Genomic DNA, 72,089 nt, shown 5'->3' with positions numbered 1-72,089 from the left:
ACAGTAATGTTACGGTAAATGGCATAAATTGGTTTCTTCATAATCGCCAGTCGTCTCCGTAAGTTTGATAAATTTATCCCTTTTACTGGCGATTATGCATAATACCCAAGCATCGGCAGGAAATTTGACAAATACTAAAAGAATTATTATTTTTACGGGTGATAATACATTATACCCCAGCGTACCTGGTTAAGTTGATAAATAGTTTAAATTTATCTCTCTTTTACCTGTGATTGTGCATAACATCCTAGAGTAATTGATGAAATTGATGAATATAAAAAAAAAATCTCGAATTAGTCTAGTATGTTGGCCTACCCCGATTTAAAGGGGGTGTCACGACTCCTGAAGTGGGTTATGCATAATCACCAGTAAAAGGGATAAATTTCAAGTATTTATAGAATTAGTCAGGTGCGCTTGGATATTATGAGGAAATACCAGTACAAATGATTTTTTTTTTCAGTATTTAATCAAATTTACCAACGATTCTCGGATATTATGCATAACTTGATATTTTCCGATGTCAATTTAAGTAATTAATAATTATAATTAATGAATTATTTAAACTGGCATGTGTAGTCAAGTTCAGGTTTACTTGTTATCAAGGCCGATAGTTAGCGTCCCGACAACCCAAGAGAGGCCAATCATTACGGGCAATCATCGGGTGACCCGGGATCATGATGGGTTTTCTGCGTGGAGTGGCGAATCAGCGTGAGCAGCGAGCGGCCATGACGAAATGAAAATTTAACTTAAATACAGTACTTATAATTATTAATTAATTAATAAACATCATTAATTAATTAATCAATTAATAATTAAAAATATTGATTAATTATAATAAATAATTAGGGCTAAGATTTCTATGAATTTGCATATTTCGCTATTTTTACGCGATAGAGTAAGTATTTTTTCGTGATTTTTAATCGTTTTTATTAGTAATACCGTCGAATACCGTTAATACGATAGTATTGCATATTTCAGCATTTTAAATGAATATTTTTTTTCAAAGCCATTCCGATTTCCTACTTCTTATACTTAATTGTACATGCATTTAATACACATTCCTCTGCGGAATTTTCTAACGAATTATGCATGAACGGTGCATGCTGGAATGTGTATGTTTGGATATAGGTGACAAATAGATGGTCAAAAAACCCATTATAGTAATTTATTTTCACAATTTTTTTTATGCTTAGTACATCTTTTAGTATTATTTGAGTATAAAATATACGGCTATGTGAAGAGGGACTCGCACTATAAAAATTTTATAAAAGAACTTTAATAAAACTTTTATAATGTGTAATCCCGGCCTAAGTATTACACTTTTTTATCTAAAAAGAGTTGATTCCTTGTTCGTGTTATTTTTTGGGAGCTATAAAATCACACTAAATTAAGAGAATTGAAAATATGTAATAAGACATATGCGGGGCGCATAGGTAATAGGCCGTATAGTATTTTACTGGTGAACTGTTAATTCTAGAGAAGGGATTCCCAACGTGGGTGATGGAAAGTTCCAGACGGGCGGTAAAAGCTACGGGTATAACATAGGATCCCATGGGTTAGATTGCGTTATGGGGCGAAGAGAGAAAACATTTCTGAAGAAGGGGGCGATGTGGGACAAAAAGGTTGGGAAACTATGTTCTACAGACACACTTCCAGTGAGCAAAAATATCTAAATAACGTATAGTACTCAGATATGTCATTCATGTTGCAAAGGGTTGTATAGTTATTAAATAAAAAAATTAACTTTTTTTACAGTCCCCGTGTGCCCCAAGGCCCAAATAGAAAGTTGTTGCCCTGTCTCCCTTGATGCGAACAAAAAAAAAATCCATGTTTCCACGTGCAATATTCGCTGAGATATTCAAATTCAAAAAACGGAGCAAAGTTGGGGGAAAAAAAACAATGTTGAATACGGTTAAACCGCTTTACCTTGATTTAACGGTGTTTTTTTTTTTAATAATTCTTATTTGTTCAATATTGTTTCGGATAATGTCTCTCTCGATCACTCGAGATGTCAAACCACTAAGTATAACTCGAAGAACATACAGATTAACAGAGAAAGCGACCTACAAATAAGCTATCTCAACAAAATCTATCTTTCAGTTCTCGTTTGGTAGCGCTTATATACGGGCGAGACTAGTCTCGAAAGAATTCTACTCTTTTCTTTGAAACTCCAATCTTTACCTTTGGTGCCATGAAATCGTTAACTTATTGCTGTCGCCAGAATTGCCAAATTTGTCGTTAATTTGGTGAGATTTACAGAGTGGTGAATTAATGGTTATTTACACGCGAAAAATGGCACATTAAACATGATAAATAATAACTGGGGCAGGGATTTTAATGTCCTAAAGTCCCACTGAATATGTTTCATAAAAAATGCATTTATGCCCTGAGAAACTAAAAATATTTGCCGTAAAAACCTAAAAATATGGGGGACATTACAGGAAATCGCAAATAATTGTAAAAAATGATGCCGAAGGACCGAAATAAAATTGCCAATAGTTGCTAATATGTCATTGCCAAAAGTGATGTCAAACCCAGTTAAAATTTCCAATTATTGCTAAAATTACTAATTGCGGAAAATGAAGCTAGGAAAAAAAAGGGAGCTTGGAGGAGGGGGAATCCCGCTTCATTGTTATGCGGAAATATGCAAAAAAAATTCCAAAATATGAAAATATGCCTTAAATTCTGAAGATCAGAAAAATGTCCTAAAATTTCTGAAAATCATGAATAAAGTCATTCATAAAAAAAATCATGAATAATTACTCTAGCTAAATATGCAAAATGCATAAAAAATATAAAAAGTCATAGAAATCCTAGCCATAATAATGACTATTTACATAATTTTCGTAACAATGTTTTTATTGGGGTGAACCATAGAAGGTTAAGAATGGCGTGTGAGTTCAACTTCTTTATGACATAATTCATTGGCTAAGTTCGCGAGTTAGATTACGGCTACAAAAATCCATGTCCTGTTTTTTACGCTATAAATATACTACGGGGGCGGGGAGGGGGGGGGCTATGAAAGGTTCTGCTCTGGGTACGCACCGAAGACGACAGCCTAGGGGGTCAAGACCCTTTTTGGTCCCTGTCAAGTCGTCTTTAACCCTTTGACAGTGACAAGTCCAGTTCGAGCAACAGAAAAATTTTATATTTTGTGACAAAAAATACGGTTTTACTTCCCATGAAGTCCGAGTTTGTTCATCTTCTTGGAATAGCCTAATAACCCCCGGATGTCGTGAATTCTACTACAATTGATACGTCTAAAAAAAAGAAATAGGATATTCATAATGGGATGAATATCGAGAAGCTTCTATACTTACAATAAGACAACCAGAATTTTTTTATGGACACTGTATTTTTTTTTTTAATTTTTAGTGTTTTTTGTGATAATTGCTCTTGTTTTGTGTGTGTGTGTGCGCGTACGTGCGTGAGTGCGTCTAGCGTCTAACAATCTGAGTGCATATATAGTGTTGGGTGTGAATTTTTAGGTGCTGCCATCTATATTTTATTTTATTTATTCAATATTGTTTGGCCGAGGCCTACACAAGAGGATATATTTCAAATTGTGAATAAGTGTAATGAATGAATATTTGTCCTTTTGTAGGTCTGTTGTTCCCTGTGAAACCACAGAAAACCAAATTCAGACGACCACCCCTGTTGCACCGGTGGGGTAATTTGTATTGAGTTGCTATGCTTTATTTACATTTGACATCCATGGGCATCTTTTTTTTTTGTCAGGAGTTGGAGTTGTGGCTGCTTTGGCCTTCGTATTTGTATTTGTATAGTTAGTTACTCAATGGAAGAGACAACGCACTCACGCACACACGACACACACACACACACAAGTAACACGTAACTCAAAATCAGTTTTCTCTCGCTTACATTTGCATATATGTATGAGAAGAAAAAAGTTCAGTCGTTGCTCATCCAAGGAACCGTGTAATCGGCCAGTGGTTGTGACAGGATAAGTCCATTTTTCATCTCTGTCGGGAATCTGCTCCCGATTTTAGTTTTCCCACATTATTATTTGTTTTCCCTTTAGTTTATTGAGCATTTTTTTAGGAAGTCTTGAGTCACGACGCCATAGGTGAAAGCAGGAAGGGCGGAGTTGGAAATCCCTCCTCCCCTTCCGAGAATCCTGAATCCGCATATGCCTGACGGTGCCATGCATAAGAAATCCTTGGAATTTGGTATCATATATTAATTTCTTAAATAATTTAAGGTTTCTCAACCTTTTTTTTTTCGTCCGTGGCCCCTTTGGACAATATTTTCTTTTCGTGGCCCCTGTGTTATGCAGAGGCCCCTAAACCACATGCTTTTCGCTTGTATAGCGAATTGATTTTTCGACTATATTTAAAGTGACTAAAATTTACTTTCGACTAATGTTTGAAACGGACAAAAACTTTATACAGGTTGGTCCGAAGCATTCATTGCTGACGTCGTTCACCTCAATGATCAGAGAAAGTTCCGTTTGAAGGAGAATTACAATTTTTTTATAATTTTTTTGTATCCAAAAATATAACCACCATTGTAATAAATATAACATTGCATTATGCCTTGAAAAGAAATGTAAATGTCGTGGTCATAAAACACTAGTTATGATTATTGCGAATAGCTGTGACTCTTGGACTCCTCTCGCGAGTCTTCGGAACATTGTTTTTTCATTTTGATAACGATTCATTGGTGAGTAATGATGTATAGCGGTTGTCTTCAGAGATTGTGCTACCTCAGACTGTGCTCTTACCGAGGCGTCTTATCACTGCTCATGGCGCACGCACGCACGCACATACACACACCATCACTTAAATTATGCCGTGTAATAGTATTTTAAAATTTGGCTATTCGACATTCGACTTTTTCTTTGCAACAATGCAAGGAGAAAATACAGAACATGTTCAAATGATGCTATTTATGTACTAAATTTATTGCTACCCTGAAAATCCTTCTATGCAAATCTTTAGCTGCGTAATAGTTTCCAGGGTCATATAAACAAGCGCTGTCTTATGCTATCTTATTCCTATACTATTTCGCCTTGAGTTAGACGTCAAAGCTTCCCTTTGGAACATCAAAAATTTAAGACCATCTCTCCCATGAACGGTTTATTTTGATCCTAATTGAATGACGTTTCGTGAAACCTTCTCATCCCATTTCCGACAGACGACGCAAATCTGTTCACTGATGTACTGATAATCAGACCCGATTATCATTTCAACATGTTACTTTAATGTCCGAATTGACAAGGTTTTTCCTCTAAGTGCGTAGTTTACCAGCCATTCTTTTAAATGTGCATCGATTTTCATTAATGTTTCGATGAATAAATGACAACAGTGCCCGAGTAATTTTTGAGTGGCGCGTTATATACAATGTTATTAGACGCAAAGAAGCTGAAGAAATGACACACGGATGTCAGGGCAACGTCATTGGTTTTTTATTTGATCATTTGCGTTAGTGCCTCGGGGTAAAAATTTTTTGTATTAGAAATATGGTGTTATAGCGTCACCATGGCCACATCTTATGCCACGTCTTAGCCACGGCACACACCTGGAATTCTATGTTGCACTGTATACAGCGGGTAAAGTCCTATCCTTATGCACCCTTTATCTTTTTAACCGTTGGTGAGAGAAACATAATTTCTATTAAAAAAATATTGAAGTTACCCTAATTTTAGATATGTTATTCAATTTCACAATTTCAATATGCACTGAGATGCAAAATTTAATTTTAAATACGGTTTTCCGTCCTCTAACCTCCAATTAAATTTTCTTCCACGGGTTACGAAATTTTTCATCACCCACTGATCGGAATTTTTAAAAATTTCCCGATCCCAAATTTTCAAAAAATTTGTCAAAAAATCGTTACATTTTAATTTAAAGCTTCTAATACTTACAAACGAAATAATCTTACTGCCTTCTCTGTAAAGAATTTGTTATTTGGATATTTGTTATAATAATACAGAATTATTTGGTAATTTTTAAATTTTTTTAAACTACCAACTTATTAGAAAGCTAATATTGTTGGGGGGGGGAGATTTTCGTCTCTATTGTCAATACTGTTCTATAGATTATTTCATAGTTTCATTAGAGAATATTAGCAGTATTGGAAATATTCTCTGATAAAACTAAATTAAATAATCTACTGAAATTTGTGTTATTTTTCTTAAGTAAAGCTGATCTCACAATGGACTACACTCACAAAAACATACATGGAGAAACATGGTTTCCATTAAAACTACTGCGATCGAACACGTGTTTCTATTAAAATTCATGAACGGAATTATGTTGAAAGAGAAAACTGGTTAATAGTTTCCATGCACAATGATAATTTCGTATATTTCATTAAAGATACAAATATTTAAGTAACGAATGTTATCCAACATTTGATTAAAAATAAAATTTATCTCATTATAAATCTTTTTAGTCATCGTATTTTGCATTTACTTTAATGAAAATTAGCTTAAAATAACTTTGATGAAAAATATGAATCTTGCTGTTGTATATAAAAAATTCAAAATTCCATTAAAAGCACTTTTACCGGATGAAAAACAAAAATCAGAATATTCTTAATTGATATCATTGATTTTTTTTGGCTTTGTTTAAAAGGAGGGGTAATCTGAAAATAAAATATGTTTATACTGCAATGGCAGCACGATTAAGCATTGAAGGATAACTCTAATTTCTCGAATTTTAAATAAAATAATTGCCTATGCTACTACCATGAGCAGATACAGGATCCTCGAAAGGTGGGAGGCAAATCACTGAGCTAGAGTGAACGCAGGGCGAATGTCCAACTCGCTCTTAGATTCTGGATCTCAATCAGTCATGAACGCATCTCATCGATTGATTCTGGATCTCAGTCAAAACTAGCACATCTCGATCATTTATTCTGGATCTCGATCAGTCATGAACGCATTTCGTCAATTGATTCTAGATTTCAATCCATCCCGAATTCAACTCGTTTATTATTCTGAATTCCAATCAATCTCGGACGCATATCATTCATTGATTCTGGATCTCAGTCAAAACTAGCACATCTCGATCATTTATTCTGGATCTCGATCATTTATTCTGGATCTCGATCATTTATTCTAGATCTCGATCAGTCATGAACGCATTTCGTCAATTGATTCTAGATTTCAATCCATCCCGAATTCAACTCGTTTATTATTCTGAATTCCAATCAATCTCGGACGCATATCATCCATTGATTCTGGATCTCAGTCAAAACGAACGCATCTCGATCATTTATTTTGGATCTCAATCAGTCATGAACGCATTTCGTCCATTGATTCTGGATATCAATCAGTCCCGAATGCATCTAGCTTATAGATTCTGGATTTCAATCAATGCCGAACGCATCTCGTTCATTGATTCTGTATCTCAATTAATCCCGAAAATGCCGTATCATATCCGTGTTTTTTTTTTTTTTTCATGTGTGGCTGCAAAGGCGGTATCCGGCATGATTTCATCATCTCTCTTGCATCTTATCTGATCAAAAATTTGATTCAAAACCTCATATTGAACTAATTACATTGAAGCTTTAATTTACGATAATATATATATTAAGGTGTTTAATAAATTTTCTCTATTTAAACGAATCGATTCTTAGGAGTTTCTCATTTGTGGTAACTTGGAGCTTATTGATAGCTCTTTCGGCTATTTTTCCGATGTTGTTATCTCGTGTAAAACCAGAACAAGAAAGTTGAATAAGACAATCTGATTATTGCTATTTTTCTCTTTCTTTGGTGTTATCTAGTTACTGAAAAAAGAAGAAAACGGAAATAATTCCAAGATTAGCTTTTTCTCAGTTTATTGTCCAATAATACAAAACAAGAAAGAAGGGAATGTTTATGAATTCTAAATTCCTCGCAGAACAACGCGAATACATTACGAGATGCGGCAACTGTGAATTTATATTATTTTTGTTTCTTTATTTTAAAAAAATCTAGTTCGTTCGTCGAAGAAAAAAATTTTATATGCTTTTTCCAAAAAAAGTTGATACTTTATTTATTTTCATTATTCAGCTTGTGTTCTACGATGTACAATAGGGGTTGGGGCATACCAGTATAATACGTTTCAAAGGTCACGAGTCTTGGGATTCTTACATCAGTGAATTTAAATACATGCATAGTAACTTTGTGCAAAGGAAAACATAATACAGGGTGTTTCAAAAAGAATCATCAGATTTAAAAAAAAATCACAACTATTCAGCTTCTAATCCGTTTTGATCGAATAATGTATTGGTAGAAAGAGGGGAATCTCGAGTTTCACTCAGTTGCCGACAGGCAGCGCTAACGCTCTTCGTTCGACCACTATCTCAGTGTTTGTGAAGATTGGTTTTTCCCGTGGTTGGAAACCGATTCGGATGACTTCATTTTCCAGCAGGACGGGACACCACCACATTGGAGCTTGGACGCTCGAGAACTTTTGAACAATCGCATTCCTAAACGAGGGATCGGCCGTACGGGCCCTGACGATTCAGTTAAACATTACTGGCTTCCAAGATCACCGGACCCCACAGTGTGCGATTTCTTCTTGTGGGGGTTTATAAAAGACTACATTTTTTTGCCTCCCCTTCCAGCTACATTAGCCGAACTGAAGATACGCATAACAGCAGCCGTGGAAGCAAACATGCTCGCGAAAGTTTGGAACGAATTTGACTACCGTATAGACATGTGCTGTGCATCCCAAGGTGGATTCACATACTGAGCGCACTTCATCATATTGATCAACTTTAATTTCGTTTGTAAAAAAACTATGATTAACCACGTTAATATAAAATTAATCTTAAGTGTCTTATGTGTTCAATATTTTTCGTAATATACGCATTTCAAATCGGGTGATTCTTTTTGAAACACCCTGTACATTATCCAAATTTTTTTTTTTAACATTTAAAAAATGAATTGAATGGATTTCTGTTCATTAAATTGAGCTAAAATTAGTTTACAAATCTTAACATTCATGTTATTTTTAGGATATTAACCCTTTGACACCTCTTAGCAACCCTTAGGGCCATTTATTCTAGTAATGGTATGCAGTAAAACCTCCATTTTATGGAACCCGCGGAACAAAAAAATTCCTCCCCAAAATAGGGGTGACCGCATAAGAGGGGATTCCCGTTGAAACTGTAAAATACAGTATTAATAACTGAATGGTTAATGACACTGAACTTAATAATACTTACAATAACTGAAATGGTTCTTTGTTTGCAAATAAATGGAATCTTGAGAATATAAGATGCGTTTAAAGTCATAAAAATACATAATTATTGCACAGATACGCAACGAAAATTACAAAAGACATATTGTACAAAGTTCATATAGTGAATTTACATCTTTTGGAAAAACTGATCAAACGATGTTTGGTGGGTTTTGCAGAGTATTCAAACTCCTTCTCAAACACTGGTCGCATGCAGCCCGTGGGTCAGCTGTTGTCCATCCCTAGTATATAGCATTGGCGGAATATTCCTCGATAATTTTTGATAATTTTTTACTCCATTTTTCGCACACTTCATCATTGACATTCAGAGAGGAGAGAATAAAACTTTTTTCCTAAGTTCAAACTCGGCATATCATCCAGATAGCCTTCATGTATATTAGTGGAGCAAAAATCATCATTAGTCTTTAGTACACCGCCAATCGGCTGCTTTTACAAGGGGACACCAGTATCGATTGGTGAGGGCAGGGGCGTAGCCAGAAATTTCGTTCGGGGGGGGACCACTGTCATTTCGGGGGGGGACCAAAGTGACAGAACAATAGATTTGGCCATCTTTTTCCCTTTTTTCGGTCATTTTCTCACATTTCGGGGGGGGGGGATCAGACCCCCAAGTCCCCCCCCCTGGCTACGCCCTTGGGTGAGGGACAATGCAAGGTTATGGTGTCGCAGGGAATTTTTCTCTAATAGGGTTGTTAATGAACGGAATAGCTTACCCCCGGAGGAAGTAAATTGTAACACAATTGACACGTTTAAAAAGAAATACGATAAACATGTTGGGGTAAATCGAGAACCTATTCATACTTAGAATAAGACAACCATAATATTCTTTATGGGCATTGTATAATATTTTATCACGTGTATATATTGTTTATAGTTTTTATTAATTGCGTTTTTAATTGGGTTGCTGTATTTTTGAAATATATGGCATCCATATTTTAATGGGCATCTTTTTCTCAGCCACCTCGTTGGGCATTTTGCCTGTTGTGGCGTTGTATTTGTATTTGTACTGTGATTGCCTCCAACAAAGATTACTGACTCCATCACCAATGACCTCGTGGCTAACGAGAAAGAGATCACAACCATTGATGCTTTTCTGGCATTGATTTCATGCAATTTTCATAAATATAGGGTAGATTATATTTTGTTGAGCAAATTCCAAAATGACAATTTGGAATTACGCTTTGGCATGTACCGCCAAATGAGTGGATCAAATTACTGTATCAGTTTCGTCCACGTCTTAGAGAATGAGAGAAAAATACGGTTCAAAAATAACATTCTTATATCAACTCAAAATGGAAACTTACCTTAAAAAAAATGAAATGAACCTTATGACGGTGAGTGATTATCAAGGATATATTAGACATTGAATTTTCTTTTTCAATGATACCAGAAAATGTTTTATCTATCATAAAATAAATTGGTGGATATGTCGCCAAAAATGTTTTATCAAAACAAAAGTGTGCTATATGCAATCAGTGGTTACGAACCTCTACAGATGTTATTGTTGACTTCGTATCTACTGATTCACTTGATATACATGGATTTTTGGCAGACCTAAATAGGGGAAATCGAGATTGCCAACTGAGAATGTTATCGTTACTGCCTCTGTTATGTGGTTCGTAATGTATAATATTGTGAAGAGCCACAAAAAGAAATTTTTATCGACTAGCGCACAAGTGTCAGTTCTCTTCAAGTTGGCAAGCATCATTTTTAAGAAAATTGAAATCATCTCACTTAATGATGTGTGTCAATGTAACATTGCATGCAGCCTTGTTGATAAATTAGAAACCATTTAGCGGAGAGTGACGTCATCCTTGCGTAGAAACCATTTGTTTGATAACCGCAAAGATTTTTATAAAATTTTGTAAAATCCTTCAATGATCAGTTGACCGAAAGTAATGAGAAAGAAAATGTTAGAAAGGTAAGAAAACTCAAATAGCAATTATTTAAAAGCAAATATATATATCATCCATTGTTATATCAATAAATATGTTAGTGACAATAAGCAGAGTTTAGCTAGTGCAACAGTGAATATTAGATTATACTTTCACTATAAATTAGAGATTCCATCCCTATTATAGTGAAAGTATAATCTAATTCTAAATCGATGGAGAAAAAAGAAACATTTGAAATTAAAAAAAAAGATTTAGTATATCAAGTTTAAGGAGTGTCACAATTCTTAAAGTCGAATTTTTCAAAAATGACTTAAAAATATTTCATTCAATTGCAAATAGAATACTAAAGGTATTGTGGCAATTGCTTTGTTTTGTCAAAGTAAAGGAATTAATTAATGAATTATAGATTGAATGTGTACAAGAAAAAACACTTTAAATATTATTTTCTCAGATTTTAGTTTTTGAGGTGATCCATGTGATTAAAAAAAACTACTGCACCAATAATTCTGAAATTTTACAGAAATGTCTATTCGAGAAATTTCAAAAATCAAAATTCTGCATTTTTTGTAAAAACACTTCTCATCAAGTCAATTACAAAAAATCTGAGGTCTATTTTACTAATGCATGTCAAGTAAACATTTCTGCAAGATTTCAGAATTTTTGGGGCAGTATTTTTTTTATTTCACAGATGAGCTTAGAAACTGCAATCTGAAAAAGTCGCGTTCACAGTGTTTTTTCTTGTAATAACATAATTACTGTGTGATTCATTATTTCTTCCTTTTTAAGAAAGAACAAATTACCCGATTGACATAAACATTTTAGCATTTTATTCGCAATTGAATGAAATATTTTTTGAAGTAGTTTTTGAAAATTTGCCTTTTAGGGTGGTGAGACCCCCCCCCCCCTAGAAAATGAATACTTAACAACATGCTGATAAATTCATCAATCAATTCGTGCAATTGCATCGTCACAAATTACCGTATTTTAACGTGTATAAGGAACTCCCCTGATTTTTTAAGCCTAAAATTTGGCAAGATAGGGTATACCTATAATACTGTCCATGAATATAAAACCTGTACTGTTTTTGGGACAAAATTTTCGGCGAAAAATGTTTCATACAAACATTAAAATATACTTAATTTCGTTGTGCGTTTTTTATACAATAATTAAAACAACCTGAAAGGCTTTTTTTTGGTTTTTGAGCTTGTAGAGCTGAATCTACAGTTTCACGAGTAGAAAATAATTTGTAATTCCCAAATATAGAACTGCTTTGAGGTAGGTTATTTAAGATAAGGTAAATAATACTTTCATAATTATTTTATTTCTAAATTTAGTTTTCGTTAGGAAGTTAGGATTTTTTTTCATAAGTGGCAGTTGATGTCTTCTCCCGTTATGCATAAAAAATAAAGCAGCAGGAAAATTAGAGCAACTACGAGTTGAATGGTGTCACTATCCCGGATGCAACTAGAGTCACCGATTTGGGAATTCTCATTGACGAGCGACTTAAGTTTTCTGAACATTGTTCAGCGGTTGTCAAAAAAGCGAATAGAATGCTTGGTCTCATTTTCAAAAAGGTCTCTTCGCGTTCTCCTAAAGTCATTCTTCCGCTTTTTCGAGGCTTAATTCGTCCTGGACTGGAGTATGCTGTAAGGTTTTGGAGACCATACCTACAGAGGGACATAGACTTGGTTGAAGGGGTGCAGAGAAGAGCTACGCGTGTCCTTATTGGCACACAGGGCTTGAGTTATGAAGAAAGACTTCATCTTTTGAATATGTTTACATTGGATGAACGCAGGTGTCGAGGAGATATGATCGAAGTGTTCAAAATTTTCAATGGGATGGATAGGATGGACCATGAACTTTTTGTACACCGCCAATCGACTGCTTTTACAAGGGGACACCAGTGTCGATTGGTGAGGGACAATGCAAGGTTATGGTGTCGCAGGGAATTTTTCTCCAATAGGGTTGTTAATAAATGGAATAGCTTACCCCCGGAGGTAGTAAATTGTAACACAATTGACACGTTTAAAAAGAAATACGATAAACATGTTGGGGTAAATCGAGAAGCTATCCATTCTTAGAATAAGACAACCATAAGTATTCTTTATGGGCATTGTATAATATTTTATCATGTGTATATATTGTTTGTAATTTGTGTTAATTGCATTTTTAATTGGGTTGCTGTATTTTTGAAACATATGACATCCATATTTTTATGGGCATCTTTTTATCAGCCACCTCGTTGGGCATTTTGCCTGTTGTGGCGTTGTATTTGTATTTGTATTTATATGGCATTACTGTCGTTGACATTTTTAATGTTTGGTAGCTTCCAAATTTTCGTTTGTTTTTTGTATCCTGTATATAGAATGTATATTATTACCCTTATTTTGGTGGCATTTCTTTCTTACAAAGCTCCAGTTTTGTGATGAATTATGCATTAAATGATTGATAAATAAAAAATTTATACACTTTTCTATGTCTGTGATTTTTCCCTCCTATTTCAATATTTCTTCATACTCAATAAGCAGTTTACAATTTTTTTTAATTAGCGAAAAGTTGTATTTTACTACATGGAATTATAGATCTTATATAGCTAATGCGAATAAACTTGGTTTCAGAATGTGTTTGCTCTATAGATTGTCATTTGCTGGTTAATGAAAATGCAGTATATTACAACACTTTGTGAACCTGAAGAAAATTTTCTTGAAGGGTTTCTTCACAGATATCTTCATTTTTAGAGAGTTTACGAAGTTTAGTGAGCTGTTGAAAGCAGGTAAATCGCTGCATCGTATTTTCAACGGTTTGCTATCCCAATTCTTAGAGATAAAATAAAAATCTTCGTTGCCGTTTTTATTCTTCCAGTTTTTATAATTTTTCAAAAAAAAAAGTATTGGGGGGGGGGGGGAGTCTTATGCACAGGTTTTTGCAACACGCGAAAAATTATCTACATTCATTGTACATAATTGTCATGTGTGTTAACTATTGTTAAAAGGGGAATGAAAAGGATGTTCAGAAGCATTGAACTGTAAAAAGCATACAATTTATAACTGTAACTGACTAAAGTTATAAAATTTAATTAAATGTGCATGGCCCTCACAAGGGTAGGGCTGGCCGGGGGTCCGGGACAATAATTTTTTTGTTTTTTCATTCTATAAATTCACTATAAAAGGTGCCCGTGAAAGATCTCAGACTAGGGGCCTTGTCCCAGGATGTGTGGGGGGAGGGAATGAGATTTGTATATACAATAATTATCTAGTGAGAAGAAAATAAATCTATAAAAATTTGAGAGAAAATTACCTTCAAATTTGGGTAGAAAGAATTTTGGGAAGAAGCTTAATATTTCGTTTAAGTGTTAAATCATTGTTTTTCTTTGTTAACTGTTTGGAGCATCGCATACCATATGTGGCAAAAAGAATGCTTATTTATATACTGCGAATGATCGCAGAGAATGTTCGAAGAACTTGGTTATTGCAGAGGATGTGTTGCAAGAAAGCCATGCTACGGGTGCGCTTGAGGGGTTGGCGCACCAACCTCTCGGTGAGTGTGAAAAAAACTTGCCGTTCGGAATCGGCAATAAATTGTTGGGCCCGGCCGTCGTGTGCAGAAAATAACCGTGGTGCAGCAAAAATGATCAATGATCAAAGAAAATTTAGCCTCGTACAATCAGAATTTACCTAGCGCGGAACTGCTGCCCCGGGCGCCAGACCAGAGAAGGGGGGGGGGAGTACAAATTTCATACTTAAACCTATTCTTTAACATTAGAAGGGGGCGCAAAAATGCATGCTTACCTCGTCTCAGGGTACGCCCATAGTGAACCGCTTCTCGTTTTATCGCGGCGGGCGAGAAATGATGGTAAAAACTCATTGGGTGGTCATAGTGCTCGTACCCGCTTTAACCGTAATGAACTATTATTCATTTTTTTCGCTTGAACCGCTTACCGCTCGTCCCGTAAGTTCGCTATTATCTTCCGAATGTTCACGTTGTTCTCTCTCGTTTTTATAAAACAAGTGATTTATAAAATGATAATATACCGTATATCCAATGACTATAGGTGAAATGGGTGACATCACGAGCTCCGCGCGGAGGCTTTCTGCTATAGACGGTGTTGGAGGTGGTGAACTATGAACGTATTCTTAATAAGCATCTGTAGTTTCGCACTGCGTACAATTTCCTGATTAAATTAGACAATGATTTGAACGAAAACTGGATAGACACACTCTAAGTAATGTCATTTTAATTATTGAGTTTTTGGAGATCACCTGCATCAACGCGTTTTCAATGAAAATTACAAATTTAAGTCAACTCTGACTAGAAAACGAGGAAAACCGGGACTGTCCTGGATGTATGGTCATCAGACCTCACACGTTGGACACTGTGATTGCCTCCAACATTGTTTACTGACGTCATCTGTAAAGGCCATATATAGCCCAATCAGAGGTAAGTCTGTGGACGTGATCGAAGTCAGTAGTATTTTCGTGATGTTTATGATGAGATCACACTGTTTCCACCGGAAGTGATCTAATCATCATCGCCCAGTGGGAGCTCTTTTTTTTTGACAATGTTGTGATGAGAGGATTGCACTTCTACGACGAACGCTCCTTTGACGTCCTCCCGATTTTGTCGTTCATCCACGATAATTCCTCCAATATATTTATCCGAAGCAGGATGTGCTTCCTCGGTGAATAATTGAATAATTAGAAGCACAACAATGATGTCGGTCAACGCCGAACATTTGTTGACTTCTCCTCCGACAACAATGTTATAGTAATAAACAACAATGGCTGATCTCTACACAGTTGCATATTTTGTTTACATTTTCAACTGAGTCCTAGACAGAGACGATGTCCCAGTTGGAATCCAGCACAACGACGGAACCCAACAATTTAGGCCGCCTAGCCGAGCGTAGGCCATCCGGTAATAATCAAAGCCCTTTTTCTTTTAACTTGCAATTACTACTGATTACTGATTAGCATTGTTGAATTACGCTATGTGTTATATAACAATAGGTAGTGAAATGTCATCAATGATATATTAATAGTCCATAATTGTGTTAAGCCGTAACGTTTAATTTATGCGCAATTATTCATTGGAATTTGACACTCTCCGCCTCAGTAGATCGTTTAACCTAATTAAGAGGCATTTGCCCTCGATTCAGAAATTCTTTAGTAATAGTTCTTATCATTCTAAAGATGGAGTTCCCAACCCAAATCAGAGGTGTAGGAAATGTTTTAGACCTGTGGGTGCTCAACTTTGTCTTTATATGGGAGCATTTGATTTCTGGGGGTGCTCAGACCGATGCTACAAAATACTGTGGGTGCTTGAGCATCCCCAGATCTGATGCCACTAACCCAAGTGATTGGCCAATTGAAAAATGATCTATGGTTTTATGTCGCGTCCAACGATGTTTGTTAAAAATACAACAAATTCAACACTGCATAGCTGTTTCGGGGCCCTTTGTCAGCGGTAAAAATTACTAGTTATAGTGCAGGGACTCACTGAAATAAAAGCATATAATCGAGTTGCGGGTGACTTGTGATACGATGGTTTGATCACTACAATGTACTATTGCATGCCCAGGTTAAATTTTGTCTGTCCAAGAATGTGAGCTGACAAAATGAAAAAGATTTTTTTTCCGCCATGGATCATTTATTCAGTATAAACTCAAGTTCAACAATTAACAGCTAAAAATTCTGAATAATTGACATTTTGATTTTGCACTCCAATCGCAAAAGTAAATTTAGCATTTAGCTATTAATAGTAAATCTCTAGATCACATCCTGACAAAACAAGAGGTTAGCTCTCATCAAAAGTCCAGGTTTTTGGTAGACTTTATACAGTTCATGAGGCTTAATCTGATCACATTGGGACTTGGGGTTTCTAATAACAATAACCGAATGATAACTATATCTGGAAAAAGTCTTGTACCGTGTATGGTCTCGTACAAGTACGGGATTGACAAAAGTGTGTACAAGTATGGGATTGATAAAAGAGTGCACAGGTATAGGATTAACGAAAGGCAATGACCATACATACTGCTGGTCAAGCGGGACGTAGGGTGAACAGGTATTGGTAAAATGATGGGACAACTGTTTTTTTTCCCACATAATTGGTTTCAAGATTATTCCATTTATTTTTTGTTCTATTTTAAAATGGGATCTTTTCCTTCCCTTTAAGTTGAAATTTCGCATTTCTGTTATTTGAGCCATTGTAAGATGTTATAATGGAACTGTCTCTGATATCATGAATTACAATATTTTTTAATGTATGATACTTTCCGTAGATCCTGAAGGAAAGGATTTTTTTTTGTCATGCATTTGCCCTCAGTATATGAAAGCCATTGCAAAGCAGCTCCACACTTATGTGAATCACAGCGAATACTATGGATTGATTACAACATTCAGTATGACAATTTTTGTCAACAAAGGGAGTGAAGGAGAATACCTTCCAGCCTCCTACGTTGTCTCGCAGCTTGAAAATGATAACTTTTGCTGCAGAATGTACAGAAAAAAAATTGATACTATCATTCAACTTACCGATAACTTTAACCAATTTTTTCCTGTTATGATATTAGTTCTTGGCGTGCAATATCCAAAGAATAACATTGTTTGTGATTCTAATGAGCACCGTCAACTGTATTACACATTCCAGCTCCTTTCTCCAGATCATTATAAGAAGTCCCACTTTACAGATGAAACCAGGCATTTCCTCACGAGTCATCGAAACTAGTAAGTCCAAGTTCTAAAGAAAACTATCATAAACACATTGACATATCTCCGTTGATGCACTTGTGCAAAAAGATTTCATCACAGGAAGTGTGCCTGCTTTAATGCACACATAAACACGCACATGAATACGCACACATACGCACATGAAAATTTTTACACCAAAATGATTTTATAACTGCAACAAGAATAACAGCAATGAGTGAATTGCTCAGGTACCGGAACCATCTTGCTGGTCGAATAACGTCAACCGGATCAACTATAGTTAGTTCCGAGGCTTAACATAAGCTGTATTAAGCACAATTCATTTTTTTGACACAACCAGGTCCCTGGAACATCTCAAATGAAAAAATATTTTACTTTCAGGTCATTTTAAAATATGTTCGAAACAAAACAAGGAAACAAAACATAAATATTCAACCTGTTAATTTTGCTACATAATTAAGTTCGAAGCTTTCAACCAATGGCTGAAGATTAGTATCAAATACTAAGCATTAAATGAACTAACAAGTTCAAATCAAAGAAAACGGCGGTTGATCGATAACCAGAAGGGATATTTATACCGTTAATAATAAAGATATTTTGTGTGAGACCAATTGTCCCGAACATTCCATCTTTACATGGAAACTATGTTGTAATATATAAAATTTACATAATTACGCATCACATAAATGGTTTCACACCAAAATTATTTTAGATGAAAGTGAACTTGATTTATAGAAAAATAACACCAAATAGGGCAACTGATCAGGTTCACCTAATGAGTCATTAGACCTATATTGGACAGGCGTAACTAGTGGAGTTCCTCAAGGAAGTGTACTTGACCCCATACTTTTTCCCTATAAACTCTATCAGGGTATCGATGGGATTGTTAGCAAAAACGCAGATGACCTTGAGCTAATGGGGATAGTCGGAAAGCAAAGTGATTGGAAGCAGAATAACTTAAACAGGATTAGAGCATGGGCAAATAAATGGAGCATGATGTTTAGCATTTACACAGGTGCTCATTTTGCTTCGAACAACCCACGCTTTTCTTACGAGTTGAATGGTGTCACTATCCTGGATGCAACTAGGGTCACAGGTTTGGAAATTGTCATTGATGAGTGACTTGGGTTTTCTGAACATTGTTCAGCAGTAGTAAAGAAAAGCGAAAAAAATGCTCAGTTTCATTTTCAAAAAGGTCTCTTTTTCGTTATGCTAAAGTCATTCTTCCACTTTTCCAAGGCTTTTTTCGTCCTGGACTGGAGAATGCTGTAAGATTTTGGAGGCCATACCTACAGAGGGACATAAACTTGGTTGAAATGGTGCAGAGAACAGTTATGTGTGGTATTGTTGGCACACAAGAGTTCAACTATGAAGACAGTCTTGATTTCTGGAATATGTTCGTATTTAAGAAATACAGGTGTTGGGCAGGGGGATACAATCGAAGTGTTCAAAATTTTCAATGGGATGGATCAGATGGACCATGAATTATTAGTACACGGTCAATCCACTGCTTTTACAAGGGGGACACCAGTATCGATTTTCCATCTTTTCTTCAGAAAATGGAAGACAGATGGCAGCATATGAACACAAAACAGACACAACTCTGCAACATAGATACGTTAGGGGGTCATACATACACTTAGAACACACATTCCGGCATGTGCTGATTCGTTAGAAATTCCGAAGAGGAATGTGCATGTATGGTTAAGTAGTAGTAGTAGTAGTATCGATTGGTAAGGTACAATTCTAGGTTATGGTATTGCAGGGATTTAATAAATGGAATAGCTTACTCCCGGAGGTAGTAAATTCTAACACGATTGACACGTTTAAAAGGAAATACAATAAACATGTTGGTGTAAATCGAGAAGTTATCCATACTTAGAATTAGACAACCATTAGTATTCTTTATGGGCATTGTATAATATTTTATCATTTATATATATATTGTTTGTAATTTCATTTTTAATTGCTTTGTTGTGTTTTAGAAATGTATGCATGAATGAACGCCAGAACTTTGCCACTGGACTTATCCCGTTGCCGAGATCTCTTCCAGCCCAGCTTCACGGCAGAGTCTGGAACACTTTATTTTGTGTCAAAAAAAAGAAAAAAAAACATACAAACTTTTACAACATATTTTCCCTGGACAATTGAGTACTGTCGCGATTAACAAATTTTGTGGTGATTACAGACAAGATGGGATTGGGGGTTGGAGAAGTTTCGGGGTTTAGTTAAGATGAATGTAAACACATATTAGGATGGAGGTATGTTTTAAAAGCAATTGAGCCCCCCCCCCCATGCCATCTCATCTGTTATCTTACACTTGCCATATTATATACACAGGATGCAGAAAGAAAAAGAAATGAGAATCTTATTGTGAAATAAGAAAAAAAAAATTATATATATGTATATATATTCATCGGAGCGAGTCATCTCACTTAATACCTTATTGGTGAGCAAATGGGTTTGATAACTTGCGGACGCCATCCATATTTGTTATGGGCATTTTTTTCTCAGCCTACTCGTTGGGCATTTTGCCTGTTGTGTGTTTGCCTATATGTGTTTTTGTCTTATGTAATGAAAATATTGTTAACAAATGAGTGAATCCCAGGCAGAGAGAAGTCTGCGGCCAACCACCCAAAGAACAAGTGACAACAAACATTCAATTCAATTATTCATACAATACAATAAACAAAATTAATAATGCGACGAGACCAAGGATGACATTTCCTCATGATCTCTAAATACTATTGGATAAAATTGAGAGAATAATTTGGGTGGGATATCAACTGCTCAACCTCCAGTCCTACTCTCATCCAACACCTGGAAGACCCCAACTGCCGAACTTATCTAAAATGTAACTGACCCAAACCGGAATGCCAGTGGTTGACATGGGTGGTTTCTGGTAGCCAAACATCCCAGGGATCTAAAAGAACAATCTCTCATGAAATAAACTCACAAACACAGGATCTAAACCCTGTAATGTTATGATAACATTTTGGTGAATATAAGATTTCATGGAACTGGTGTAGGAATAACATTTCACTCGAATCTCATTTGTCAGAAACATTTTCAGGATGGTGGAACTCTGCTGAAACCACTTGCTGTGTAAACAACGTTTTGCTGATCGTTGAATAGACTACTCAATGCAATTGTTTGAATGCCATACTTTTCTTGTTATAAGAGTTCACACATTAATTTCTCCGAAAATATTTTTTCTCATCCACTGTCAAGCACAATCTTTTCCATTTTATTGATATTGCAAAGAGGAAAGTAGATGAACAGCAGTTGACTGAAATGCAGTTCAATTGACTCTCGACTTAGAAATATCCCATGAATAATGTTTATCCAATCATGATGCACAAAGATTGAATTATGTTGTCAACAAACAACTTCAATTTATGTTCATCTCTGCCTACAATCAAACCCTCCTTCCTGGCACGTGTTTGCAAAACACCTGTATTTTAGTGATTGATTCTTCAGACACATGTAGAATGTCCGAATTGAAGTTTACTTTTGATTACAGCAAATTCTGAAGTGGTTAGAAAAAAAAACCAGTATTTGTGAAATACGTCGCTAGTACCATGCTAGCACATAGGCCTACATTTCTCGCTAGCACCATGGTGCTCTCTAAAGCACCCAGAGGTGCCCAATTTGGTGCTCGCAAAGACTTGATCAACGTTCCAATTAAACACCTTGTGCAAATTCCATTCAAGGATTTAAACCGTTTTAATTTTATGCATTTGTATGTCAAGCATGCTGTAAGGGTGCTCTTTATTATGGGTACAGGCAGTGCTTGCGATTAGGAAAAGGTTGAAGACCTCTGCTTTATGGTGTGCTGCTACTGTTAGGGACCAAAAGGGAGTGTTCTCGTAAATTGTAGGTTTGCAAAATCGAGCAACGACTGTACATATAGTCAAGTCCCTTTTTCTCGAAAACTCTATTTTTGGAAAAATGAAAAAATCCTTCCATTTAATTGTACTGAATCAATGCTTTTTCACCTCTTTGTCTCGAAGTAATTTTCCAAAAACTCTATATCACAAAGGCCAAGCGCCTAAGATAGTAAAAAAGGAAACATAGAAATTGTTTAATAAAAAATTTGATTGAAATAGAAATAGAGACTGATAAGAAAGGATTATTGGTGTTATAACCGATTGTGTTGACCGATCTTGTTGATTATGGGCAGATTCTATGATTGAGGGGGGGGGGGGGTGGTGTATGGCTTATTCAGCATGGCAAAACGTCAGCCAACAGACAATATTAAATTGTTTCAAGAAAGCTGCAGGTTTAAAACTAGTCATTTCAGTAATGAAGGATCAGATTTAGTGGTCACTCAAATTTCAACGATTTAATGCTGAAGATTAAATTTCAGAACATCGCTAAAAACACTTGAATTTCATTTTCTGGTTTTGTGGAAATGGACAGTTCCCAACAAATGACCATTTACTGGAGCAAACTGAGAAGATAGGGCTCAAAATATTTGCAACTCTTGCTTTGACCTTTGAAGACCAGACACACCCCTCTTCCCATCTCAGAGAGACATTGAAGCATTCCCAAATTATGAGTGTATCCGAGGAGTTTTATTATAAACAACAAAACATTTTCGCCTCAGACGAAGGCAATAAAAAATAAAATCTGAAATGATGTAACACAAAGATTCTCAAACTGTGCACTGTGGTGCCCTGATACGCCTCCAATCTTTGACAGGGGCACCGCTGAGCGGTAACCCTGACAAAGGTTTTTCAAAAATATTCTTTGTTAAATAGCTCTGAGGAGCCAGCAGAGCTCACGGATAAGCATTGCATAGGAGGGAAAGGGGTGCCTCGGGTGGAAAAAGTTTGAGAACCCCTGATATAACAGATAATTAATATCTAAGACACAAATGCCAGTAGCCAATCAAAATTATAAACAGCTTTTGCTAGCAGGGCTGTAACTAGGGGGAAACAAGCTAGTCTGGTGCCCCAAGCACTGGACGAGAGGGGAGTGCAAATTTCACTTTTTAACCTCATCTTCAACATTACATGAGGGTGCCGAAATATGTGCTTGCCCCGGCTGACCAAGTATCTAGTTGGGGTCCTGCTTGCTAGTATCGATGCCTCAATCTAAGTTTACAGATTATTTTAAATAAGATGTGAATAAAAATTGAATGGAAGAAAAAAATTTTTTTACGTATCTTAGTGTATTTGCATATAGGGTAATTGAAAATATTTAATGCAACCAATAATTTTATTAGTATGTTGGAAAATATAGTACAGTATTTTAGTTTTATCAATCAACATTTTTGTCATTTTTTGGCATATTTTTCTTTCTTACGCTCTCGAAAATTATCTCCGTCCTGCCAGTTTCCAAACAGAGGTTACTAAAAGAAATATTAATTTTTTTGTTGTAAACAAGGTGCCTGATCTTCAACTGATTTAATTCTAGAATCTTTGCCAATTTCGAAAATATTACGCTCATTAATTTTGAATTTTCATTCAGAGTTAGTTCTATAATAACTCATTCTGCCCTTCCCCTCACCCATGATTTAATTTGTAAGTATGAAAAAAAGCAAAATAAACGAGCAAACCCACAGTCATTTGGGGCGAAATTGTGAAAATCATTGAATGTCTTTTATGACATATCAATAGACACAGCCAGATTAGTGGTTTTATTTGTTCAATTGGTGGTAGGAAGTCCAGCCTTTTCCCCTATTTACAATAGAAAGGGAGTAGGAAAGGGGAAAAATGGTTTTGTTTTCTCTTTGTCAACATCTTTATCATTTGTTTGCATTTGGTGATAAGGGCAATCAATGGCTTAAAGATATGGTGAATTGTAAGGGAAGAACTGAGTGATATCTCATGACCATGTTCGTTGTTTCTTTCATGGGCAGGGGAGTCTACTAAGTCTTCAACCAGTGAAAGTGTTCCAGGAGATCACAGTTGCGATTTTGAACCTGCCTTGGAGTTTGATGACACTGAACTAGTTCATGCTGTCGAAACTGGTAACTATATGCATCTTCATTTTGGTTTTGAAAAGAAATAGTTATCTTTTATGATGTATATGGAGATGATTAATTTTTAAAGTGTTGTTAGGGGGAGAGGTAGGTTTAAAAGACAAAAATTTTATCAATTTTAATTTTGCATTTTATTTCGATGAAGATTTAAATTTTTCAGTCGTATCAGAAATTTTATTTTTTAAAGATATTTTTTAAGTAATTATGTTTTGCTAGTACATTTTATTGAGAACAGTAAATATGTGTTTAATGCAGGGTTGGCAAGGTTTTGTATGAATTACAAGAATGGATTAAGCATTAACAAGAATGGATCCTGAGCAGCATTTAAAGAGACTAGGCTTACAAAATATGCTCGAATACAGAAGCAGATCACACTTTTAAATGTGGTTTTGCAGTTAACATGATTTTAGGTATCTGGCAACATCAGAAACATGGAGTTATTAGGTTGTATGAAGGTGGCAATGAGAGCAAATAACATGCCAGGAATGAGTCTGTAAATATTGGCCGAAATAAAGTTATCGCTTAGCTCATTATTTAATCATAAAATTAGTTTTCTCATGAAGAACAATAGAGTTGGCAATTAGTGAAAAAAAAAAGGAAAATGGCCAATGTAAGCGATCTTGTAACCATTTCAAATAATTTTGTCTCTAAGCTAAACGAAAGTCTTCCAGCACAGTCAACCAGCGTCAATGTGAAAACATTTTACCAGTCACAATTGATCTCATTTGAATGCTATGATGAAGCTAACAAAAGTTTCGGTGGATATGTACAAAGACTTCAGAATTAATTCCAGCTCAAGGACTCATGGATTCAACCTGCAATAGTAGACATTGCCGAAGCCAAGAAAAGGGTGTTAATCAACTGTCTTGGATCCAAGTGTTATCATCTGCTTTCCAGTCTCACTTCATCGGATCTCCCTTCATTAAAGATGTACAACGACTTGCTAAAAATCTTGAAAGATCATCTTTGCAAAAAGGTGAACACTCAAGTCATGCTTCAGAGAATATATCATGATTCTCGCTCATCAACCATAGCTGAAGCTTACTTATTGAAATTGTTAGCCAAAGTGAAATATAATAAAAATTTTCAATCATGTCAGCCTAATATCCTGAAAGTTACAAATTGTTCCTCAATAAATTTGTAAGCTGAAATTTTTTGTCGGACAGGCTAAAAGCCAAGAGATGTGAACAAACATTTCTCTGTGAAGGTTTACCTGAGTGGGGCATAACGATTACTATTACAGTAAGACGTCTACATAGTGTCATCACTTTTAATGTCATCTGGCTTATAGCGTCATTTTTCATTGGTCGCTGCCAGCATAATTAGTTGAATCAGTATTTCTCATTATTAAGCCACTCGATTATGCAGTCATTTTTATTAGGTCCCCATGGGTTACGTTATACCGAGATTTGACTGTATTTGACTGTACATTGTGGCATGATGACTAAACCATTCTGTAGTTTCTTCATGAAAGATATTTATTGTTTGTTGTTTCATGTCTCTGTGAAATAATGTTCATTCAGATTTATGTGTTGTAGGATCACCATTTCAAGCAGCACAAAGACCAACATTAGGTAATATATTGAAGATTCTCTGTTATCAAAATCATGCATTTTATCATTTCTTGTCATGAAACAATGACACAGAATTTTTTTCAATTACCCCTCATGTGCAGAAAATGACTGTGGTGCGTCAAAAATGATCAAGTGATCAAAATGTTTTTCTGTATGCTTTACAAAACTAAATACTTTCACATATTAGACCATTGCTTGACAAATCCCAAGCACTAGGTTGCCACAGAGACTAAAAAATTAGTATTGCCACCTGAACTTTTTATGTGCAGAATTGGGTTTTTTCTGTGACAGTGGGAAAAAGTGAAAAAAAAACCAGGTAAAAATGGCAGAAATTGGGGAAAAAAATAGACATGTTACATTATGGGTGTTATGTAATTATCAATCATTAGAAATACAATTTTGATGTGAATACATTTTCCACTTTTTTTCATATTGCTATTAATATTATTGAAAATGTATATCACTTTCAGGAGTTTTTTGTGTAAGTGATGTGTATTTCGAACTTTAACTGTTTAAGCATGTTTTTAATTCATTACCATGTTTTTAGTTCTTTTCTCTTTACAAAAAATAAAAAAAAACACCACTTTGCTCTTCATCTTTTCATTCGCAGTTGCCCTTTTGTGCATAAATATTTATTAAACAACGTCACATTTCTTATTAAGTCATGAATTTAAATTTTGATTGCAGTATTTATCAACTTGAGCAGTAGAGAAAAGATTATAATACTGCAAAAAAAAAATTGAAATGCAAGGTTTATAATTATCTTTCTCCATCATTTGCTTTCATCCTAGTTGTGGGTGCTTTTCTACCTTTTACTAAGATTTTGCAATCTTTTATTATAATCCTCGGAATAGTTCATATATTATTTAATGTTAAGATAGCAAGCTGTTGTAATGTTTACTGCTAATTTGAAAACTAATTCTGAACAAAGAAATATTAAAAAAAAAAATTTTTTAACTTACAATAAGAATATGAGCTTAGTCAATGATAGTGATCAATACTGTGATAGTGATCAAGAACAGGGCTGGATGAATCCCAGGCACCATGTTGCCATACTGACTAAAAAAAATGGTATTGGCACCTAAAATTTCATTTGTATTGTTACTAAATGGCAGGCTGAGAGCAGCACAAAATGTTTGGAATTTATGGCAGCATATCTGCCAACATGAAAGAGGGTCACTATGCCCTGAAAAAGTCAAAAGAAACATTATTTGGGATTATACTTCATGTAAAAAATTTTTCTGGCACCTAGATTTGTTTTGCGATTTGTCCAACCCTGCTTAAGAACTCAACAATCACTAACTTCATCAACTCTTATCATAACAAATGAAACGGGCAGGAATTTTCTATACTCTCACTTCTGTTATATTATTCCAAAAACTAGTCCTTCTGTTTAGATCTCCTATATTAGGGGTTTTTAAAAGGTTTTCTGTTAATGTGTTTTAGAATAAAAGCATGAATTATAATGAAAATATAAGTAGCTGGGGCATAGAGTCTGGGTTTTTGGTTCCCTCTGTGTTTGACCAAGAGGATATTTTGGTAAATGCTATTTAGAAAACACTGCTCTATATCCATTGCACTCCTGTATTATCATTCAAGTTGTTAGTTTTCATTAAGAAACAACATGTGCTTTATTGATAACTTGTTTACGGGCAACCTGATTGGCACAGAAATGGCTTTTATTCATGTTTATCTCCAACACTTTCGTCTAATTAACAGCTGATTCAGAGGCAAAAAAATGTTTTTTTAATATTTCACCTTTGTGAAGTAAGTCAAGATTCTCCAAATAGGGAAATGACGGGAAAAGTAAAAAAATATATAAATGAAGATATTCCACGCGTTTCTGCATTCCACAGAATTATATCTGTTGTGAATACAGGCATCCCTTGCTTTGCACAATTAATTGGTTCAGCAAAATTATCATGCAAGACAAACTCTCTCGTAAAATGAGTTTAATTTAACTTGGTTAAGATAGGAGTAACAGGAGTTTCTACAGAAGGATAAAAAAAACTCCAGCAGCAAAATACATTTTTGTGAGTGAATTTAATTATTTAAACTTGAGAATAAATCTCACACAAATTTACTTTTTATGAATGAATTTAATTAATAATTGTTACTTCTCACTATTCTCAATTGATGGACTGGTTCTGGTGAGTGTGGATCTTTCTCCCCTGAAGTGCTTGGGATCATAGGCTGATCAATTTTCAATGAAATTGTTGAGATTCAACTTAAAAAGCAGCATTCTTCGTCTCATGTTTAAATTGATGTTGCACAGCAGAGAATACCAAATATCCCATCACAAATAATACAGTAATACCAATCACAAATAATACAGTAATACCCATCACAAATAATACTAGTTTCATTTTGATAATTTCCTCAACTAAAATTCTGATGGCATGATCAGTGTGTTCCCAAAGAATGTTCATTAGTGAACTCTAATAACTTCAGTTGTTTCATTCACATTTATCTCATCTTTATCCTTAAATGAAAAGATATTGTCATTTTAACTATGCACAATTTTTAAGATGCTAACACATTTAAGGAAAATTAAAGTCATACTGTCTGTCAAATTTTGTTGGTTATTATTTCTTGCATTAACTTTTCAAAATTATGTTACAGCAAAAATACATAAAGTGAGGGTTATCTGTATAGCTATATAAATATAGAACATGTAGAACTCTTTGGCTTGACATTACGAAAGGCTACCACATTCCAACAAAATTTCCCTTAGAGAGTGGACAATAAGATACACCAACCAAGGATCAAGATCCACATTTCAAAGAGCTAGAAATTTAATATTTTTGATGATCTGAGGGGGGGGGGGAACCACTCCCCATGTCAAGTGGCTAAATACTGAGACTCTCACTCAAACCAGCAATTAAGAAAACACCCCTGACACACTTCAAATACAGCGTTTGAAATCATTGGTGGCCCGCTGGTCCGAGACCAGTGATTAAACAATCAGACCACCGAGAAAAAATTGTGGTGGTCCACGGAACCAGTAGCAAAAAACATTGCCAGTCAGTTTGACACCTGGAAATGTCTTATTTATTGCTGAAGATGCTAAAAAAATCATGTGCATTTATGTGAAGGTATTTTGTTTTAATTATTTCGTAATCAATGTTGTTGTTTGAATCTTAGCAAAAAAAAAAAACTGCTCACTATACCATAATTTCTTAGTAGCAAATATCTTTTGCAAAAGGTTTTTTGAAAGTATAATTTAAAAAGGAATGCCTCTTTAAACCTCCACAGTTTATCAATAAAGCTACAGAATCAACAGTGGTGGCTACATAAGGTTTGACTACAGTTCTAATTGTTTTTTATGGCTTTTCGCACCCCTTGGCGGTATATCACTCTTCTAAATGGCAATATATTGAGGAAAATTTAATTATTAGTCAGAAGCGATTTTTTTTGTTTAGCGGACCACTCATGATGTCTGCGGACCAGTAGGTTCTCATTTTCCGTGGGACGAGTGACTTTTATTTTTCAACTCTAATGCTGAGATATATTAACCCGTTCCCCCTTCACAGATTTTGTTGCACCATTGTTAGGGCCTATAGTATGTGTATTAAAGCTAATAAAAAAATAAACAATTCTATAGCTTCAACAGATATTGAATTCAGGCAGCATCATATTTTTTACAATTGTTTCATATACTGTTTCATGTAATGTTTGTGTTGACCTGGTTTAATGTTAGGTGACCTGGATTTAGACAATAAGCACAGAATAAATCCAGACAGCGATTTACTAGAATCTCCCATGTCGGACAGCCTCATGGATGAGAACTTTGAAGAGGTTCTCGGAACTGATGGGTTTCAGGGAGACATCGATGGCGATGCTGATGATGACCTCGAAGACGAAACCGAAGAAGACTTTGCTGATATAGAGAAATATGGAATCATTGAAATTGCTGGTATGCATCATATTTGTGCGTAAATTATTATTATTTTTACCTCTAAGAGATAACTTTCCGTTTGTAGAACATAATTTCCTTTCTTTTTCTCTGTTTGAAACTTGTGATTTCAATCTTAATACGTATTAATGCCTTACCTGCTTTACCTGTACACAGTATGAAGCCTGTTTTGGGCTTTTAATGATTTGCTTGTATGGCATACGGGCAATCTCATTTCTCTGTTGCGTCTACAGTTTTTCCCATCTCTCTTCTATTTTTATTATTTTATTATCAAATTAGTTGTATAGATGGCGGTAGTTGTCTACTAAATTATAGTTTCCCAGGCCGTAGTGAGAGGGGGACCTGGGGGTCTGATTCCCCCCCCCCCCCACTCCCAAAATGTGAGAAACTGGCTGCAAAAAGGGAAAAAGTTGGCCAAATCTATTGTTCTACCACTTTGGTGTCTACCCCCACCCTGAAATGAAAGTGGTCCCTCCTCCGAACGAAATTTCTGACTACAGGCCTGGTAGTATGCAATGTCTATTTTGTTCTATTCTGATTGATGCGAAATACAAGTACAAACACAAAGGCCACAACAGGCAAAATGCCCAGCAAAGTGGCTGAAAAAAAGATGCCCTTTATAAAAATATGGATATCAAATTTAACCAAAATACAGTAACCCAATATAAAAGCATATATCATGCAAGAAGAAACTAATAATTAATAATGTGTGATACTGCCCATAAAAAATATTTTTTGTCCTATGTAATATATAGCTTCTCAAAATTTATTCCACTAGTATGTCTATCATATTTCTTTTTTAAAAGTATCAGTTTCGTTAGAATTTACTACCGCTGGGGATAAGCTATTCCATTTATTAACCCTATTAGTGGAAAACAAATTAGTGATTGGAGTATGCAGTTGGGTTTTGGAGCCATACCTAAAGAGTGACATAGATTTAGTTGAGAAGGTCCAGAGAAGAGCCACGTGTTCTCTTGTTGGCACATGAGACTTGAGCTATGGGGCAATACTTAATTTTTTGAAAATGCATTAGAAGAGTAGAGGTATCGGGGAGGGACTTCTTATATAGAGGATGGATCATGAATTATTAATACACTGTCAATCAACTGCTTTTACAAGCGGACACCAGTATTGATTGGTACGGGACAATTTTAGGTTATGGTTCCGCAGGGAATTTTTCCTCTAATAGGGTTGTTATTAAATGGAATAGCTTACTCCCGGATATAGTAAATTCTAACACAATTGACACGCTTAAAAAGAAATATTTTCACAATAGGATAAATAGATTAGCTGTCCATCGGCAGTGTATTATACAAATACAATACAATACAAATACAACGCCACAACAGGCAAATTGCCCAACGAGGTGGCTGACTTAAGAACATCATGGATCCCCGAGCCATTTTTTGGAGTCCCTACCTACTACTGCTACACCACACATGCACCCCCCCACCGCGGAACCCCCCAACGAACCCCCAACGAATCGGTACATGCGGGAATGTGCGTGTACGTGTAGTGCAACCTGACGTAAAGTTTGTTTCGGTTAATGCTTGTTATGTGTAGTGCTGTCATCTGCCCCCAGTTTTTCTAACTATGAGTGAAGTGTTATGGTTGAATGATTTACCGTTGTAGGACTGTTGCTCTCTGTGGCGAGACTTTTTTAACGGGGAGATCGGCTCGCATTTTCGTCTTGAAGTTGGGAACCACAGAAAACCAACTTCAGCCGACCACCACTGTGGGGTTCGAACCCGGATCCTCGCATCACGAGTCCGGCACTATAACCACTCGACCACCACAGCGACCACTCGACCACCACATTCTTATAATTCGTAGGTTTTTTTCATAATAATTCATCGTATTTTGGGTTGCTGTGTTTTTGTTATACTGGGCATCCAAAATATTTTTTATGGGCATCTTCTTTCTCGGTAGGCATTTTGCCTGTTGTGACATTTGTATAAGCAAAAAGTACAAATTTCTAGTGCTGATAATATAAAGCTGCATCTTATCTGGAGGTTATTTTGTGAGGTTGGAATAGAAATTAATACTTTAAAAATTAATTCACAAAAAAAAATCAAAGATATGCTGTGTAAATGTCATAGAAGAATAGTCATTTTTACTGAAGAATAGACATGTTTTTCTGCAAAAGCATGACAAGCAACCCCCTTTTCTTGCTTCAGATTTCATTGCCGAGGAATGAACTATTCACACCCCCAACTATTATATGGTGGTATTTTTATTCCACCGGAGCTCTTTTTTTTGGTAGCCCCAAAGTTCTGTTGTTCATTCTTGTTGAACTTTTTAAAAAAAAAATTATTAGGTGATAGGAGATATAAGATATGTATATAAAATCCATTCACATTATATTGTAACCTTGCAAAAGGTATTGGACTGGCGAGATCAATAAATTTTTCCATGAAATTTCACTAGCTTGAGTGGTGGGTCAAATCCTGAAGACGCTTATAACTTGAGAGAGTAAAATGCCAAGAAAATCTATTTATTATGGTAGCCAAATCACAGGAATAGCTTTTGCAATATTATTATCTAGTGATTTGCCAGAACATTTTTTGTCTTGTTAGATTGAAAATTATTATTTATTTTTTGAAGAGAAGGACAAAAAATTAATTTAGTCAATTTCCAATGAGTATTATGTTTTTCTCTAGGCGATGACTCATTCGGTCGTAAAGTTATTGTCATATCAGCATGCAAGTTACCTTCTAACAAGTCATATAATCATGGAAGGCTACTGAGGTATGTCAAGGTTTTATATACAAAAAAATAATAATTCTGTTTTCCTGTCAGGGGAACCCTAGTGTCCCATTGCAATGCATTAAAAATACTTAGTTCAGTTTAGCTAAGAGCTAAGTTCAGCTCTCTATATTTTTCTGCAATATTTTCCATGCACAAAATTTAGAAATAGAAAAGCTTTTTTTCTGCACCGTATCTAGGGGCTATGTTCAAGTTTACCAAAGATCTTCTATACCTGTTTTAATCATGAACTTTACCACATATCAATAACATGCATACCATACCAGGTTACTTTTACTTAGTATCATTGATGTTATTTAAATGAAAAATGAAATTAAAATTTTGTGATTTAAATCATTGATTTTTTTAAATTGAACTGATTTAAATCGGCATACCTTGATGGTGAGGCCCATGGTAAATTATTTTCATCAATAGAAATAATTAATGTAAGTAGTTTGTTAATCAGGAAGTCTGCTGTTGGAACCGTTAGCTCAAATAATTATCATTTTAATTTTAATACACAGTACTTTTACCTTTTCGAGGGTGACACGAAATCACCTTGCTAGCCAATTGTTGGCCACACCTAAATATATTGCATATAATTCTGTGTAAAGTGTTGTGCTTGATATTTTTCTTAGGTATTTGATGCAGACCTTGGATCAGTTTGTTGAGGCAGACTACACCATTGTATATTTCCATTATGGTCTCAACAGCAAGAACAAATTACCTCTGAGTTGGTTATGGGAAGCATATAAGGCTTTTGGGAGAAAGTTTGTACACATTTTTCAATACTTATTGTATCTGAGATTATTGTATCAATTTCTACATTTTTATTCACTGTCATTCGATAACTGAATTGTTACAACTCTTCTTATTCAGGTACAAAAAGAATTTGAAAGCTCTGTATCTAGTCCACCCTACAAATTTTATAAGATTTATCTGGCGGTTATTTCGACCAGTGATTAGGTGAGTTGAAATAAACTTTATTTCCATCTGTGATTTTCTCCTATTGCCACAAGTTATAAAATGAGTGACTAATACAATAATAAAAACTCACTGTTGGTTATGAATAAACCTCTACATGTGTAATGCCTTGAGTATTTTTTAAATGATCTAAAAATCAATTATTTGTATTGGAATCTTTTCTACTTACTGTACCAATATCTTCCAAAAAAACAGAAGGTTAATTGAAGATATGAATAATGGATTCAAATGCGGACGAAATGTTTTACTTATTTTTAGCAAATGTTGAAATAGTATTCCATGCAATACTATATTCTTTCATGAGTTGACTCTGAGTTTTACTAGATTCTAGTTTTTTCAAAATTACAACTGTTTATTTTTAAAGTTAAATTATGAAGTTTGCTTGGAGCCATTGCATTTGTGACCATTGATACTCACTATGAAAACCAAATGACATTCATTGTCTAACCAGGCTTTAGCACTTTTTCCTTTTACTCCTTTTCCAAGAAATCTTAAAATAGTTCCGCTGAAACCATTCTCCACAACAGACAATATCAAAGCTTCCAATAAATAATATTTTTTAGCCCTAGTGGATGTTGACATAATCCACAAATGTTTTTGACCATGAAAAGAACGAAAGACGTTTTCTGGAAATGCCACTAAAATGAAAATCTGGCCAACAGGTTTCAAACAGCATCATCATGTGGCAGAACCACTGAAAAAAAATGTAACCCCTATGAACTCTGGAAAGATATTCGCAGGTGATATTCATGCTTGATATGTAAAAATTAGTTGTGTTAAAGGGGAAAAAAATTGCAGTTGACTTAAGCTAAGCCAAACATGAAGCCTAGTTAGTTGTCCTTACATTGAAATTAGTGTTGTGCCATGGGAAAATAGATGTCGAGTTATCTACTGTGTCAAATTATTGAGGTACGACTGTTGTTAAACTGTTGTTTTCCTGAGCCTTCAACATTCTACATATATTGTTATAAATAACGATATACACTGCAAAACCACAATATGTTGAACATTTTCAGCCATCATATTAAAATGTACATATTATTAATCCAGTAAAACTACTTTACAGTATAATTGTATACACGTACATATGCTCCAGGCCTTGACAAATATCAGGTGCTAGGTTGCCATGGCAACCAACAAAAAATGGGTATTACAACCTACTCTTCATGTGTGATCACTAAATTTGAGTTCTGAGGACAACGTATAAAATATTCAGAATTTATGCAGCATGCCTACTTAACTTGGAAAGGAATCACTAGGTTGGATAAAGGTTTTTTTAGAACTGTTTTTTCTTGAGAAAAAAAGAGTGCTTGTTTGGCTCCTAAGAAATTTTGACTATCGCCTAAATTTTTCTTCTATAATATTTTTCAAGCTATACATTCTCTATATTTTGTATAACCTTTTTCCCATTTTTTATTCTCATCTCTATTTTGTATAAACTAAAAAAAGTAATTGTCTTTCCACTTCTATTCTTTTTGGCGGTGTGATTTTTGAGCACCTTTTTTTTTCACTATTGCATTCATCCATCCCCTTGCTGAGTAAGTGTTTGATATCTCATGGGAAATAGAAACTTACATGCAATTGGTTCTTTAGGTTAAGGTATTCCTGATTGATTACTCCCAGCTACTTGGAAAGCACTTGGGGGGGCGAAACCTCTAGTCATAAAATAAATCTATAAATAAGAGTGTGAAAATTCAGAGAAAATTTCTTTGAAGTAATTTGAGTGGAAGATTTGTTTATTTTTTCACTCCAATCCTACCATCTAATCTTTATTCTGCATTTTATTCTGTGAAATGTATCATCACGTCTTTTTTTCCTCCTTTACACTTTAGTGCAAAATTTGGCAAGAAAGTCATGTATGTAAATTACCTCCACGAGTTGAAAGAGCACCTCCATTTTGAACAGGTTGCCATTCCAAAACCGGTTTTAGAGTAAGCAATTATTATTTCATGGTTTCTTGATTGTACTTTCCAAATTAACTTGCATTTTTCTGTTTATTGGAACAATTATGATTCTATTCATACTATGCAGTAAATTGTGTTATTAATTAATGTATATTTATACATTTTATTGCCAAAGCCCAAAATTGGTCAATTTCGTTGAATATTGACTCAGCCAATGTCCAAATTTCTGGCTTTGGCCAGCCAGTTCACGAAGTGGCTGGAGATCCCTGGCCAAAGTTTTATAACAAAAGACATGATTCTGGGTCATTACCAAGTTGGCATATTTTTTCACGATAATTATGTCCATGTTAGCTATGGCAACCCATCCAACTGCAGTCACAATGTGGCAGTAATTTTTTTCCCTCCAAAATTTGATTCCAATACAGCTACTATGCATAGCCATGTATCAAACATTGGTGACAAAAAGAAGAAGAAAAAGAAGGATTTGGCATTTACCCAATTGTCTTAAATCAGCACATCAAACTTTGGCCAGGGACCTTCGGCTACCTCACAATTGGTGAGGTGGGCTTTGGTCGGTCAAAGCCTAAATCATTTCTGAAAATCAGACTGGCTGAACTGCTTGGCCATCTTGCAAATTGGCCGTAATTTGGGCTTTGGCAGTAACGTATATAACACAAGGCATATATTTAATTCATTGAGCAGGGGCTATCATAGCACTTAAATATCAGCTACAGTATAACTTGAGTTATCCAGGAGCAGATTAACTTAGTGTATAGAAATTAGCAGATTAAGTAGGTCCAAGCACAAAAGCATTTTCTAAATAACTCAGGGCTGAGCGAAGGGTGTGATAATTTGGAGAACTTGTATGCTTGTTCACCTTTTTTGGGTGGCAAATTTGCTGTACATAAACTAGTCTTTAACAGTAGGAATATTAAAAAATATATTGGGCTTGGGGGCGCACAACGTTTTTGTTCAACAGGCCAGATATGTGATATTTCTGCCACTCATGGACCGGAAACTGGAATATTTTATGGGATGTTCCTTTTTTAGCCATCCCGATTTTTCTATAAATGTAAAATGTCATGTTTTTCCTGAATTGCAATGAATCTACCATGATTTTTTTTTAATCATGGACTGAGATTATAAAGTATATGATGATAATTATGACTCCAATTATCATAATTATAGTCATATAAAAATATATTAATTTCACATATTTGTCAAATATCTTTTTTTTTTTTGATGAATTACATTTTAATCGATGTGAGTTATAGTAGCTCTGTCTATATCCTGCCATTGGTGATTTTCTAGCAATTTTAGTGATAGTTGGAAACTTTAATTCCCTTTGAAAAATTTTTAGGACTTAATTGGCAACTTTATTTGCCTTCGACCATTTTTGGGTGTAATTTGCAATTTTACTTGCATATTTGACAGCCTTTTAATAATTGGTGATTTCCCATATGGATCCTGATTATCTGTGGCTTTTATGAAGGAATAATGGAAATATGGTCAATTTGGGCATTTATTGTGTTGTGTGTGTTGATGCTTTTCTATTGAAACACGGCTGGAAGAGCCTCTTTTGTGGGCTGCATTTGGCCCATGGGCCAGAGGTTGTGCTCCCCTGTTTATGGCAATTTTTTATTGATCTAGACTTGAAGAGGCCCTGGGTGAAGCATTGTGGGGCTCACAACTAAGTATAAAAAACGTTCAAGTCTGGAGTTGATGTTTAAAATTTTTTTTGCTGTCTAATGAACATACCACAGTGGTGGTCTGCTGAAGTTGGTTTTCTGTAGTCCCAACTACAGAATAGGTGCAAATGCGATCCGATCTTCTCGTTAAAAAATTCTAGCCACAGAAAGGAGCAGGCCTACATCAGTACAAACATTCAATCATTACACTTCACTTCTGAAATATAAATAGCAGCACTGAAAAATCAGACAAAGCACTATACAGGCATTCAGACTGTTAGGTACACACACTCACACTACTGACAATCGTCATGGACAATGTACTACCCCATTCTGTAGTAAATTGTCCATGATGATGCACTGGAGTTGTGCTCAGTTTGAAATGAAATGTCTAATGAACAAAAATTTACCGTTTGAGTTTTGCGGGGGGGGGGGGATAAAGTGGAAAGAGGACCTGGGCAGATGTCCATACTAAAATCATTATTTTCCTCTTTTTTTTAAATTCCAGTCTGTATAACCATGGGGTTTTTTGCTTTTTTTTGGATTCATGGAAAATTCACCCAAGTGAAAATTAACCAATAAGAATTAATCACCTCATGTTTTTTGTATTATGAGTGACAGAGTGCAAGTGAGGGACAAAGTAACCAAGAAATAGAAAAACCAAGTGAGAAATTGAATGAGTCAGTGACTGAGAGAAAGATTGGTGGCATATGAGGGAACTGTGTGACCATGTGAGTAAGTGACTGACATGAAAAGCATGCGTATAGGTGAATCACTAAGGAAGTAAGGGAGTGATCAAGTACCAAAAAGAAAGAATGAATGACTGACCTACAAAGCAAATGAGTAGCCAAGAAAGTGTAGGAGTGAGTGGCTGTGAAAGCACTGGCTCACTTGCTACTTCACCACACATCAACTCGGGTCTTATCGCTATATTGCAATTTACTGCCTTTAACCAGTTGGGTTGGAAATGAAGGCGCTATCTATTGGTGGTTGCCTCAAGCTTGTTAAGGAAAATATCTTGTTATCCATATTCTTTCCCCAGTTCGAACCTTTTACCTGGCAGCAACCTTAAAGGTGTTAGGTAGACGAGCATCTTACACCACTCAAGTGACAAAAGTAAATTCAGCTTTTCAGGCGGATTTAAAACCAATTCCCTGAGAGTGCGACCTCACTAACCTGAGACCACACCTGATTTTGCTGCCAGAGCAACTGTTCACTGACTAGTTCACGCTCTCGGTCAATGTATCACCTTGGTTGTGTCTGACATTTTTTTTTTTTTGTATATGTTTGCAGTCTTACCATCCCTGATCATTTAGCATAAGTTACTAACAATTTCTCGTAGCAGTGGCTGCCAGGCCTGGTCACTTTCTAGAGCAACATCTATCCATCCATCTTACCAGTGGGCCATCATCTGCATTGACCTATGATCCCTTTTTATTGATCATAAGATTGATAATTTGATTAAATCTCCTCAGTGTTAAGAAAAGAGTAGTGTTATTGAGAACATGGTGCAAAAGAAAGAAATACACAGTATGAAGCAAAAGAAATAGATGTAGATCAGTGATGAAATTATCATCAATTCTGATGCATATCTGTATAAATAAGTTTGATTTTGGAGGAAAAATTTTTATATTTTCAAATAAAATATCTGGATCTTATTTTCAAAAGAACAACATTTCCATTTTTTTAATGCTCTCTTCAACAGTTTCTGAATCCTTGGGATGAGTTCTGTCAAATTATGCAACAGGGTTTAGGGAAATGGGAATATTTTTGGTCAAAATTATAATGTAAATTGGGTTGTTTCTATCAAAAGAGGACATATACAGTCAGACCCGCTTATAAAGAACACAGATATTACAAATTTTTACATATAACAAAGTTTTTCCTTGTCCCATGAATTTTGCATTGCATCTCTGTTATTTTGATTGTTTATAACGGACACAGATTTCAGCAAAGTACGCTTATAACTAATTTCCAGCTGGTTTTCAAATATGAATTGTCACTAATTTCTTTGTTATCTTATCTAAATCTTCTTATCTGTAAATTTACCTTTCATAATGAGTGCTTTTCCTTGGAAGAACATTTATTTCAGTGTTTTTGAGTATTGTAAAAATGGTAAAATCCTCTTTGCTTCACTTTTTTTTTTACTTTTTTCCGTTAAACCATTAGAGAAGGTATACAGCCTCTTTTACCTAGTTAAATCCTATTTTGCTTGCAGGAAAGCTTTTAGGGAGGAAAGATTAAGGCTATTACTTCCCAAGAATCCAATCTTCAAAACACCTTTTGTGCACATTTGCCCAGATTCAAATGCCGGTTGTGGTGGAGTTATTGTGGTAGAGTTAATTTTGAGAATATACGAGTGCACACGAGTGCTAACCACTAACCACTATTGCTTCACTAACTAAAACATTTGCTTTGGAAATCAAAGCTATATAGCTTAGTTGATAGCAAAAGATTAAAAAAAGTGAGGTATCGAAAAAAAATTCAAGATTCAACATAGTTCGTTATCAACGATTTGGAACAAAGAGAAATTGAAGAGAACGTTCTTGGTTGGTTAAAGAAGAGATTCAGAAAAAAAATCTCATATTGATGTGAAGCACTTCTTTTTGGTTCGAGAAAAGGCTGGCAAAAATGTGAAACAATGACCTGGCCTTTGCTAAAATAAATGACATTAAATTTTGAATGATTATTGGGCAAAAATTATTTTATTGCAATACCTTACACAATTGTATGAATTGAAAAAAAACAAAAAGCAATTGATAAATATTTTTGTTGTATTACATAAGGTTTAAATTAAATTAATCTTTTTTCCTAAATATATTAGTTTAATCTTTATTTTTAGAATGTTTACCATATTGAAAAATGTTTATCGTGTATGTAAGTTATGCTTCATTTCACTTGAAAGCATCATTTTCAAAGCTGGTATGGATGTAATAAAGTTCATGTATAACGAATAGTTTCGCTACTTTTCCGACTTAGTTATATGCAGGTCCGACTATATATACACCTCGTTCATTTACTTCAATATTTTTCATTCGAAAGGGAACATAACAAAGCAGTTGTTCTATTGTCATCAAGGATTTTTGTTTTAAATGACACATTTTTCAGAAGCATTTTAAAAGTTGCATTCTACAGTTGAACCTCTTGTTAATGGACACCCATGGGACCAAAAATTTTGTTCACTAATGAGTGTCAGTTAATGGATGAAATACATTGAGTCCTGTAAACATAATTCAAAAAGTGCCAGTTGGTGGAGGTGTCTGCAAACAGGACTGTTCGCTATGGAAGGTTCCACTTTAGAATGGTTGTGATTGTGTTTCAGCTGTTACTTATGAGAAAGGACAGTAAGGGTACCTTTCTTGGCTAGATGAACCCTTCTGGAATCAATGGGTGACATAGATGTTTCCAATTTTTCAGACTTAAGCAGCTCCATTTTTGATTAAAACAATTAACTAATATTTCATTAAATTATGATAATAAATAAATTATAATTATAATATATAAATAATTAACATTTCATTAAAAATGGAACATTTCTAAAATTTGAATGCCGATAACTCCCTTTAATGTTGATTGAGAACAATAATTAAATATTCTTATACCACTTGTTGGGCTATTTTCTACTTTTGCAAAGCGGTCTGTTCCAAAAAAAAAAAGGTTTTTACTTCTATGGTAAATTTAGCAAAAGTGGAAATGTTCCCTTTTGAGAATGAGCTCATATGGTAGTTGCTTGCAAAAACATGCTACATGAAAGTTAAATCTTATCCTAGAATATCTCTAACTTTCATTTTCTTTTTTTGCAGTCATGACAAAAAGATTGTTGCTGTAGCTCAGAATGGGAAGACGTCAGTCTCAAGCACATTTCATGCACAAATGCCACGTGAAACACAACAATTTCGCGTATCTCTCATTTAGTAAGCATAATCAATTTTTATTCTTTGCTGCTGCTGTTGGAACTGAATGGTGTTAAATGGAAATTTTTATTGCATAATTTTTAAATTCTTTCTGGTTAAAGTTACCTCAGTAGTTTTGATGATAAAAATATTCTCCAGTTTATTCTTGAAGTCTTTAGATTTTTTGAATTTGATTTAATCATCATGAAAATGATTATTACTTTTACTCAAATTTTTGTTTTTGCAGTTAGGAGATAGATATTTGTGAATTTGGTCCTTTACCATTGACTCTTTGGGTGACTGGAATATTGAAAATGACAAAAAAGAACATATTACTTTCACAGTCAATCACAGTGGGCTATAAACAGCTTTCTGAGCAATTCAGCATGGCGGGTCTAGACCCAGACTGATAAGACTGATAGTACCTGATTGAACCCAAAAACTTGTTATGGAGAGAATATTTTGTCATAAGTGCTCTGATCTTCATGAATTACTAAGGCACTGCTAAACTACCTCTTAAATTTGCTTGGGGAAGAGGCAGGAATTCATGTTTGCCTAAGCCTTAGATTCTAGGGCCTATGAGGTGGTGTATTTTAAATCAACATATTGAATTGCAATTTTTTAAAAAAATAAAAAATAATAATATTTTTGATATTAATATCTTTTGTTGGACTGATTATGTTTTTTTTTGCGGGGGGGGGGGAAGCTCAACATTCATCACTACTGAGAGGCCTCATGCTAATGTTCGCATGTTTGGGTCTGCTAACCAGAGACAAAAATCATGGTAAATATAGCAGACTCTCGATAATCCTGCCATACACTAGTCCAGCCCATCCAGTGATCTGGAGTTTTTTGGTGCGTTTTCTTTGAGTCAAAGAAGAGGAAAAACATGTTACTGTATATCATTGTGGAGAAGTTTATATTATTTAAATGGGCTTTTTTGATTGACTTCCTGTAATCTGGCAATTTTGGTAATCCAACAGGTCTTATATGTGCTGGATTAATAAGAGTCTACTGTTGTGTAATCTGCAGTGATGTGTAATCCACTCATGTCTCAACCACCAATGAAATCTTAGGGACTGCAAGGGATTGTTGATCATGTTTAAAAAAATTCTATGTGGACATTCTATTGTGATATATTTTTAATACATTTTTATTCTATTCTCTTTTGAAAAAAAGGCTGCAGATAATATGCAATAGTTTATATTCCGCACAAAAAAAAAAATCAATTTTGTTTTTATGCATGATCCACATTTACTGGAAGAAAATTGTAATAACTTTTATCGGGTATGCTTCTAAGATTCTCATTATAATGTCTCCCATTTCATTATCTGTTTCAGCCTCAAAGATCACAATAACGGAGATCCTATTCCTCGAGTGATGAGAGAGTGCATCACATACTTAGATAATGACAATGGTATTTATGCATTTCAAAATCTCATTCATTGAAAATATGTTTCATTTCTTCATTGTCATGAATATGTTTGCTGATTTTTATGTTTTATTATTTTCAGCATTAGAAACTGAAGGGATATTTCGTCGCTCTGCAAGTACAAAGACAATACAGGAAGTTGAGTCAATGTTCGATGAAGGTGAGAAAAATCATCTTAATGTCTCGATTCAATAAAGTCTGCACATAACTTTTCCAGAATGGATAGTGTTCAAATCAAATGCATGATATTCAGTTTAGTAGTTCATCCTCATATTCAGTCATGTAAAATGTTCTGAAATCGCTTCATTAAGTTTTATTGTAATTTTACATACTGTTCCCATCCCCCCCCCCCTCTCCATATTCATATTTGGTAGTACTTCTGCCTTTCATATCATTTTCTTGGTATAGTGTATTTGTGAGTAGGAGATGGTTTGTAAACACACACAAGAATCAGAGAAATGGAATGCAGTTTTGTGAAATTTACTTCATAAAAAAAAGAGATACCTATAGGCTGGTTTAAACTTGTTTTTGGAACCAGATCTCTTATCTATGCCTTTTGTTGTTAAATTTTGATATTTATTTGCTATATTTATTTTACAAGTGTTTGAAATTCTTTCTTTCTGCTCACTGTAGGAAAGAATGTCCATTTTGAAGATTATGAAGATGATATCCATGTAGCGGCTGTGATGTTGAAACGATTTCTTCGAGAAATGGAAGAGCCTATACTTACTTTTGATCTTTACGATGATGTGATGGAATTTCAAGGTGTTTTTTTCTTTTGTGTGCAATGTCAAGCATGTTTTTTTGAGGATGCGTATTGCAATATTTAGAGAAAGTACTTCAATATTTGGGGAAATACCTTTGAAATTCAGGCTTAGCATATTTTCTCGATTTTCTTTCCTTGATTGGCATCCCCAAAGCAGAATATGCAGAAAACTGCAATGTATGTTGCAGATCATTACTCACTGCTGCAGAGCAATCTGGAAGAATTTTAAGAAAAGTGTAGAAACATTGAAATTTTTACCACAGAACATTTCCAGTCAGTTAAAAGCTTGTTGCTCATCAACACAATATTCTGCTTTGGGGATTGGCACCCTGGTGCACATCAATAAAGTACTTACTTACACAATTTTCTTTGTATAGAGTTGAATGCAATCGAGAAACTACCTGTTGCCAAATCCCTTATCCTGGACCGTCTACCTGATGACAATTACAAAGCCCTGAGTTACCTTATGGACTTTCTTGTGAAGGTACATTGTGAAAATTTTCATTTTATGCTTCAGAAAAAAAAAAAAAATCGGAATTTTGTAGTGTAGATTTTTTTTACCACTGCATCTTCTTTGCAGATGTTTTTTTCCTGAGAGTTTTGTGTAGAATCAAATACTTTCCAAATTGAATTTGTGAAAAAATAATTTTTTTAAAGATTTATAGACTACAAATACATGTTTTTTGTCCCAAAAACACAAATGCACAAATTTTCTTTTTTTATCAGCTGGTTGAACATCTTATTTTACAAAGTTTTGTTTGAAACGCAAATGTGTATCCCTATTGAAACACATGCTACAAAACATTTTGGAAAATAACTTCCATAGAGTAACATGGGTAGAGTTAACATTCAAACAGCATTCAAATACAAATGCCGCAACATACAAAATGCCGAACAAGGTGGCTGAAAAAAAAGATGCCCATAGAAAATATGGATGTTGAATATAGTATCTCGATAAACTATATCAAAAATACAGCAACTCAATAAGAACAATAAAAACCAATAATTATGATATAACATAAATATACTGCAATATATGATAAAATATAAATATATAACAAATTATGGTTGTCTTCATCTAAGTATGGATACGATTATCCTAATTTCACGATTTATCCTAATATGTTTATCGTAATCCTTTTTGAATATATCAATTGTGTTAGTATTCACGACCCACAGAGGTAAGCCATTCCATTTATTCACAACCCTATCGGAGAAAAACTCTCTGCGACGCACCACAACCTAGACTTGTCCCTTACCAATGCCCCCTTGTCAAAGCAATTGATTGATGATGTATTATTAATTACTTGTGGTCCATTTTATCCATCCCATTGAAAATTTTGAACAATTCAATCACATCCCACTGACATCTGCGCTCTTCCAATTTAAATGTAAAAAAAATTTGTCTCTCTTCATTGCTTAAGCCCCATGTGTCATCAAAAGCATTCATGGCCCTTCTCTGCACCCCCTAGACTAAGTTGATGTCCCTCTGTAAGTACGGTCTCCGAAACCTGACTGCATACTCCAGTCCAAGACGAACTAAGCCCTGTAAAAGTGAAAGGATCACTTTAGGAAAACCTGAAGAGACTTTGTTTGAGAAAAACTGAGCATTCTATTAAATTTTTTCAACCACTGCTGAACAATGTTCAGAAAACCTAAACTGCTCTTCAATAAGAATTCCTGGAGAAACTGGAGAAACCGCGAGACACCCAGGCTCTGTCGCAAGAAGCAACGCAAGCACTTTGCCCCCCCCCCCCCCCCCCGAGGGGGGGGGGAACAGGGCATCTCCGGTAAAACCAAAATTTATTGATTCGTCAAAGATTACATATAGTGAAAGGAAATCAAAAATTATGTAAATCGAAGAATCAAATTAATCAAGTTAAAGTAAAGATTTCCAAAAATAAGAATTCCTGAATCGGTGATTCCAGTTGCATCCAAAATAATAACACCATTCCACTTGTAAGTGAAATGTGGGTTGCTTGAACCAAAATGTTCAACCATGCACTTGTCAATGCAAAAGAATATGCTCCATTCATTTGTCTATGCCACAATTCTGCTTAGGTTGGTCTCTGGAGCAACTCCCTATTATTTTGATTCCTGACTATCCCCATTAGCTTCACGTCATCTGTGAATTTTTTAAGAATCCAATCAATACCCTGATCAAGGTTATCGGTGAAAAAGTGTAGGCACAAGGATACTTCCTTGACAGACTTCACTTGTGACACCTGTTTAATCAGAGAATTCCCCACTCACCATAATCTGTTATGACCTATCTCCTACCTCCTAATGATTCTGTCCAATTCAACAAGTTGCCTCCAATCCCAAACTCGTAAATGCTTCAAGATTTCACCATACTGGACCAGATGAAATCCCTTCTGAAAATCAAAATAAACAGCATCAACATTTATGACCATACCCAAATCCTTAGTCACTTGTTCATAGAAGCAAAGGAGTGTTCTAGATGTTTTTTCTCCCCAAGGACATTGTTCATTCATACTTCTGGCGTGAGAGGGACAACTTGTGAAATGAGAAAATATCAACATTTCTAGAAAAAGATGATAAACAATCCCTTCCATTCCTTAATATTTGATTATTGATGAATGAAATTTTCCAATGCCTATTATACACAGCTGCAAGTTATATAACATATTTTCCTCAAAGTAGTGAAATTGTAATATTCCCAGTTGTAAACCTGGATCCCTCCATCTCCAGCAAACATATATAATGTCACTGTTGTTAATTTACAAATTCAAATGGAAAAATAATTCAGGTTACAATATAGTATAGTATAGAACTGAGCATGCCCTGGCTCTGTCACTTTTGCGATATAAGCTCATTGATCGTGAGATTGTGGGCGTGCCGGAAAAAAAAACTCAAACCGGCAAGACAGCCGGAAAGCATACCCGGTTTGGACCAACATCCCGCTAACCCCCCAAGCAGCACAACCACACACCCAATCCCAGGACACATCACCGCTCGGCAAATCCAGGACAGCGCCGCGGGCCCCCCCAAGCCCAGACACCCGTGACAAGGCCCCGCCGGTGCTGTCCACAGCTCCCCAACACATCCACGAACCTTCACCGCTGACATGAGCGAGAACCCGCCACAGGACGGGGACACCACCCCTATCAAGAAAAACACGGAACACCTTGCGACTCAGGTTACAATATTTTAGAATGGCTACCCAAAGAAATAACAATACCGGGGAACTGGCCAGGAGCAGCTCAAGCAAGGATGCAAGGGATGCTGTGCACCTGGGCGGCAGGCTGTAAAAGGCAAGCTTAAGCCAGAGCACTGCCTGTACCCACCGTACAAAAGAGGAGCACTCTTATAGCAAATTTGACATGCAAATTCGTGAAATCAGGATGATTTAATGCTTCAATGTAATTCTTACAAGATGTTTAATTGGAAGGTTGATCAAGTGCTCACGAACACGAAATTGGACATGAGCATTGAGCACTTTGGGTGTTTCAGGGAGCATTGTGATGCTCGCAAGCGACAGGTTGAAGATGCCCAGCTTAGGCTTTAGTAGACACAAAAAATTTAAAACATTTCCAAGAGTAAAAATTCACATGACGTCAATCTTTTGCCATAATTTGGCAAAGATAACGTTTAAAAGATTTGAGGCAATACAGCCTTGATGTATGGGCCCACCCGTGCACGGTTCGGGGGGCAGAAAAATAACTTTGCCCAGAGGCCTATGACATTAAGATGGCCCTGATTTAAGGGAACAAACAGGATCTGGGACTGTAATACCAGAAACAAGAATGTAATACTGTAAACAAGAATGTATTCTGTCACAAGGGACAAATGTAATTTTGGTGAGTACCCAATAATTTTTTCAGAACTGTCAAATAAAGGCATGGGAAGAAATCAACTTCTCACTTTTTTGGTCTATAGAGTACCATAAATGCCTTTGAAATAAATTTCTTGATAAATGTCACCATATTATATTTGCTCTTTACAAGGTAAGTACGAGTAATGATAGGTCATATAAATGTAAGTGCTGTCAGATCAAGTTAGCTGGCATAATTGAAATAGAACAATTTCTGACTGAAACACAGGACGTATGGTCACACATATTTTGCTCTGTAAACAAAGATGCGTGACTTTATACTAAAATAATATATTTGTCTCGGGGTCCCCTAGGCCTTTCAGCTTTCTACGAGGGGCGGCACATGAAACTTTGCACCTGGGCAGCAAGTAAGTTCGAGCCGCCCCTGGAACTGGTCCCAATATGTTAATAAGGCCTATTGTATGATAGAAAAAACAATATATCAACACCAATGAAAGTCAGCAGACCTTCCGCTAGCAAAACAAGGCATTCATATTAACATTTCAAAGACAATATAATAGCAATACAGACTGTCGATCACTGATCGTAACCAATTTGAGGCCCAACCTCTTACCCATTGTTATCTAAAAATATAATTTTGAAAAGTAATTTCATTCCTTTCCAAAATTTTAAGTGATATTTTCATAAAAAGTTTTTTTATTTTAAATTAGTGAGAAATAAGTCTAATAAAAAAATTACCTAATATTTGAAGTATTTTCACCTCTCAACCAAATGCGGTGAATTTAAATTGAATTTTGATGCATATCGGCAAGTACTGCTCGAACCCTTGCACCAGGTAACAAATATTTGTTACTAAATGTACATCTGCAGATTATAGGTAGGACAAGTAGGCAGTTTCATTTCATGTATGATATTATTAGTGGTTAGTGCTCTCATGAAAATTGAAATTCTTGTGTCTAATGATGATTGTCAACACATTCCAATTTACTTTTCCAGGTAGTTGATCGTTGTGATTTGAACAAAATGACTTCATCAAACCTTGCTATCGTGTTTGGTCCGAATCTCCTCTGGGCTCAAAACAAGCAGGCGTCATTGTTCTCCATCTCCAGAATCAATCATTTCACAGAGTTCCTGTTGAAGAACCACGATCTGATCTTCACAAAGTGATCTTGTGCTCTTCTTTTCCAAGGATAGAGTAACTAAATTTTTAAAATACCTCCCTCCCAAATAAAATCCCTCCAACGAGATTTTAGATGGCATAGAACTGCAATGAGAAGAAAATGACAAACTCCCATTCAAAAGAAAAACAAGAAAAAATACCGGTTTTAGTTTTTTTGGGAATATAGAAAGGGATTTATATGCTAAAAAATGGATTTTTTTGAGGAAAAGAAAAGTGATTGTAACTCATTTCGACAAGAAGATAAACAGAACTAACCTGCAAGCATTGTTTGTGAATATTATATAATTTATATCGCTTAATTTATAGATTAATACATTTTATTTTTAATTTATATAGATATGTTTATGCCAGAATTGTATTTTGAGCTTTTTTCTTTTTTGCATGTGAGTATCAGTGATACTAGTATTTTAAATAACAGTATATCCATCGACGGCATAACTAAAAGATATATATATATATTGTGTTTTGTGTATTTACATGGGTGCCTAAAAATGTACGAGACTATGTTTTCAAATCGGTAATTGTGAGCATGTTTCAATATATTGCATGGATAATCTTTCGTGAAGAAATGCATTGATTGTGTATACATTTGATTCTGTGGCCATGAGTTCTCTGTGTGTCATTTTATTAACTCTAGATTTAGTTTTTCAATACTGGATACTTCGTAACCGTTTTGATGTTTCAGAACCTTCATTTTAGTATTGAAATGACTCTAAAAAGATACATCAGGTTCAACTGATGGCAGGAAAAAGTGAGCAAGTCACATTCAAACTAATGTATGTCAGTTTTGTTATAGATCTTCAATCCCAATTTTATGTTTGTAGTGATAACTTACACCAGAGGTGAACAACACTTTCAGTCCGCAGGCCAGATATGATGATTATGATTCAAATTATCTCGATTATAGCCACAAATAAATTCATCTTACATATTAAATATGTTTTTTTTTTGGTGAATTACATTTGGACTTGTAGTACTCATTTTCAAATGATTGGCAATATGTTTAATAGTTTTAGCGATAGCTGGCAACTTTATTGGCATTTGATAATCTTTTCAGGTGTAAATGGCACTCTACTTGCCTTGGTAAATTTTTTCAACTTTAACTGGCAACTTTATTTGGCTTTGACAATTTTTCAGACTGTGACTTTCAATTTTAGTTGCCCTTGGCAATTTTTTGGTGATATCCCATATTCTTATGAGAATATCGTCAGCCTATATATTTATCTTATCGTGTTGTGTGTGTGTGTGTTGATCCTTTTTTATTGGAACAGCTTTCACGGGCCACATTTGGCATGAGGGTCGGAGGTTGAGCATCCCTGACTTTTTATATTCTCATAACTTCACCGTCATATTCCCAGAAGGTGAAAGGGTGCTCATATACACCTAGAATCAAGCAGCACATGCACACATTAGTTTGAATCAAACCTGTTATTTTTTCCCCCTTTGCATGTTATCAAAGTGGATTTAAAAGATTCCAATGAAAGGAAAATGAAATTATTATTCAAGTAATGAATTTTACGGTGAAATTGTCGTATGAGTTTATATATAGCCCGTTTTCTTTCCAAAGATATATTCTAGGTCACATAGTATTTGTAAATTTTTGTGCGGTTAGGCAATTTTGCAGAATAGTGTCTTTTTATGTTTTGTTTTGTTTTTAAAACATTTATTTTGTCTTGAATTACTGTATTTGCTAGCATATTAGATGCATTTTAGGGAAATGTATAACAAGCATTTTTTCCTACCTCATATGATCGAGCGAGATACTTAGTCCTGACATAAGAGATGCATCTTGCTTTGCAGACATTTTTTTATTATGCCACAGGTCGATAGGCTTTGTCTTAGGATGAAACTGAACTGGGGCCATGTCCAGTTTTAGTTAGGTAAAAATTTCATCTTATATGCTGGCGAATAAAGTATTTTTTTTTAGCGTCGTAAAAAAATCTTTACTTTATAGAAAAACTGGTGCTTTTGTTTTCACATTATTTTAATAGTTTTAACATCTCCCGTTATTGATTTTGATAATTTTAAAAACACTGGAATTTCTTTTTGCGTTATGAATTTGAACGTATATATATATATATATAGTCAAAAGATATATAATTATGTGCGATGTGATATGTAACAGGACTATATTTTTACTTTTGTTTGCATGCAATTTTTGATTGCTACTGTATTTCTAGATGGCCACAATTTTTTTTATTCAAGATCTGAATGTATTTATTTTATGTCTGAATTTTTTTTTTTTCGTTTCTCGATTCAATGATATGTTTGCATATATATCTATACATATTTGCAATAGGTTACATTATAGATACATGTTTTGGTTCACATTTTTAATCGGTTCTGAAATATAGTTTGAATAGATTCATCAATTGATGAAAAGCAACAGATTAGTTAGATATCTAAATTAGATATTTATGTCATATTAATATTTTGACAGTTAATTGAATCCATTCTGATTGAATTTTTATAATTTTGACATAGACGTGGGACAAATATTCGGTATTCTGTCCTTTTGCCAAATATTCGGTTTGGCTGAATGTTGCTTATATATTCGGAGATGAATATCTGTGTACATCAAACTTATTTAAAAAATTATATTAATTAGAATTTTTCATGTAAATTAAAAACTTACTGATTATGTTTTATTTTGATGTATATCTGCTCCATTTAAGAGGTTATGTCGGGGTGAATTTCTGGGTTCGGGAAAATATGAAACTGAAAATATAATTCTAATGCAATAAGTGAGCAGGAATTACAGAAGTCAGGTTCACCACTGAAGGATTTTCTAGACAAGTTACAGTGTACATAGATTAATGAATGGTCTCTTCTTACAAACGTTTCGGCTAACAACGGTTATTTTCAACGTTTTACTGCCTCAGCTAACAAATGCAGACTCAGCTAATGGACATTTTGTTCATATGGATGAATGAGCTCTCATAAATCAGCCACGTCGTGAGCTAAATTTTTGTATCAATCAAAATGGATCCAATGAGTAACTCACATGAACCAGATTAATATTTTTGCACCTTGGAATCACTTCCTTGATACCATTCTCTCTCAATATTTTGAGCCATTTCATTGAAAATGAATGATTAAGCTAGAAGAAAATGCATTCCAAAAAGCTTAGACTTGATTGATTTCATTGCATGCGATAGTTCTTAACATCAAACTGAACAGTCTTGACATTTTAGGAATTAATCTTTTCCATCTATGAGAGAAAAATGAAGCTGAATGTTTATAATTGTGATGAATTTTAAGAATATTGATATTCTGCTGCGGAATATTCAGTATTTGGCCAAATCACTATTCTTCCCATCCCTATAATTTTACTTTATAGTAATTATTAATAGTAGTATTACTTATAGTAGTATTAATTTTACTCTAGCGTGACAATGCTAGAGTAGATGTTGAATAAGTGTGTGATATGGAGTCTTTTGAAAATAAGCTTAAGATGAGAGTCTTGAATCATTCTCCTCAATTCTTCTTGATTAATCACAACCATGGTGCCATCACCTTATAGCCAATTTGCTACAACCTTTCTCTAATCGAAATTATTATTTTTGAAGTAAATGAATGAGATTTATTGTAACAATAGAATGAAAAGTTATTGAAAATGAAGTCAAACCACTCTGACAGAACCAGAAAAAATTTCGAGATACAGAGTTTTCAAGCGAGAATGATTTTTTTTTTTGTCCCGTAAGAAAGGGAAAAATTCATCTTTCCCTTTCTTTGGATTTTTTCACATTTTGAGATACATTTTCAGAGAAATAGAGTTTTCAAGATAGAGGTTTTTTTATACCGTATTGGGAGGGCATGAACACTTGCCAGGACTCTGTTCGATAACAAGATGAACTTCATCCCTGAGATGAAATTATTGATGGCATTGAATGATCTAAAAAAAGTTATTTTTATTTAAATGATTAACGACTTTGTATTCATTTCCAGTGCAAAAAAAGGTAGTCATCAAAAAAGTTTTTTAAATTTTACATCACTGGTGTTTTGATATTCATTTCAAAGCAAGTTGGGTTCAGTTTCTAATAAATTATCTAGGCTTTACTATGGTACACAAATATACTATTTGCCATCACTGGCCTTTTATGAATCCTTAATAATTACGACAAATATATATTCATTTTTAATAGATGGCAGCAATTGAAATGTAAGAAAAATTACAGATTTCATTTTGACTATTTGCTTAATTTATTTATAGATATTTCTCTTTGTAAAATATTTCATCCAGTGAAATTCCTGAAACAGAACCACATTTTTCGACATAAAATCTGTGGTTACTCGCAGTGTCGTTTTAGGATTTACGCACATCATAATTCATTTCCGAAGTGACCTTCTGCACAATATTGAAACAAAAAATTCCCTTTTCAAGCACATTGATTCAATTTGTTAAAAGGAAAAAAAATACTTATAGGAGAATATACTGTAGTAATTTTACTCATTTTATCTTAGTCTTGGATACTTTTCTAATAATACGTATCAAGTTCTTGTGTATGTAAATTATATGAAAGTTTTGATGTCATGATTCGAAGTAAGAATTCGTGGTGAAGAAATTATGGGTGGTTTTTGAAAGATGTGTGTGTGCATGTCTGTATGAATTTTTTCTTTTGTCTTCGCCTTGGATGCTGTTCCTTTTGTATGAAAATGAACTAGGAAAGTTTCAGCCAAAAATATAAAATTGTTTGAGGTTTTTATGGTTCATCTAACTAGATACCAAAACTAATGATAATATTTCACAAAATGATACAATAACGAATGTATTGCGAATTCCAGGATTCTATTACAGTAAATGCTGCATGAAACAAATCATGTTTGGTTTACTTATTTTGATTCTTATTAGCATGAGATTTTTCCATGTTGCTTGTGTATGGTTACCCAGCTGTTGTGAATAATATGCCCCCCCACCCGTTGAAGGAGTACATTTCCTAAAAGTTGGATTTGCAAAATGACCGAGCTAGAGAGCTTCTCTTGTATGAAGATCCTCAGATTTTTCCCACCATGACCCATATTTTTTTGAATAACCAGCATATATCCCTTGAACTTGAATAGTGCAGTGGTAAGATGCTGGTCTGCCACCACGAAGCTATCAGGTCTGCAGGCTCAGTCTTGGAGAAGAAAACATATAGATAACTTCTTTCCCTATCGAACCTCTTAGGCAACCACCACTATATGGCACTTTCATTTCCGACCCAACTCAGTCAATAGTAAACTGCTGTATGGCAATATTACCAGAATTGGTGTATGCGGTAATGTAGCTTATGTCCTTTATGAGGACAGAGCAAAGACATGGTTGATTTGTTGTTGTTGTTCGAGTATATTAAAGATAAATAGAAATTTGTTAGTCTTTTGAATTTCAAAGCAGTTTAAACATTTACATTTCGATTTCTGATACGCATCATTGCCAGATTAGTAAAATATCTCTCGAACTTTACTTGGATGAAAAATTCTTGCATAAGTTTGCACACACATTTTTCTGTCACAGAAAATATTATTAATTAGAATAGAAAAACCATTTCCCATCTATGAACTTTTTCAGATGCAGATCTATTCTCAAGAATCTCCTTGATAATAAAACCCAGGATTCATTACAATTGTTTTGCTTTTGAAAAATGTCTTGCAAAATGTTACTGACTTGAAGTGGAGGACTGACTGAAAATAGTGTCACTGTAACTGTACTCACAGGAAACATACAATCAATTAGGAATTATTGTAAAAGCTAAAAGTGACGATATTACATCATGGATAACAAATATTTCCAAGAAGTTTCCACCACTGAAATGATTCAAAAAACTGAGAGCAAAGAGTGCAAACCATCCCAAGATGGTCTCTCTGGGCGGTCAGTGGTCATGTCTGTCAGTTTTTGAAGAGAAAGAAATTATTATGAGAGTGAAAATCACATAATTTTTAACTGAAGATTTTTTTATGTTAAAACAATGTTTGGTTTATGTTTTGATGATTCGATTCTTATAAACAGTTGATTCTTATAAGTGGTGATTGCTGTTTTTTTTCCTGTCCAGTTAAGTGTGTTCATGTTCCCCAACCACTTGTTTTGAGAACTGTTGTTTCTAATTAATATTCATATTTTCTATATTCTATGTACAAATCTCTTCTGTTCATATGCTCGGTTTGAAGTTCTACATATAAAAGTTTTAAGAAGAGGTGGTGAATGTTAAAATATTGGTGTAGGCAAACATGATCAGAAGATGTTACTTTTGCCTCCAAACCTGACAGCAGTTGCGTAATCACTTCTTCATGTAGGCAATGAGGATTTTCTTTCGTGGTTAGAGCCATGGTGTACAGGTTTGCAACTAAGGGACCAGATCTTGGTTACAATCCTGTAACTAAGATCTACTAGGCTAGAATTAATAGGCCACAGAATTCACCATTTATCTGCTCCTTCAACATTACACCGGGAGCCAAAATACATTTTTGCCCTTGCTGAAAAGTATCTAGTTAACCCAGGAGAACTCACGTGCGGAGAAAAACTATCACACTGGGCATTGACAGTATGTGACAAACTGATCCTGACCATCACTCGAAATTCACTGATTTAAGACAGGAACAGAAACTCCATTTTTTCTTAGTTTCGAGTGAGAAGCAAAATATTTCATTACGTAAGAGAAAATCTCACACAGTTAATTTTCCCAGAACAGATTAAAAATCTGTTATTTCTGAAATGCGACTCACACCAAGAATTGTCACTGCCACAATTAGCAGTTATGCATGAGTGAAAATGATAATTCAATGATTGTTGTACATTCATTTAAATATCCAGTTTGAATTTTTGCTGATATCAGCATTAGCAATTCTCACTACAAGTAGGTGCATTTCAGAGACAACGGATGTTTCACACATACTATCGCTCCCAAAACCAACCAGAAAGGTCCAACTGAAGTACTAATGAATCATGCATTTTATCACCTTTTGGTGAAATTTCTGGATATGTACTCATATGAATATCTTATTTTGCAAAATTGTGTTTACCACCCTATTTATAAATATTGAAATATTTTCAATGCTATAAGGGGACTCTTTTATTGGATTTTTAAATTTTAATTAATTTAGATTACTTAATTTATTTTCAAGTAAACTGGAACACATTCAAAGGTTAAGGCATGGGAAAATGCCAGAACTTGAGCCACCATTGTGAATTTGATACGTTATGCTAATATCACCATGTTTAATTATTTAGGAAAATGATATTGATGTTTGTTAAAAGTATGGTTGCTCATTGTGCTCACAAACATGTCGTTATCATTTGGATTTGCTCAAGAATGATTATCTGGGGAAAAGAAAACTAAGTGCTGTGTAAATTATTTACTATAGTCGAATCTTGAAATGTTGCGATGATTGTTCGATAGAACTTGTGATCTGAGCAAAAAAGTCATGTTGTATAAAAAATATAGAAAGGATTTTTCTAATACACGCCTTCTATGGGGGGAAAAAATGAAATTCAAGAAGGCGACAATGAAAAAAAAATCAAACTCTTTTTGTATAAAGTAAAACATTTTAGATATAATATTAGATATAGACATATTTCTCAAATCGCTTTGATATAGAATTAAATACTTTGCAATGGTCTTTTTAAAATGGAACAGGGAAAAAAATAAAAAAAATCCCTTTTTATTATAGTTTTTAATCACGGAGAAATTTGTGCCATTTCATAGGGCATTCTATTGCATAATTATTGTTATTCTTTCTAACCTTTTGCATTCGGTTACTCCAGCTTCTACGTTTGTCATTATTTAAAACCTGTTTTTTTTTTAATTCTATCATTGTCTTTATTTATTGGTCAGTAACTTTTTGTTTGATACACATCTGTCACTAAGATTTTACTTTTTTTTCACAAATAAGACCGTTATATGCAGGCAAAGACGCCCTCTCCTTCGTTAATACAATTTATACAGGGAAATTTGCTGTGTGAAGAGATATTGATGTTTGGGAAAGGAAAATTCTCATCTCTGCCCTCATGAGGACTTGAACCCCAGTCTATCATATGCTGGATGAGTGCTCTACCTCTAAGCTATGAAAGCAGATAGAATATTCCCTTCTTGGAGTTTATATATGTTCTGAGTGACTCTATGCAATGGCAACACTCCACTAATAGCTCACAAATTATATCGAGGCCACAAGATGGCTACGTACATGTAGCAAAAGACGTCTTCTCCTTAACTTTTAAGAGATTATTAACAAAGCAGGAGATGTCTTTCTCTACATATACGTTGCCATCGTGTTAGCCCTGATATCATTTGCAAGGTATTAGCGGAATGTTGCTGCTGTTTACAGCATGGAGCCATTCAGCATATATATATATACGCTCCAAGGAGGGAATATTCTATCTGCTTTCATAGCTTAGGGGTAGAGCACTCGTCCTGCATACAAGAGTTCGAGGTTTGATTCCCCCATGAGGGCAGAGATGAATTTTCCTTTCTCAAACATCAATAGGCCTATATCTCTTCACACAGTCAGTTTTCTGTATATATTGTAAGACAATATTATGTTTCAGTACCTCAAATTTCAGAATTTCAATATTATTAGTGCTTGCATAGTTAATGAATATTTTATATTCCAGCAAAAATATAATCGTATGATTATATATGTACTTATATGTATGCTTTTTCTACATTTTAGCTTTAATAATAAGATGAGATGCATATCAAGTTTTTTGCTTCTGGAATTATCTGTGCTTTGTAACGATGCTGATTCCATTCCAGTTTATGTATACTGTATTTCTATTGGCTTTTATAGTCATATTTTCTTTAAATATTTGATGGCTGTTATCAGTGGAAAGTGCTATCTAATATGTGTTGTATATGTCCGAAAAAAAATTCAGTTTATTTGGACGCTGAAAGATGTTTTGTTGTGATGCAGCATGAAATCAGCTGTAGAAGGATATACGGTATTGTTAATGATTCATGCTGTATCATAATGTCTAGTTAGTGTCTTCTCTGACAAATTAATTGATTGGAGAACGTTATGCAGAAGTTCTTATTTGTATATTCTTGGCATTAACATTCTATGTTCATTTTTACTTGAGTGAGATTCATATTCAAGACTTCAGAAATTTCACCCTGTTTATTTCAAGTGTATAGTTTAAAAAAGGCACCATCCTCGAGAAACATAATTTCTGACAAGTGAAGGACACACACACATGAAAAATTAATAATAGATTAATAACAGAATATACAGTCGATGCTGCTTATTTGAATCATGGATAATGTTATCATTCGGGTATTGTAATCACTTTTGCAAAGACCAGAATGGACCGGTATCATAGGATATTGAAAAAATATTAGCATAGGAAAAAAATTGTTTATAGTTATTGGGACTTCAGATAAAGTTATCAATTTTTTTCCATTGAAAGTTTTTTTGCTCATTCTGATTCTAAGGTTTGACCAAACTTACTTTCCCCCACAAGTTATTATCAGGATGCAAGACTATGTTGTGTGACTAGAAGGCTTTCTATTCCCCACTCCGCCAATAAATATTTTTGCAATTAATGTTGTAACAAAAATACAGGATTTTAGCTCAGAGGGGAAAAAATCCTGTTTTAGAATGGAATGGGGTAAAAATGGAATGGTTGAACATTTCGCAAACCAATTATTGCGGGGAAAGAAAAACACTTGTCCCATTTTACCAATACCCGTTCACCATTCATCCCATTCGACCAAACAAGATTTATGGTTTTACTGGCAAGCAAGACTTTTTCTGGATATAATCATCATTCGGTTATTGTTGTAAAAAAACCCAGAGTCCCAATGTGAACACTAAGCGGCATGGACTGTAATTCATGAAAAAATAACTATGATGAATAAAAATAATTTGATGAAATAAGGTTTCATCAAATTATTTTTATTCATCATAGTTATTTTTTCATTTCCCCATCACTAACATATTTTATTTAAAAACCAGTATCGGTGGTGATGTGCATGCCCCACATCCTGGAGCAGGTTCCCTAAGCCAGACTTTTCACGGGCCTTTCTATTGTGAATTTATTGCGTGAAAAAGCTCCAGGGCTGGAGCGTTAATGCAGGAGATTTTGCTTTAAAATAATTTTCAGGATACTCTTCCCCATCAGCAACACCATAGGGTTTGAGATCCCAGGTATAGACTAGTGATTCTACCCCGAGGCAACCCAGAGTGAAAATCAAGCAAAGGGGAAGCCATGACAGTCAATTAAGGGCGGCCGCAGAATACTGTCAAAAGAAAGAAAAAAAAAACCTCCCATGAGAGGGGAGGTTAACGGGTATCTAGCCCAGGATTCCAGAGATCCACCCTCATTACAGAATATTTTGTATGCAATAAATTTACTCAAAAATCTATTTTACTTGAAAGGATCTAACTCCAGGAAAAAAAAATGTCCAAAGTGGGCCATGGACAGAAGAAATGAGTCGAGAAGGACTGCTGAAACACGAACGAGCGAAAAGGACGTCAATTTCCTTCACAATACGGCTACATAACATTCACGTCAAACTTTACATTATTGTGTGGTAAATCCCCCCCCCCCCAACCCTGAAATTAAAAGCTCTTATGGAAAGATAATGGAAAATTATATTTAAAAGTGCAATTGAAAATTTTCTTTTAGTCTCACCTGTACAGTAAAAACTAAATATAGGCATTATAGTTTTTTTTCTTTTCTTCTGTGCAATACCTTCGCTGTATCGGGTATAACCAGCGTTTCAATTTTTTTTTTCTTTTATGTTTAAATAAATTTTAGTGCCATGTGATTTCGTAAGAGTTTTATTTTAACGCTTTCAATGTGAGTATATATATTATGTGTATATGAATGCTTTAGAGTTGTTTATTTCGTATTAAGGCTCTTATATGTCAGGTTTTTTTTTTGTAAATATTGCGTATCAATAGTATTTATAATGAAATTATTTTTCTTTCCCAAAATAGTTTTAGAAATTTTATGGATTGAAATATTGAGGCGTCGATAGTGTGTGATCTGAAACATTGTCTTGAGACGCGTGTGTGCATGAGAGTGTTCTTTTTTAATTAAAAGCAATGCACATTCCGCTGATAAAAGGACCACGTTTATCCACGCGATGAATTATTATATTTTGCTTATGCGTAATCTTTGATTTTTTTTTTTTTTTTGCCCGTAATAGTTTTAATTCATTTACTTTTTTTTTCCAGGTGAATATTTTCTAATAAAAATTATATGATGCTGTGTTATATTTCCGTTTGTTTTTTGAACGTGAGAAGAGAATCCTTTTTGTGTCATAGTGTGTGTGTGTGTCGAGGGGGAAATCTCCGAGTGTGTAATATTTTTTTCCTTTTTTTCTGAATTGTCATAATTTACCTGTAAATTGTATCAAGATAATAAAATATTAACAATATTAAAAGATTTTTCTTGTTTTATCAGGAAATTATTTTTTCGGTGTATTTTGGTATCATTGGTGTATGTAGTTTGTAATTCCGTTCATAGATGGCGTTCCGTTCATCAGTTAGCTGTTTCCATTGTTCGGAAACTCCAAGATGAGGACGCACGCCTTTGAATAGAAAAATAAGCATTGAAAATATATGGCCTCAAAGGAAAACGCCTGGTAACCCTGTATACAGTGGGCATAAGAAAGTCTTTTCGGTCTAAAATAACCCTCGAACGGTAACGGTGAAGTAATGTGACTGCCCCTGATCAGATTGTTAAATAATAATTAGAGGAATGGAAATTTTCTTGAAAACGGGGCCCCAATCTGAAAAATGACATTTAGCAAAATTTGCGTCAAATTTCGGTTTCGTAACGTGGACAAAAATCGAGACATCTGCGATCGAAATACTTGGTTATTGCCACTCTTTCTACAATTATCTCCATATTGGACCAAATAATGAAGACCAATAGAGCCTCCATTATTTGTTCTAAATAATAAAGGCTACTTTCTTTTTCCCAGGTTCCGCGAATTGTGTTGGCAACTTCTCTATTTGGGGCTTTCAAGTGTAGAGCAGTGGCTCAATCTGTGGTATGACGAGCCCTTCGGGGATACACGAAAAATAATCAGCGATGGCAAAAAAATGAGTGAAGTACTGTAATTAGGGCAAAACATTGAGTGTGGCTGAATATATCGCCAACGTATTTTTGTTGGTTCGCAGGCCTTGTTCAAAGGGTAAACATGCTCGAACTCTCCAGGCATTTCAAAGAATGTTCTCACCTTCTACGCATCTCAAACGTTATGCTCGAATACCATGCATTTCAAATGGATGTACTCACTTTCTATGCATTTCAAAGGATATGCTCGAATTCCACTCATTTCAAAGAGTTCCGTATTGCAAAAAGGCTATACACGCAGGGTGAAAACAAGTCCGTTTCACCTCAAATAACTCGTAACCGTTGGCTAAAGAAATATACTTTCAGTTAGAAAAATCATTTTAAAAAACATTTATATATATTTTACCAAAGGCCGTATGTGTAGATATAAAATTTAATTTTTTTTATAAGGTTCCCCGAGAGAGCTCTAATTTTCAATTAAGACATTGTCCTAAGGCCAAAAGAAAATTGTTTTCACTGAAAATGAAAGAATCGCGTAAACTAATGAACCAGCTTATTTTGCACTTCACACACTGTTCTTTTCCTCATTTTTAACGATATTTTGAATTCAAATATCTCGGCGAATATTGCACTCAGGAACATGGTTTTCTTTTCCTTTTTGGACTCGGGGGAGATAGGGTGACAATTTTTTAATTGGAAGTTAGAAGATTTGGGGGAACTTTTTCAAAAAATTAAATTTGTATCTCAGTACATATACGGCCCTGAGTAAAACAAATGGCACATCTGAGATCAGCAAGCTATTTAAATAATTTTTCTTATTGAAAGTATATTTCTGTAGCCAACGGTTTACGAGTTATTCGGGGGGAAACGGACTCGTTTTCACCCAGCATATCCTGACCTTCCACACGAAAAGAGTATGCTCCAATTCCACGCATTTAAAAGGGTACATGTTGGCTCTTCCACGCATTTTTTTTTTTTTAATTGACAACACAAAACATATTCAAGACAAGTCATATCACAGAAGAAAAGACAAATGACAACCATAACGATGATACGGTCACTCTATGACCCCAAAGGACTAAACGCCCTTCCAGTAGGTCAGGGGCGTAGCCAGAAATTTCGTTCGGGGGGGGGGGGACCAAAGTGACAGAACAATGGATTTGGCCATCTTTTTCCCTTTTTTCGGTCATTTTCTCACATTTCGGGGGGGGGGGACCAGACCCCCAAGTCCCCTCCCCTCGCTACGCCCTTGCAGTAGGTAAATATGAACTGTCCGAGGATCCTAATTATATCTCCGCATCATTAGCTGTTAAAAACCTTCGTATGGATAGCGGAGAGTGACATCATCCTCGAATAAGTCGCCATCTAGTGGCAGTATTAGCAATTGTGAACTTTTGCCTGATTCAGGTCCGACCGTCCATGTACGGTCTCGTTCACTGCACACGAGCTGCACGGAAAGATAAGAGATATTCGTTGCCTATGTAATCTAGTGATTTAGAGCGCTCACCCGGCAAGTGAGAGGACGGGAGTTTGATTTCCCACAAGGGCACACAGTTGAATTTTCTCTCTTTCCTAAATTTATCTTCGCATCAGCCGTCTGTTAAAAAACTCCGTAATATCAACTGATTACATGAGTTATCTTGATTGAGCAACAGCTGTGTTAGTGTAGTTTGTAATGATTTCATAGGGTATATGTAAGCTCACCTTCGCATCCAACAGGTATGCTCACCTTCCACTCATTACAAAGGGTATATTCGAATTCCACGCACTTCAATGGCTATTCTCGAATCCAACGCATTTCAAAGCGTATGTATATAGGCTAGCCTTCCACACAAAGGCTACGCTCGCCTTCCATGAATTTCAAAGGGTATACGTGCTCCTGTGCATTTCCAGCGGTACTCGTTCTGGGAGGTTGGGAAACCAACTGGGGTCCAGAAGAGTAAGAGGTTTTCGATGAGTCTGTGCTATGTTTGCTTTCGCTAATCCTGCACATATCATACCAGGGTTTGCCGGATTACTGGAAGTCAATTGAAAGAAATGGCCCATTTAAATAATATAAACTTCTGCGCAATGACATGTTTTTGTCTCAAATGCCCCAAGAAAATCCGCCTAAAAATGCCAGATTATCGAGAGTCTACTGTATTTTGCAGCAGAACAGGGTAATTGGGATGAAGATACAGTGTATGAAATAACTAGAAATCTGGCCATTCCGACAGTTCCGTAAAATACGGACACCACGTTGTAAGCTTGAGATCCGTCGAATTATTTCAGACACTTTACTGACCCTTAGATTCCAAAAGGTTGCGAAACATTGCTCTGGACGAATGACTGAAAAACTGATACCGGACTCATAACGGACATTGCAGAATCCCGTCTGCATTAAAAATCAGCGCACAAAGGTTAGCTTCATATAGATCATTCGCCCATTTTTCTCAGATTTCAGAATAACACCATAGATAATAGATGACAATAAGGTCCAATGGCTTTCACGAGAGGTGGAAATCCTCCCGCAGTTTTTTCGCCGAACTTTCCACCACATTAGTTATATCGGACCTTCTCGAAGGCCGACGAACTGCGGACAATGGACGGGAATCAGTTATTCATGACACTCTTCTTCCACCCCCGAATGAATGGGAATGAATAATAATACATAATTTGTTCATTCGGCAACAACGAGAAGTTCAAAAGAAAAGAATTTATGTACAATTAATAATTAATATTAATGAACCTCACTCTACTGCCGTCGAATGCTCGCAGTGATGACAGATAAGCTTCAAGGAATGACATATGGTTGTGAGTTTAAACAGTCACGGCCGACCGCAAATGAACAACCGATAATTCGGTTTTTTTTTTCATTTTCTTTTTGGCTCTCAGTGTATGTATGAGGGAAATAAGAAAAAAAAAAAAAAGATGACAAATGAATTCTGAGGGCAGAGACCGACTCTTTCTTACCTTAATAATCCGTTTGGACGCGACGATCACTACGTGAACATTGATTTTTATTAGCTTTTTCTTCTTCTTTTTCTGTTAAAGCCGCGAATTTGACAGCTTGAGAAATGGTTCCCCCTCCAACAAGAAAAAAAGACCCACAAAAGCCCAATGCAACCAGAACACCAAATAGAAATCATACGAAGAAACTATAAAACTAAAAAAAAAAATAGGCGAGCCTCTCTCTCAGACTCTCATTTTGTGGCTCCGTCCATTACAGTCGCTCTCGAGCACCACGGTGCTCACTAGAGTTCTCTAAAGATTGCCCGATGCTTGATCCCGATTCCGTATTCATCAAGTATTAATTAACGCCTCAATTAAGCTCCATTGAAGGAGTGGAATAACGTTGATGGGAATTTGAGCACGTGTTTTAGTCGCCTTATGGTCAGCACTTTTAGGCCTCTATGATGGCAGCACCAGCGGAACAGAAAACGTACTTACGGTACCCTTGTACGTACACTCACAAACATACGTTTCGTCGTGTTGGGCTGCGGTTATAGTAGAGCGAAGAGACAAGCTGTACGAGAATTTATACTGGGAACAAAAAATGCATAGGGGTGGAGGAAGAGACGTCCGCGCATAGTAAAAGAGAAGGAGGATAGAGAGAAAATATATGTGTGGCCGGACGGGTTCTGAAATGTAAGGGTGTGATCATGATGATGCCTCCGCAGAAGAGGGAGGCGGGGAGAGAAAAGAAAAACGGGAAAAGCGGGCCAATCATCAGATAGCGAACATCCGCTCCTCGAGGTGAAAACAAACCTGATTGCTCGAATCCCGCACCTCGTTGAGTGCCTCTTTCTCTTCCTCTGGTGCATGTGCAGTTTAAAACAAAACAATATAATTGTTCTCGTCGGTAGTCTTCATTATGCACTCTCGTACCTCGTGGTCGTCGCCTCACTATGTGTTCGACCTATGGTGAACGGGGAATTTTCGGATTGGAAAGGGGTCAAAATAGGGTCCCTCAAAGAAGTGTCCTTCGTCCCATTCTTTTTTCACTTTTTCTCGGTAAGCTCGGTCAGGGTATCGATGTGATTGTGAGCAAATTCACAGATGACGTAAAGCTAATGGGCTTAGTCGGGAATCCAAGGGGTAGAGGGATGCTTCAGACGAACTTGAATATAATTGCGTCATTGGTTAATGAATAGCTCTATAGAGGACTTATCAATAGGAGGAATATTAGAGTTTTAAGGTGCCCACAAACTAACCAGGGAAAGGTTTTTTTCCTCGTTTTCGGCACACTCAGTAAAGATGCCTTTAAGAATATTTAATGTTTTATAAAGGGTGGTTGATGATGTAAGCATCATTCAAACCCCCCCCCCCGCGTCATAAAAAGTCAGCAAATCCAAATCCCCCATCGATGTTGGCGTAATACTTGAATGACCCCTTATATATATGGTAGAAGGGCACGTTACGTGGGAGGGATCATTAAATAGTAAGTATAGAAAGATAGAAAAGTTTTGAATGACAAAATCGCTTTTGCCTCTTGTTCCTCCACAAAGAAAGATAATAAATGGGGAAAACAGGAAGATTTGAACGGGGGGGGGGAACAACTTCCGTTCATAGGGTTACAATAAACAACACCCCTAAAGGAGAGCGGGGGGGGGGTGTTGAAATAAAGCTTCGCGATAAGGCAAATAAGGTGAAGGGAAACAGGGAGAGCTGCAATGAATTTCTTCCATTTTCGTTGGGCCGCGAAATTTCACCCCCGTTCGTGAAGTTGCTAATAAACACAGCCTGGAGGGCATTCTTGCAATGCTCATTTCTCGGCAGATAGAACTTGATTGGGCCACGTTCAAGTCTCATTTAGACAAATCCATCGATAACTTAAGAATGTGAACACAGTTTCTGTTTTAGGTAGCGCAAATCATGTAAGGTAGACCAACATGGAGTAGCTGTTGTGTGACCTGCAGGTATTTGGTCTGTCATTGATGAGGGCTTTTCAAATACAAATACAAAATCAGAAGCCATAACAGGCGAAATGTCCAACTAGGTGGCCATAAAAAGTAGAGAAAAAAAAACCTTATATATTTGTATGTATGTATATGTGTGTGTAAAAAAATAAATACAGTCGAATCCCGTTTTAATGAATACCGATATAGCGAAAATCTCGTTTTAACGAATACTGATATAGCGAAAATCTCGTTTTAACGAACACTTTTCTAATTCTCCCAGATAAGCTTACATAAGGACAGTGCAAAAACCCAGAATTCCTTTATTACGTTTCGTTATAACGAAGTGATTTATCCGGTCACTTGGAGTTCGTTATAACGGGATTCGACTGCAGTATCGGGGAAAAAAACCCATTAATGGGTATCATAAATGGAATAATTCTTGATTAACAATTAATGAAAGAAATTATTCAAGAAATAATGAAAGAAATTATTCAAGAAATAATGAAAGAAATTATTCAAGAAATAATGAAAGAAATTATTCAAGAAATAATGAAAGAAATTATTCAAGAAATAATGAAAGAAATTATTCAAGAAATAATGAAAGAAATGCAGAATTAATGAAATAAATAAATCAAAAATAGATGACAATTCTGGATTAAAGAAAGAAATAATTGAATAATTTATGAAATTCTTTATCAATGAAAGAAATGATTCAATAATTGATGAAAATTCACATTAATGAAAATATAATTGGTGAAAGCATTCATTAATATTTGGGGGTTCCTTGTTTGATTCGGAACTCTGGGTCCCTTTGGCTCACTGCGAGAAACAAAAATGCATTTATTCCCATCGGGCGGCAGAGTAAGTACATGTTCGTGAAACGAATAAGCAAATAACAATTCGTGATATTAATTTTTTCATTATCTTAATTGGAGCTCAAAAACACCTTGTTTCATTTACTAGAGAAAAATATTAATTAATGTATGTATATATATATTTTTTCCACTTCTATTGCCGTAAGTGTGGGGGCCCTCGAAGCCCGACACCCGGTGTGGGGTTGAAGAGTTGACAACATTGTCCAACATTTTTCGAATAACGACTACCCAAAACAACACTCAAATCAGGGCTGTCTTAAAGAGTATCATGGGCCCCCGGGCCAAGTGATTTTTCTGAGGCCGCCCTACCTCGCAAATTCTCGAAAAATTCAACTACTTCTCTTCGGGCCCCCGGGCCGTCGTGCTCGGGTAGGCCCATGCGCTGAGACGGCACCGACTCAAATACCCTCCAAACTTCAACAACCAATGATGAGAATCCCCGAATGCGGTGGTGGTGATATCACACTGATCATTATCTCGCATTATGAAAACGTCTCTATACGGGAAATATACACCTCTCCATAGCAGATAGTTTTCGTTGCTTCCGAACCACCCGAAAATAGTGAAAAAAGAGGGAAAGATAATAATCTTTTCTCTCTCATTCTTAGAAAGATAGGAAAAAGGTTGTTTTTTTTATGAGTATTTCGGATTCGACCCCATGACGAGCAAAAAGCCGTCACTCATATGGGTATATGTATTTATAAGGGGCTTTCTTCTACCTGACATTGGATAAACACCGAGAGATGACAGAGCAAGAAGTTTCGCAAACAACGTGCATTTGATTGCAGCTCTGACGTGACGCTTCTTCTTTCTTCTCCTTCCAAGAAATGAAGGTTCCGAAGAGAATTCTTATAAATGCACGCACACACATACAGTGACTCCCCCGCGTTTCTTGTTCAAACACATTCCGTGGAAGACAAGTATTGAACTCGGATATGGAAAAAAAAAAAAGACGGCCTCGAGGCAGCAACAAAACAAACCGAATCTCAAATTCCGATGGATTCGGACAGAACATTGAAAAAATATTCAAAGATCAGTTGGATCTAACCTCTGAGGTCTGGATCGTGGTTAGACATTGTTTATTCAAGCCGAAGATGGCCGCGCGACGAGTACTACAGTCGGCGCTGCTTATTAGAATCACGGATGATTTTATCATTCGGGTATTATTATCACTTTTGCAAAGAACGGAAAGGACCAATATCATAACAGAAAAAAAAATTCGTTTATGGTTATCAGGACTTCTCGGATAATGTAATTTTTTCCCCGTCGAAAAATTTTTATGCGCATTTTGTGATACTAAGGTTCAACAAAACTGATCCCCTCCCCCGTAAGTTATCGTTATCAGGCTGCAAGACTAGACGCGGCTACAGTCAGGGCGGGCTCCACCACTGAGCCACCAGAGTACAAGGCTGCAAGACTACTATATAGGACTCTACCAAATGTCATCTCTCCCCCCCCCCTCTCTTGCTGACAAACATTTTTTTTGCTCTTCGTCTAGAGCAGCGGTTCTCAACCGGTGCTCCGCGGAGCCTTTGGGGGCTCCTTGTGCAATCTCCAGGGGCTCCGCGGCCACTCGAGGAAAATAAAAAAAACAGTAAAATTTAAAAATTAATTAAAAATATTTTTAAATAGTAGAAATAAATCAGTAACTTTGTGTGATCAGTAATTAAAAAATTTTCCCACACGGGGCTCCGCCATTAAATTTTTTTTACTAAAAAGGGCTCCGCGAATCAAAAAGGTTGAGAATCGCTGGTCTAGAGCAGCGTTTCCCAACCTTTTGAAGCTCGCGGCACCCTTGGGAATAACACTAAAAACTTGGGGCACCCTTCCTCGAATACATAATACAGTTCACTTACAACAAAAATCACCGATTAAAAATACATCAATGAAGTTTTGTTGGATTAATCATTAATATGAAACTTGTGATTGTGTGATGCTTAGAGCACAGATACTTGAAATCAGGCCTTACATATGGAAACGAAACACGTAAATTGTCCTCAAGGTCTTTCAGCCTATTGCTTGATAGATGGCAGCACTACATAACGCGCATTCCGGCATGCACCAATTCGTTAGAGATTCCGTAGAGGAATGTGTGAAAGCTGCATGTACTGTTGAGTAGTAGTAGTAGTAGTAGTCTATTTCTTGCTTTGTATTTTATTAATACTAGTTACTAAGGGGTCATTCAAGTACTACGTCAGCATCGATGGGGGAGGGGTTCGCGTTTGCTGACTTCTGATGACAGGGGCGGGGGGGGGGGGTTGAAACTTTTGTGGAGTGCGAGCGATTCTTCTAGAACTTTTAAAATCCTAATCTAATCAATAGATAGTTATTTGTGATATGTAAACGATTATTTATTACGTAAATAATCGTTACTTTAAGCACTAAATAATGCAAAAAATAAGCACTAAATAATGCAAAAATAAGCACTAAATAATGCAAAAATAAGCACTAAATAATGCAAAAAAGCACTTAAAATACCAAAATGTACACTTAAAATACTAAAATGTGCACTTAAGCACTTAAAATATTAAAATGTGCACTTAAGCACTTAAAATACTAAAATGTGCACTTAAGCACTTCAAATACTAAAATGTGCACTTAAGCACTTAAAATACCAAAATGTGCACTTAAGCACTTAAAATGCCAAAATATGCACAGAAAATTCCCAAAATATGCATTAAACATCCCATATTCTAGGATGTTTATTGTCACACGCTCCCGAAAGCCATCAAAAAATTTTTCTACAGGCAAGAAAATATTTAATACGTAATATTTATATGTAAATAATTATATGTAAATATTTATTACGTAATATTTATATGTAAATAATTATATGTAAATATTTATTACGCAATATTTATATGTAAATAATTATATGTAAATATTTATTACGATGTGATAAAGTAATTAATTTAATGAAAATCGATAAAGATGTTCCTCTAGGACTAATTCCTGGGTCTCAACTTTTCTTGTGTCCATCAACCATCTCCGTGAGCTGAATTCTGCAGGCAAAGTCATAACCAGAACCCGGATGTTGATGACATTTGCATTTTTTTTGAATTTTTTTACATTTTCAATACTTTTCACTTTTAAGGAATTTTTTCAGGTTTTAGGACATTTTTTGGATATTTTTGAATTTTTTTTTTCAAAATAAAAATTAGGCTCAAAATTTTTTTCAGCGAGAGAAAAAAAATTCATTATTTTCATCACAGAACTTGTATTTTCCTTTATAGATGACAAATAAAGTTCAATTTAGTAAAGGTAAATTTAGTAAATTTAGTATATACTTAGTAAAAATGCCAAGAGCTGGCCACGCTTAATTCAAACAATACATGAAAGTGAATTCACGAAATTCTCATCCTACATGGGATGTTGAGAGAGAGGAATTTTCATTACATATAAAAGGGGACTGGTACAGTACTTGCATCTATTGTACTTGGGGGGAATTTTGAAATGATAAAATTAATGTCGAATTATTTTGATCCGTAAGCTTTATTATTCCTTGGGAATATTGAAGAACTGATACAAAATCAATCTTTATCACTCTGGTTTCCACCATTCAGTCTTGCGGAAAAGTATGGAGCTTATTGATACTATCGGCGAAATCAGTGTGCTAAAAGTAGGGTAGCATTAGTATTAGGGGGAAAAAAAGCGGACTTATTGCCTGTAGAAATTTTTTTTGATGGCTTTCGGGAGCGTGTAAAAGTTTTGAAATTGAAGAGAAATTTTGAAGCTGTCAATGGATCAGATTCTGCCCCCCCCCCCCTCCCAAATATCGTCAGGAACATCTGTCGATGTTGGGTGAAGTTTATCTCGTCTTTCGAGAAATTTCTATCTGGTCTTGCAGATTTCCTAGCCCACTTGAAAAATTCCATTGGCAATTTTTCATGAAATCTAGTGCCGAGAATGTGTTGAATAGATACTATATATAATGGTTTTTTTTTTCTTTTACCTCCAGTCAATATAACGATTGGTTGGGTTTCTAAACAAATTTGTTTTGTTATTTCAACAGCATTTTTAGTCCATTTTTGGGGAATTTTTCTTTGAGTTTTTAAGGCATTTTTTCAAATTCTTAAGGTATTTTTTCAAATTTTTAGGACATTTTTTCAAATATTCAAGGCATTTTTTTTTCGAGTTTTTGGGCCATTTTTATGGTATTTTTTTCCAGGATTTTTTAGGTTAACAACACTCGAGCCTTGGTTATAACTAGAGCCCGGATTACATGACTTAAAAAAGTGGCAAAATATGTTACAAAAATATGCAAATATGCACTTAAAAATGCAAAAATATGCAAATATGCACTTAAAAATGCAAAAATATGCAAATATGCACTTAAAATGCAAAAATATGCAAATATGCACTTAAAAATGGAAAAATATGCAACTTAAAAATGCAAAAATATGCACTTAAAATGCCAAAATATGCATTAAAGTGCAGAGAAGAGCTACGCGTGTCCTTATTGGCACACAGGGCTTGAGTTATGAAGAAATACTTCATTTTTTGAATATGTTTACATGGGATGAACGCAGGTGTCGAGGAGATATGATCGAAGTGTTCAAAATTTTCAATGGGATGGATAGGATGGACCATGAACTTTTAGTACACCGCCAATCGACTGCTTTTACAAGGGGACACCAGTATCGATTGGTGAGGGACAATGCAAGGTTATGGTGTCGCAGGGAATTTTTCTCCAATAGGGTTGTTAATAAATGGAATAGCTTACCCCCGGAGGTAGTAAATTGTAACACAATTGACACGTTTAAAAAGAAATACGATAAACATGTTGGGGTAAATCGAGAAGCTATCCATTCTTAGATTAAGACAACCATAAGTATTCTTTATGGGCATTGTATAATATTTTATCATGTGTATATATTGTTTGTAATTTGTGTTAATTGCATTTTTAATTGGGTTGCTGTATTTTTGAAACATATGACAACCATATTTTTATGGGCATCTTTTTATCAGCCACCTCGTTGGGCATTTTGCCTGTTGTGGCGTTGTATTTGTATTTGTATTTGTATTAAATACCCCAGAATATGCATTAAGTCTTGAAAAGTCAAAAATTCCGAAATATGAACAAAAAATGAGAAAATATGCACTAAAAAATTGCCATGAAAAAAAAAAAAAAAAGACGTGTTTTTAAAATGCATCTTTTCTATTTTATTTCTTCGTGCATATGTAGTTTCATTTACAAAAAAATATCCCCTCATATATATATACGCACTCGCATATGCAAATAACTTCCACATATTTTTTATTCAGGCATTTTTTAATTCCTAGTCTGTTTAGCTGCTCAATAACGAAAATACCAGTAACAAAGTAATTCCGACACTATATGTAAAACGAAATTTAACACTTTGACATATCTCTAGAAATAGCCTTACAATAAAACTGTTAATATTCGTAAAATACTTTATACATATGACTAATATATATTAAAAAACCCGAAATTTTGAAAATATTATGAAAAGTACAAATACAAATACAACGCCACAACAGGCAAATTGCCCAACGAGGTGGCTGACCCAAGAACATCATGAATCCCCGAGCCCCTACCTACTACTGCACCCCCCCCCGCGGAACCCCCCAACGAATCGGTACATGCGGGAATGTGCGTGTGCGTGTAGTGCAACCTGACGTAAAGTTTGTTTCTGTGTAATGCTTGTTATGTGTAGCGCTGTCATCTGCCCCCAGTTTTACTAACTATGAGTGAAGTGTTATGGTTGAATGATTTACCGTTGTAGGACTGTTGCTCTCTGTGGCGAGACTTTTTAACGGGGAGATCGGCTCGCATTTGCGCCTTGAAGTTGGGAACCACAGAAAACCAACTTCAGCCGACCACCACTGTGGGGTTCGAACCCGGATCCTCGCATCACGAGTCCGGCACTATAACCACTCGACCACCACAGCGGCTTGTATTATTTGAAAAATTATAAAAAAAATTAATCGAGCTTAAAAATAAACCTTCAAAAATATGCACTTATACTGAAAATTCTTTGATTTTATGCATTTATACGCATTAATGCTAAAAAAAGGCCAAAATATGCAAACGCATATGCACATATGTATTTGCATATACAATCCTGGCTCTAGTTATAACATTTGCAGATGACGCAGTTTTGGTTTATAAGGCAAAAAAAACTATCATTGCATTATTAACAGTGACTTGATAAAAATCAGGAATTGGTTTTCTGCTAATTAAGTGTCTTGAACGAAACATCAATTTTTACAAAATTTATTAATTTTTCTTTGCAAAAAAAAAAAAAGACGTTCGACGTTATAAATACACCATATATATGGTGTATTATAACCTGGACCTCCAGTCCAGGTTCGTCCTGGACTGGAGTATGCTGTAAGGTTTTGGAGACCATACCTACAGAGGGACATAGACTTGGTTGAAGGGGTGCAGAGAAGAGCTACGCGTGTCCTTATTGGCACACGGGGCTTTAGTTATGAAGAGAGACTTCATTTTTTGAATATGTTCACATTGGATGAACGCAGGTGTCGAGGAGATATGATCGAAGTGTTCAAAATTTTCAATGGGATAGATAGGATGGACCATAAACTTTTAGTACACCGCCAATCGACTGCTTTCACAAGTGGATACCAGTATCGATTGGTGAGGGACAATGCAAGGTTATGGTGTCGCAGG

The 72,089-nt window shown here is 35.3% G+C and overlaps 1 protein-coding gene across 1 annotated transcript; it reads left to right on the top strand.

The window, feature by feature from the left end:
* The first annotated feature begins 15,661 nt into the window (after positions 1–15,661).
* Positions 15,662–48,799, top strand: RhoGAP68F (Rho GTPase activating protein at 68F). The gene is made up of 14 exons (XM_089247951.1): positions 15,662–16,021; positions 23,681–23,791; positions 25,342–25,377; positions 29,078–29,293; positions 31,954–32,041; positions 32,677–32,808; positions 32,918–33,004; positions 34,855–34,953; positions 40,418–40,528; positions 41,848–41,924; positions 42,022–42,099; positions 42,573–42,704; positions 43,083–43,189; positions 47,498–48,799. The coding sequence occupies exons 1-14, from the start codon at positions 15,949–15,951 to the stop codon at positions 47,666–47,668; spliced, it is 1,518 nt and encodes a 505-aa protein (XP_089104077.1). The 5' UTR covers positions 15,662–15,948; the 3' UTR covers positions 47,669–48,799.
* Positions 48,800–72,089: the final 23,290 nt, after the last annotated feature.

Source organism: Pholcus phalangioides, unplaced genomic scaffold (assembly GCF_987345545.1).
Source record: "Pholcus phalangioides strain wild (caught in Gottingen) unplaced genomic scaffold, Ppha-v1.0 ptg000018l_1, whole genome shotgun sequence".
NCBI lineage: Eukaryota > Metazoa > Arthropoda > Arachnida > Araneae > Pholcidae > Pholcus > Pholcus phalangioides.
Note: the sequence above shows the minus strand (reverse complement) of the source record. Positions and strands in the feature narration are given on the sequence as shown.

What these genes read in the sequence shown, in the direction of transcription:
- RhoGAP68F (XM_089247951.1), top strand. Translation starts at nt 15,949, where the DNA reads ATGTCCCAGTTGGAATCCAGCACAACGACGGAACCCAACAATTTAGGC. An exon ending in ATTCCAAAACCGGTTTTAGA is followed by an intron (nt 34,954 to 40,417) that starts GTAAGCAATTAT and finishes CTTTTTTTGCAG; the next exon opens with TCATGACAAAAAGATTGTTG. An exon ending in TGAGTCAATGTTCGATGAAG is followed by an intron (nt 42,100 to 42,572) that starts GTGAGAAAAATC and finishes TGCTCACTGTAG; the next exon opens with GAAAGAATGTCCATTTTGAA.